The sequence below is a fragment of the Girardinichthys multiradiatus genome, chromosome 17, assembly GCF_021462225.1.
Source record: "Girardinichthys multiradiatus isolate DD_20200921_A chromosome 17, DD_fGirMul_XY1, whole genome shotgun sequence".
Lineage (NCBI taxonomy): Eukaryota > Metazoa > Chordata > Actinopteri > Cyprinodontiformes > Goodeidae > Girardinichthys > Girardinichthys multiradiatus.
Window position 1 is genome coordinate 2,532,532 of NC_061809.1, and position 54,800 is coordinate 2,587,331.

Below are 54,800 nucleotides of genomic sequence, written 5' to 3' on the forward strand. Positions count from 1 at the left end.
CACACCTAAACATTTATATTTATTAACTCTTTCAATTGTTACATTATTTACATTTACAGTATTTCCATTATACTGTTTCTTACTAATTCATGCATTTCCTGGGCAGTCATCTTCAAAAGCTTTTTTTATCCTCCCCTGAACACAAAACGTTTGTGTCATCTTGAAATAAAAAAAATTCACACATGATTTATATACAGAATAAATCATTTAGGACCTAGCAGTGACCCCTGAAGGACCTCACAAGAAATATCCAAAGAATGTGATTGACAGTCACCCATTTGCATGTTCCGCAGCCTGTTTTTTAATAATGTTTTTTAAAGCTCTCTATTTAAAACAGATTGGTGGCAGAAATATCATACGCTAACATATGAATGCATCTGTATGCGTTCCTTATTAAAATAGTTCAGCATGTGTTCTTATCAAAACCCATATTCTCACTATTTACAAACAGATACATCATTCATGTGTATATGCATTTTTTAATACTTGACTTTAAGGTTAAATTAAGTTTAACAGAACTAAATTTTATTTATTATTTCTTTATATTTAGGTTTATTTGCCAAATACTATTCATACATTAGTCCTAAAGCAGAAAAAAAATTAAAGGTCAGTTTCTGTTTAATAAAACCAACTGTTGTTTGTAAAAATGAAGAAAATAATTTTGAAAATCAGATCAAATACTATTTATTGTCTATAAAAGAATTGACAAACACTTTGGATCCCTACTAATAGATAAAATAAAAAAATATTTCAGTGTGGGAGGGTAAAGGTTCATGTTTGGAAAGATGCAAGCTCTTAAAGCGACGTTTCCTTTGAGTCCCTGGGTGGCCTAAAGGTCAGGATCTCTGTGAAAGTATGACCTGTTTATACAGAAAGAAAAAGAGGCTTGTTAGTATGAGTTTGTTAACCTCTGCTATACAAACAGGTAACGTAACATTGAAAGAATTCATTTATTTGTTCTTTTGGACACGGGGCAGTTACAGGGGTTGGACAATGAAACTGAAACACCTGGTTTTAGACCACAATAATTTATTAGTATGGTGTAGGGCCTCCTTTTGCGGCCAATACAGCGTCAATTCGTCTTGGGAATGACATATACAAGTCCTGCACAGTGGTCAGAGGGATTTTAAGCCATTCTTCTTGCAGGATAGTGGCCAGGTCACTACATGATACTGGTGGAGGAAAACGTTTCCTGACTCGCTCCTCCAAAACACCCCAAAGTGGCTCAATAATATTTAGATCTGGTGACTGTGCAGGCCATGGGAGATGTTCAACTTCACTTTCATGTTCATCAAACCAATCTTTCACCAGTCTTGCTGTGTGTATTGGTGCATTGTCATCCTGATACACAGCACCGCCTTCAGGATACAATGTTTGAACCATTGGATGCACATGGTCCTCAAGAATGGTTCGGTAGTCCTTGGCAGTGAAGCACCCATCTAGCACAAGTATTGGGCCAAGGGAATGCCATGATATGGCAGCCCAAACCATCACTGATCCACCCCCATGCTTCACTCTGGGCATGCAACAGTCTGGGTGGTACGCTTCTTTGGGGCTTATCCACACCGTAACTCTCCTGGATGTGGGGAAAACAGTAAAGATGGACTCATCAGAGAACAATACATGCTTCACATTGTCCACAGCCCAAGATTTGCGCTTCTTGCACCATTGAAACCAACGTTTGGCATTGGCATGAGTGACCAAAGGTTTGGCTATAGCAGCCCGGCCGTGTATATTGACCCTGTGGAGCTCCCGACGGACAGTTCTGGTGGAAACAGGAGAGTTGAGGTGCACATTTAGTTCTGCCGTGATTTGGGCCACCGTGGTTTTATGTTTTTTGGATACAGTCCGGGTTAGCACCTGAACATCCCTTTCAGACAGCTTCCTCTTGCGCCCACAGTTAATCCTGTTGGATGGGGTTCGTTCTTCTTGGTGGTATGCTGACATTACCCTGGATACCGGGGCTCTTGATACATCACAAAGACTTGCTGTCTTGGTCACAGATGCGCCAGCAAGACGTGCACCAACAATTTGTCCTCTTTTGAACTCTGGTATGTCACCCATAATGTTGTTTGCATTTCAATATTTTGAGCAAAACTGTGCTCTTACCCTGCTAATTGAACCTTCACACTCTGCTCTTACTGGTGCAATGTGCAATCAATGAAGACTGGCTACCAGGCTGGTCCAATTTAGCCATGAAACCTCCCACACTAAAATGACAGGTGTTTCAGTTTCATTGTCCAACCCCTGTAAATGAGCAATGTTGGGACAAATCACAACAGTTTAAACTGAAGGATGCTGGTTCATTACATCTAAGTTACTACAGCAAGCAAAATGTATGGAATGGAGTGTCCTCTCTCACGTTTCCACTGTTCCAGCGGCAGGTCTGTGTTGTCTATTGTCTGATCGTATGGCAGCGCCTCAGTCTCCTCCTCCACATCTCTGAACTCGCTGAAGAACGGGAGCTCAAGGGCCTCTGACGCGCTTGCCCTGCTCTCAGGATCGAGAAGGAGCATCTTTTCCAGGATGCACAGCGCTGCGATGCACAGAGATGTGTGAAAGTCAGCAAAACAAAGGCTTCAGCAATGGAGCTACAGAAAGTGTTCATGTACCATGTGAGCTGGCTTTGGAGAAAATGAGCTGCAAATCTTTCTTTGGCACTTTTGGTAAACTTCTGATGTAGTTTCTGGCCTGTTGAAGGAGACAGAAAAAATTTGTGTGATTGAGACTTTAATACCCCCCCTAGTCTGATACTCCTAAATGAATTCTTGTTCGACCGGCAAGTAAAACGTGTGTACACACGTGTGTAATTAATCTCAGTATAAATAACGCTCTTCTGTTTAATCAATCATTTGACACAACTCCAACCCACGACACGATGGTCTACCTAAACTGACAAGACAGCAGCACAGAGGTCCACGGTAACTTTGGAAGAGGTTCCCTGCTCTGGTGGGAAAATCAGTTGACAGGAAAATGATCAGTTGTGTACTCCACATATCTGCTGTTTTCAGAAGACTGGCAAGAACAAAACAATTGTTGGAAGTAAGCCATTTTAAGTTCTGATTGTACTCAGGACTTCTAAGGGCGACCCTAGTTTATTTCCCTCCTTGTAGAGCCTAGCTTAACCGCAGATTGTTAGACGGGGAGATGGGATGCAGATAGTCTGGGCTGGGCAACACTCCCTGTTCAACGTTTGCTCACAGGTTTGCTTTCCTGCTCCCTCTCAGCTTCACATGAAGCACCGACAGAAGCAGACAAGTGCTTCTCGGTTTTAAAATAAAATAGTCCATCTCGTGGTCTCATTGTCAGTATTAAGGAAAATTATAAAACAATTTTTTTTTCTCTGTGCAGCCCAATACTCCATGACCCACGGCCTTGTGGGCGGGAACATATAACATGGAGAAGAAGGTGCTCTGCTCAGAAGAGATCAAAATGAAACATTTTGGCCTGCATGCCAAATGTTGTAAGAAGAAAATGTAACACTGCACATACCCCAAGGCACACTATCCCCACAATGAAACATGGTGGTGCCAGCATCATGCTGTGGGGCTGCTTCTCTTCAGCAGGAACAGGGAAACTGGTTAGAGTTGATGGGAGGATGGAGGGAAATAAATACAGGGGCAATCCTGGATGAAAACATGCCAGAGGCTGCAAAAGACTTGAAACTTGAGGTTCACGTTGTAACATAATAAAAGAGCTCCGAATAGTTTTGCAAGCGTCTGTATACTTAATTTTTTTTTTTCCAGTTTAATTGAACTGTTGTGATCTGAATCTAAACAAACAAAGCGACTGCTCAAACTTTAGACCTGAACGTGTATCACAGCAGACAGGTCTGAATGAGGCCAAGTTACAACTTACATCTTGACTCTGTAGCTTCAGAACAAAGTCAGGAGTCGGAGTTCCTGTAATCTTCATGATTTCTCTTAGCTGGTCCAGGTCTGATAGAGAAAATGGTTAAGAATCGATGCTTGCTTCAGTTTTTATCATGATTCATATTTGAGCATTCTATTAGGTAACCAGCAACAGAGGGGTCAATTAAAAGAAGCTGTACCATAATGAACTATTGCAGAACCTCCCTGCAGTCAGGACCTCTCAACCAACACAAGATAACGGTCACATTATGAGAACTGTTTTTAGACAGAATTTAGACAGGATTTATTAATATTTCCGCTCATGATACGGTCCTTTAATTGCTTCTCAAACTGATCAGATCATCAGAATAGGTTCAAAAGAGAAGGGCAGTTGAAGCACAAATCTGGGAAAAATACAGAAAGATTTCTGCTGCTTAAAATAGTCCCAAATGAGGTCAGTGGCCTCCATCAGTCATAAATGGAAGAAGCTTGGAACCGCCAGGTCTCTGTCTAGAGCTGGCTGGCTGTCTAAACTGAGCAATCGGGGGAGAAGGGCCTTAGTCAGGGAGGTGATCAAGAACCCCATGGTCACTCTGTCAGAGCTCCAGCATTCTTCAGTGGAGAGAGAAGGCCCTTCAGGAAGGACAACCTTCTCTGCAGCAATCCACCAATCATGCATGTATGATAAAGTGTCCAGATAAAAGCCACATGGCAGCCCATATGGAGTTTGCCAAGAGGCACCTGAAGGACTCAGACCATGAGAAACAAACATTTCTAGTCTGATGAGACAAAGATTAAACTCTTTATTGTGAATGCAAGGTGGAGGAAACAAGACACCGCTCATCACCAAGCCAGTACCTTCCCTACAGTCAAGCATGGTGGTGGCAGCATCATGCTATGGGGATGTTTTTCAGAAGGAGGACCTGGTAGACTAATCAGGATAGAAGGAAAGATGAATACAGAAATGTACAGAGACATCCTGGATCAAAACTTGCTCCAGAGCGGGTCATTTTTCAGCAGGACAATGACCCGAAGCACACGGCTGAGATCTCAAAGGAGTGGCTTCAGAACCACTATGTGAATATCCTGGAGAGGCCAAGCCAGAATCCAGACTTGAATCCAATTGAACATCTCAAGAAAGATCTGAAAGTGGTTGTTCACAGATGTCTCCCTTTAAACCTAATGGAGCTTGAGATGTACTGCAAAGAAAGATGAATGAAACTGCCTAAAGATATATGTACAGCCTGAGGCTGTAATTGCTGCTAAAGGTGGGTCAACAAAGTATGAAGCAAAGGTTGTGAATACTTAGGTAAATGTGATTTCTTAGTTTTTTGTTTTTAATAAATTTGCAACACTCAAAAAACTTTTTCACATTGTCATAATGGTGTATTGTGTGTACCATTTTGAGAAAAGAGATTAAGTTGATACCATTTGGAATAAGGCTGTAACATAACTAAATGTGAAAAAACTGCAGCTCTGTAAATACCTTTCGGATGCATTGTAAGTGGATAATAACCATCACTGTCAAAAGAGACAATTGTTCAGTTTGTCGTTGTTTCCTCATCCAAGTGTCTGTGTTATTTTGTGAAATTAAGTGTGCTGTGGCTGCCGAATGTATCAATCAGTCTGATCCAATAAGACTTGTAACACAGATGTAGTTTGGCTCAAAAAACTATAGCAAACATAAAAAGGGTCTCTTGTGAAGGTGTAGATGTTAAAAAGATGCTTCAGATTTTTGAGTTGAGGTTTTTTGAAGTATGCGGAGGTAGACAGATGGCACATCACCAAGTGAACTTAAATGAATTCTCAGACTGGCAGAAAGCTAACAGGTATCACATAGTGGATTTTAGCCATTCACCACAACCCAAACTGAAAATGGTAATATCCGACCTGTGTTAACAGATCTTAACAATTTATGCTTTCACTCAGATGGTTTTCTCTGCCAAACAATTACTGTTGTATGATGTGAAATCACATTAGTTGAGCGTGTATCAGTCTGCAAGATTTTGGACTTGTTTTTGAACGTGACGAGTCTATGTTAGACTGTGTTAAATCAGAGCCAAAATGATTGCACTGAATTTGATAATGACACTTTTATCATCATCACAAACTTATCCAGGGAGTTTTGCGGATTCTGTAAAAACAAAACTTTACTTTTGTAAAACAGAAGACATTTTCAAATACAGGATCAAAATGGCATCAGGTGAAATCAAGCAACTGGGCAGCAGACGGCCAAGGATACGGTCGTTTCCTTTGAACAGAGGTTTTCCCAGCAACATCTCTGCCATGATGCAACCTGCTGACCAAATATCCACTGCAATGCAAAGCAAAAGCATTGCTTTTTGTCACACTGTGTTGTAAAATAGCTCTCAGATTAAATTATCAATCCATCTGATTTATTTATTTTTTACCAGTTTGCGTGTAATGCATCCAGTTGAGGATGACCTCCGGTGCCCGATACCAGCGCGTCACAACATAACCAGTCATCTCTGTGTCAGTCTGTCGAGCCAAGCCAAAGTCAAGAATCTAAAGCAGAATAAAAGGTAGGTACAGTATTATTATATTATGTTTTTTATAAATATGAGAATAAATCAAGACAATTTTGCTTTATTTAAAGCTGAATTACCTTTAGCTCACAATCAGGGTTTATGGCTAAATTTCCAGGTTTGAGGTCCTGTTGGATAAAAGATATTACATGTTATAAATTTTTTACATAGATCTAAAGATCAATATGTTTAATGTATTTGCACATTTATTTGTACTGCTTAAATGTTAAAAATAAAGAAGATAGATAGAGAGAGAGAGAGAGAGAGAGAGATAGATAGATAGATAGATAGATAGATAGATAGATAGATAGATAGATAGATAGATAGATAGATAGATAGATAGATAGATAGATAGATAGACAGACAGACAGACAGACAGACAGACAGACAGACAGACAGACAGACAGACAGACAGACAGACAGACAGACAGATAGTAAAAGTTCACGCACCCTGTGGATGATCCCTGCTGAGTGGATATACTGTGGGGAAGCAGGATACAGGAAAAACATAAGCTCTGCTCAAAGAAACCTTTCTCTTTTTTCCCTTAGAAAACAACAAAGAATGTTTGGAGAAATTCCCCTTTGTCTCCTTTACCTTAAGGCCTCTCAGCATCTGATAAACAAGAAACTGAATGCGATCCCCCGACAACCTCTCCATTTTCATTAGCTTTCCCAGGTCTGTGCCCATGAATGGCATCACTAGGTAACTGCGAATGTAAGGACAGCAGTATTACGATTATGACATGTAGAAAAAAAACGTCTAAAAGGAGTGAATAGAAAAAAGCTGAGGAACATACAAGTCTCGAAGTCGATCCAAAGAGATCTCAGCTGTGAAAACATCCAACAGGCCAATCACCTGTTGAAGGCAAAAAAAGGAGCAAAGTGATCTAAAATTTACTATGCTTCGCTGTAGAATATTAGATGCTAGAGGGCCACCACATTATACTGTACTGTACTGTACTGTACTATACTATACTATACTGTACTATACTATACTATACTGTACGAGGATATAATGAAATAGAATGTATAGGCAATGCTTTTCTTTACTAATTTATTTGTCAACCATGCTTTAATATATTTTACAGAACTTAGTTACACACTATACAGTCTTAAACTATACCAACCTACACTGTGCTATACTATTGCTATGCTATACTTGAGCTATGTAATTACACTACATCAGATCTTTATGTACTTTACTGCACTGTACTGTACTAACTAAGCTATGCTATACAATATTGTACTAAGCTATACTCAGCTACAATATACAATGAGATACTAAGCCTTATACTTTACTGTACGGTAGTGTGCTATGCTATACTACACTATACTATACAATACAATGCTATGTTATTCTACACTGTACTATGCTAAACTCGTACTCATACTCGTCGTCTTCCGCTTAGGTAGCAGAATTAGTAGAGTTGCCCAGACCTCCCACTCTCCAGATACCTCTATCAGCTCCTCCAGGGGGAGACATAGTCCCCCCAGCGTGTCCTGGGCCGTTCCCTGGACTCCCAGTGGGTCGTACCTGGAACTAATCCTGGGGGAAGTGTCCATGAGGCATCCAATACAGATGCCAGAGACACCTCAACTGACTACTCTAGATGTGGAGGAGCAGTGGCTCTATGCCGAGCTCCTTCCAGATGGCTTAGCTCCTCACCCTAACCTGACCCAAAGTTCATGCCCATAGGTGAGGGTAGGACCGACCGGTAAACAGAGAGCCTTGCTTTTCAGGTCGTCTCTCTCTTCACCACAATAGACCGGCACAGCGTCCTCATTGGGGCAGCACCGATCCGTCTGCCGATCTCCTTATTCATTCTCCCCTCACTCATGAACAAGACCCAGAGATACTTGAACTCCTCCACGTAAGGCAGGCGCTCCTCTGCAACCCCAAGAGGGCAAGCCACCCTTTTCCAGTCGAGAACCATGGCCTCGGACTTTGAGGAGCAGATCCTCATACCAGCTGCTTCACACTCGGCTGCGAACTGCTGTAGGTCTTGGTTAGAGGGGGCCAGCAGGACCACGTCATCTGGAAAAAGAAGAAACAAAATCCACTGGTCCCCAAACCAGACCCCCTCCGGCACCTAGAAATCCTCTCCATGAAAGTTATGGAGTTAGGAGTTCAACATGCACGGGGAGCAATGCAGACCAAAGTCCTGCTCTGCTTGTACAGAGACCAGATGGCCCCTAATAAACCACCCCCTACTCCGTACTCCTGGAGCACCCCCCACAGGTCACCACGAGGGACACAGTAGAATGCCTTCTCCAGGACCACAAAAAACATGTGGACCAGTTGGGCAAACTCCCATGAACCCTTGAGCATCCTGTAGAGGGTGAGCTGGTCCAGTGCTCAATGGCTGGGACGAAAACCACACTTCTTCTAAATCTGAGGTTCGAAAATCAGCCGGACTATCCTTTCCAATATCCTGGCATAGGCCTTACAATGGAGGCTGAGTGTGATCCCCCAGTAGTTGGAACACTTCACCCCGGTCTGCCAGTCCAGAGGCACTGTCCACGTAATGTTGAAGTTGTGTATCAGCCACGACAGCCCCACAACACCCAGAGACTTGAGGTACTCAGGGCAGATCTCATCTACCTCTGAAGCCTTGCCACCGTAGAGCTTTTTGACCACATTGGTCACTTCAGCCTGGGTGATGAACAAGTTCATTTCTGAGTCCCCCATTCTCTGCTTCCATCAGAGAAGGCATGGCAGCAGGATTGAGGAGATCCTCGAAGTACTCCTTCCAATGCACGATAATGTACCCAGTCAAGGTCAGCAGCACTGCTTCCCTCTCCTGAGTCGCCAGAAGGTTTGCCAGAATCGCTTCGAGGCCAACCGGTAGTCCTTCTCCGTGGCCTCACCAAACTCCTCCTAGGCCCTGAGTTTTTGGCTCTGCCACAGTCCGTGCTGTGGCACGCATCACGGTACCCATCAGCCGCCTCAGGAGTACCACAAGCAAAACATAGCAAACAGGACTCTTTATTCAGGTTGACGGCATCCCTTACTGCTGGTGTCCGCCATTGGGTTCAGGGGTTGCCGCCACGATGGGCACTGCAGACCTCATGACCACAGCTACAGGCAGCAGCATTGACAATGGATGTGGAGAACATACTCCATTCTGACTAGGTGTCTCCAACCTCCCCTGGAATCTGGTCAAAGCTCTTCTGGAGGTGGGAGTTGAGTACATCCCTGGCTGAGGGCTCTGCTAGACGATCCCAGTAGACCCTCACTATGCACTTGGGCCAGCCAAGTCTGTCTGGCTTCCTCCTCTTCCAGCGTATCCAACTCACCACCAGGTGGTGATTGGTGGACAAGACATGTGGCCGAAGGTTCAAAGACACGACTACAAAGTTGTTGGCGGGACGGGGGGTGTCTGTGTGTGTGTGTGTGGGGGGGGGGGCTAACGTTGTACACTGTACTATAATATACTATCCTATATCAAGCTGTGTTATACTGTGCTATACTATAGCTACTATACAATACTATACAAATATCTTTATTTCTGAACAACGAATTATAAATTGTAGATGATTACACATACATTTTCATGCTTCATGTGTTTGAGGAGTCGTAGCTCCCTGTAGGCCCTTTTGGCAAAAAGTTTGGACTGGAAGGGCCGGTGTAGCTTTTTGATGGCCACCTGTGTCCCTGTGCGGCGGTCCCAAGCTGAACTAAAAAAAAAGTATACAAATAGAACATGAATTACTGCTATAAAAAATTGTTGTAATTTTCAATGAACAGGCAGTTGAAACAAAGTCCACTAAAACCTTTACAAATATATTTCACAAACCCCTGAAACTGAAAGTCCCATTGTTTTACGGTGGGCAAAAAAGGCCGCTTTTTTGATCTATGACAAAGTAGAGGAGCATTCATTGCACTTATCTTAGATTTCTCGTGCACAATGAGGGTGGAAGGGGGCTCTTTGTTGACCCTCATCCACTCACACAATGCAAAGGGGCCCTGCAGAGCCAGTTGTGGCCAGAAACTGACCGCTGCAGCTTGACTTGGATATAACAATAAATCTGAATATCAGTGCAAAAGAATCAGGATAACAGCTACAAAAATAGAATAAACTAAAATACAAACGTATTTCTTTTACAGTATACAGGTTTGGATAAAATACAACAATGAATTTAGTATTGCTAAATAGTGCCAAGACTTCCTTTTTTTGCCAAGATTTTCTTTCACCTTTTTTCTTTGACTTTTTTGATGTATTATTGATTAAAAAATATATAAAACATTTGTGACAATAAGCAACATATCCCAAAGTATTATCTTTAATCACTAATTCTGGAACTGTGTCCTATCTAAACTCACCACACGGTCCCGTAGGCTCCAGTTCCGACCTGCTTTAAGTCCCGGTACCTCTCCGGCACCTCCCACACGGTTCTGTTTACCTCCTGCCGGTAGAACCCCGTCCTGGACCGCGCAGCTATAGCCATACCCTACCGACAAAGGCTCAAAGTGAGGATGTGGTTCCGATCCCAGAATCACATGAGAAAAAATATAGGTTTGTACCGTGGAAACTGAGAAGCACAGTCCGATGTAAGCGAGGTTGGTGCTACACAAAATTCCTCCAGATGGACCAGCTGACTTCTTGTGTGTGTACACCCCCGCCCCCCTGAGCAGATAAACCCCCACCAAGACAACTCCTTCACAATGTTTGCTTGGCTCCTGGTTTCCCTGGGCAGTCTATGGGTGTGTCCACAATGTGTCTACATGGTGGGGGAGAAAGCCGCAAAACATCTGCCCATCTGAGGACAAACAAAACCCCGTGGTTCAGTAACATCCTTCAGAGATCACAGTCTCTGCCAACTGATAATAATGTTGACTGATATGTTTTTAATTGTTAGATACGTCCAGGGAAATCTCATTTCTTGTTTGGAAGTGGTCCATTTATTTATTTTGTTGTTGTCTGAGCCTTCTTCAGTGAAGTCCTCATCTAAGTACTTTGGCGTTACCTGCAACATGTTTTTCACTTAAATGAAACTGATTCTTGTGACTAATTTTATTCAGAGTATCAGGATGTGCATACACAGCTAAAGTAGGAACATATGAAACAAAATCTGACATGTCAGCCTAATAGCATGTTGCTCCTGGTGAGGCAAGGTAGTGTAAGTGAAGGTCAGTCTTTAGTTGTAGCGTGATACATTACATGTACTTCTAGCTTTCAAGCAAATCTACATGTATAGAGTTTAACTATTTTTCCTATTAACAGACAAATGTGATAAAAAAACAACTGATAAAATGGTAATATTCTATATTGCAATGCTTAGGCATAACATTATGATCATATGGGAACCCTAACTTGCAAACAGGTGCCATGATGAAGAAGCAGTACGTGTTATTTACTTCACCTGTCAGTGGTCATACTTTTATAAATGATCTGACTATACTATACTATACTTTATTATACTATATACAATGTTATGCTGTGCTAAACAATATTTTAGCCTATACTACCAGTATAGTAGTACTATACTATACTATAGTATGCTTTAGTACAGTATACTATGCTAGGCTATGCTATACACCATGATATAGTAAGCTATGCTACACAAGTCATTATGCTATGCTGTACTAAGCAATAATGTACATTCATTTTCTGTAATATTTTCTATGTTATAAAATTAAGGCAACTACTAAGTTTTAAACAAATCCTTTATAGCTTGCACTATATTTATATCTGATGCTGTCTTTACGCGCCTTGCTTTATTATAATACACTCTTTATTTTGCATAAATGGAGGATATTCCTCTACTATCGTTGTTTAACCCTTCACAAACATGGGGCAAACAAAAGTTGGTAAATCTAAAGTTTCTATTAAATGGTTTAGTGTAGTTTTTGATATAAGACAGGATTCCGTTGGCAAAAGTATTCCTGAATATTTGCCTCAGCTGCAGTTAATGATTTCAATCAACAAAAAAAAAGGATCTATGCGATTTTAAACTTTGATAGAGGTCAAGCTTCATTCCGTAGGATTTTGATGACTTAACTATGAACTAACAAAATTATTTTCTATTTCCACCCTTGATGAACCAGAATAATTGTCTCCTTATCACAATTATTATAAGGTAGAATCAAAGGTTCCCTGCTTTAGCACACTTTCCTGGAACTTTGTCTTAACCAACAAGAAATCGAAATCTGGACATTTAGGAGGATATTTTTTTAATAATGCAGCCAGAATACATAAAAATGACTGACTAAATATTTGATGCAGAAAACATTAGGAAAACAAAAATCGTATTTATTGTGTTTAAGTCCAAACTTCCATAAATACCTGTTAAGAAAATTAACTGTATCATTTACAATCAATGAGCTGATATTCATTTCAATGATCTGAAACTCATACAACTGAATCACATGCCAACATGTATTCAAAAGTCACAACTAACTTAACAAACACATGTAGAGTATAAACTACATATACATTCAGTATGTAGCTGTTATTCAAGTCCACCACAAATACAACATAACATAAGCACATGATGTTTAAACATTCAGACTTTTAATATACTGAGACCATTTCACTTTACTAGGACAGTAGATTCAATATTTTGCATTCAGAGTTAATGGACAATTTGCTAAAAATGCTACATTTGGCAAAAAAAACAAACAAAACAAAACAAGGAGAGAACTTGTAAACATATAAACCTAGGTTTTCTGTGGTACTAAGTTAGCAATGCGTAAAGAATTACACTGGTTGCATTAAATTTGAAAAGGACAGTTTTATTTTGTGTGTTTAAATCACCACAAATTCAGTGATATATTACAAAATTGAACCTAGATTCCAGAAATGTATATCTAAAACTGCAGTGCTTCTAGTTATATTACAACCGATTTAAACCGAACAAGCTAACAAAGCTAGATTTATGTCAACATGTCATTTAAGCCAATTAATTACCAAATGTTAGTTAAACCTGATGTAAATTAAAGAATTCAATTAACTTTTTACATCCCAAAATAACATATCCATGTTATATTTTCAGAAACTTTGTGAATGCATTGAGAATTTGCCTATATTTCATCTAAGATTGACAAATGTTAATAGATCTGTTCTAGGCATGGGCCAGTTATTGGTGTCAAGACACAAGTTTTACAAAGTACTGTTTCAAAACTCCTAAAACTTTCTTCCATACTGTTTTTTATGGTTTGAAGTTCTTTTTAGTGACACCTCAGAGATAGTGTCGGTCCAGGTGTATGGTTTCGTCCAGGTGTATGGAGTGTGCCAATAGTGTACTGTAGTGCTGGCCCACGCACACAGATTGGTCAGCTGGCTGAAATAAGCGTAATATACTCTTTTCTAGCTCAAAAGAAAAACAGATTTGGGCAGTTTGGAAATACTTCTGCTTGTGCAAAACATGGACATGGATGGTGCTGTGAAAACTAAAGATGCACCGACCATCACTCTTTTTAACGTAACACTGTTTTAAACAACTGTTAGCAAGTTACAAGCAGCTGAGTGGAGGCTGGCTAACCTAAGAGATAGCACAATTAATTACCCAGCTAAGATCAGCTATATAAATGTGTGTTACTCTGTAAAGGGTACATTGACAAAAACTACTACTACCTTTAGCAGGTATTTATTAAAAATTTTAAGAAAGTCTGTTTATAAAAATCACAATAATGAATACATTTTATAGCTAACATTATTACAACTGTATGTCATATTATTTTGTCTGTAGTATTTAGAGAGCAGTTAGATAGCTGATATGTAGCAACTACATCCTGTTATGTTACTAAATATCACTGTTTATGTTTATATTTATAATTTTAAATAGTGTGACACTGGTTGTTTTAATCCAGATTATCATGAAGAACTATAAAAACCTCTACCTGGCCCATGCCTAACACTCTTGAGGGACCCTTAAAAATTGTAATTTTCCACCTCTTTCATAAACCTCAAGTACTGCTGTGTAACCATCTGTTTGTTACAACAAATGGTTAGAACAAAACTCTAGTGTGCAGCAAGAGAAGAAGGAGATTATGTAATAATCTGCACAGGTACTGAGTACATACATACATTTCAGTCTAGGGGTTGCATCACATGATGTTGGGTAAAAATGTTGCACTAGGCTAGGATCAAATAAAGAAACTCAGCTAAAGAAAAATGTAATACACTGACCCTGGTGTCAGTAAAAATTCATACCCTCTTTTAATAGCCAATATTAGGAAAGAATAGGACAGACCTGGGAAACACAAGCAGAGGTTTATGACCCTGTTTATGACCCTGCCAAGAACAGCCGGTGTTGTTTGGATTGACTTCCAAATTATATGAGAGTGTTAAGCTTTATTGGACAGATACCGTCTGAGATTTGATACTAATCGTCCACAGAATTTATATATTAATTAATATTAATCATTACAAACTCACATAAGGATGGAGCCTAAAGGAGAGTAGTCAAAGCTAGCAGTTAATCAACAATCAGCCATCAGCAGAATGTGTATATGTGAAGCAAGGTTACACTGTAAACACAGACCTGAAGGATCATCACTCTCTTCCAGCTTTGGCATACATTTATAACCTTGCTAATAACAGCACAGTTGGTGTTTACCTTTAAGTAGGCAGGAGAGAAGGAAAAGTAGTTTGTGTGCTGTTTGTCCACAGATTGTTTGGTGGACAGAACAAGTTGAAAATTGATCTACTTCTGCAATTGTGCAATATAGACAGTGAGAGATTATAATACAGTACCAGTTATGAGACATGACTGTAAAATGGTGATAAATCATGCTTTATTGTTATGCAGGTCGCCTTTAACCATCCCAGGTCCCTTGACATTTTTTGCACTTTTTGAATTTTATTTTGGAAAATCTGTGGCTGTGTTGCTGCAAACTGGGTAATATTTGACCACGTTGTGTGTTTTTGGGGGAATTTTAAATCTTTATAATTAATTTTTTCATTAAAGTCTTTAAAATACTTTTTAAACTAAATATAGAAATCTGTGTCCCATTCAAATCTCTTTTTTGAAATGTTAACAGGCATTTAAGGGGTTACAATTTCAGACCATCCATGACTATGCAAGGTGAGAACTGAGGTTAATAATAGCATTAATGAAAATGATTTGTTGATATACAGTATAAACCTTCTCTGTCAATCTTTAAAGAACATTTTTTGCCCAAGGGATACAGGTGAAGCACAAAATGAAGGGACCCTGTGGGGTTAAACATATATATTCCATTAATGAAAGCACTAGGTTCATAGAACTGATGGGTGATATGTCCCTGACATTGCTTTGGAAATCCTAGTGTGCGTATGTTTTCCTTTTTCTTTACCATTTTCTTTGCCTGTAAACACAGATCAGCCACTGGAAGCTCCTCCCCCAAAATAATCCATTTAAAATTGAACAGTTCCTCATTGAACCAACTGCGACTGGAAATGTAACAAGAAGCAACTCTCTGCTCTGGAAATGTCCTTTTAATCTGATCCCAAGCATACTCCCTGTAATTGGAATGTTTGAGTCTCATCCCGTGGAGGCTGCCATGACCTGCCACTCCGATTGACTCATATACACGATCAAACACAATTAATTTCCTTTTGCCTGCCATAGTCTGTTTCACATCCAATAAGTGTGGGGTTCTTCTCCTGGTGGGGGATGAAGCAGAGAGGGGCTTACTGCTCCACCTGAAGGCTATCTGTCTTGCTGCTGGATACTTTAAAGCTGTTCACCTCCTCGAAAACCAACTCTACAGATAAACATGAGTAGTAGGGAAAGAGAGACCTTGTTAGGAAATAATAATGAGGAAGATTTTAGTTACACACAGTGCCACAGGCCTTCACAAAGAGTGAATGTCTTACATAACTTTCAATGTATTTCAGTGGGACTTTAGTGTGATAGACAAACACAAAGTAGTTCTTAATTTGTGAACTGGGAAGAAAAGGTTGCACGGCTTTCAAATCTTACAAACAGAAATATGAAAAGTGTCACATCTATTTGGATTGAGCCTCTATGTGTAAATACTTTGTAGGGCTTCCCTTTGCAATTACAGCTGCAAGTCTTAGGGTAGGTCTCAACCAGCATAGCACATCTAGAGACTCAAACCATTGCCCATTCTCCCCAGTTTCAGGTCATTTGCAGCCTCTAACAGGATGTCTTCCAGGACTCTCCTGTATTTATAAATGTTTTCATCAAATCTGACACATTTCCATGTCTCTGCTGAAGAGAAGCTTCTCCACCAAATGATGCTGCAGCTACCATCTTTAATGGTGATGGTGGTGTGTCCAGGGAGGTTATGCAGTGTTTGTCATGTTTTGTGGTTGAGGGGCAGGTGTGGGAGTGCTGGATGAACATGAAAATATATTGAATGATGATAAGGAAACTAACAAGGAAACAGGACAAGGAAAATGGCAGAGTCATTGAAAGACCAACAGGACAGATAGGCACGGAAACAGTGAGAGTATTGGGGGATCCAGCAAAGGACAAGGTGAGTAAAAGAGCTTATATACTGTGGGAGGTATGGGGAAGGATGCAGGTGTGAGGGAGCTGAGGGGGATAAAGGTAATGAACACAGGAGCTAAACAGAGAACACAAGAACAAGAACACAAGAATGAAATATGAATCTAATAAACAAAACAATGAACTGAAATGGCAACAACTAGAGAACATAACAAACAAGGAAATGATAAAAAAAAGAAACCTGACAGAAACCCAAAATCTCAAAGACCTAAGGATCACAGTATTACCTTCCCACCACACACGTTTAGCATGTAGGCTAAAAAGTAAAATTTTGGTGTCATCTGACCACAGCACTTCCTGCCACATGTTTGCTGTGTCCCCTACATGGCTTGTGGCAAACTGCAAATGAGACCTGTGTATCTCTGCAGCTCCTCCAAAAAATCCCATGAGCCTCCTGTGTGACATAGATTTTGTCATCCATACCTTCCCAGTAGAGTCTTCTCAGACTCAAACACATCCAGTCCAGATTATTTCGTAACTGCACTGACTGTGCACAGTGACAGCAACAACAAAAATTTTATTCAAATGGTGTTGCCAAACGTACAGCAGACCCAGGTCTAACCACAAGTAGAAGAAAAATAACAAAAATGCTTGTTTTTAAGAAATATAGAGAGCAGAGATATTTTCCATATTATGATCATTTATGTGTCAGGGACAAAAAGGATAAAAAACTGTGTTAATAATCTGGTGAGAAATTGCTTTTCATTTCTTATATCTTTCTTTTCCACTGATAAGACACTCCTTTATCGTCCCCTAAGAAGCTGTACTGAAAATTGTATATCTGTGATTGGGACGGTGTGGTTTACCCGTGCTTACACTATTTATAGTTTGAAAAGAGGTGTGTGTTTGTCCACAAGGTCCAGGCTGGATCCACAAAGGTGTGTCAAGGTTTTAATGTCCAGCCTGTCAGTTTAGGTGGATAGCCAAATCTTGGTAGGTTTGTTGTTGTGCCATACTGTTTCCATTATGAGAACATTGTTTTATAACCTAACCCTTCTTTAAACGTCTCCACAACTTTCTCCAAGAGCTGCCTGCTGTGTTCCTTGGTCTTTATGATGGTGTTTGTTTGTTAATGTTCTCTAACAAACTACCAAGGCCTTCTGAGAACAGCTAGATAGTGACATTGGATTGTTTTTAGGGGTGTCCGAGTAAAGGGGTCTAAATACAAATGCACACCACACAGAATTGTGTGTATGCGTAAAAAATATTTAGAAATTGTGAACCATTTTATCTTCACAGCTATGTGCTACTTTGTGTTGCTCACACAAAATTCCCATAAAATACATTGAAGTTTGTGGTTGTAATGTGACAAAATGTGAAAAATTCAAGGGGCGTGAATACATTTGCAAAGCAATGTTAAGCTTGGGACTGATTTTGTAAAGACCACACAGTTTTCACCTTTCCACTCCTCTAGAGTTCGGTCCTTGCTCTCAAGTGTTTGGTCATAAGGCGGAGCCTCTGGCTCGTCATCTGGATCGTGGTACTGTGAGAAGTAAGGGTGGGACAGAGCCTCGCTGGCTGAGATCCTCTCATCACAGTCCAGAACCAGCATGCGCTTCAGCAGGTCAATGGCTGACAGAGCGAAAGAAACAGAAAGATAAGTGGAGGAGGGTTTGAACATGGCACGTTAACTCTCATTTCTCATCCACAGTATGGACATAGCAGCGTGTGTCAGGGAAATCGGATCAGGCACTCAAAGATTTTCAAATAAGTTGAAAGTGTTTTATAATTTGATTTGTGGTGCATCACCAAGAGGGTTTGCTCCTCTGAAGATCTTTTCCATATCTTGTTGGGGCATGAAAGGAAGAGACTGGATGTACTTCTGGGCCTGCAAATAGAGACCAGCATTCAGCTCACAACATGCACCAGCATAGATCACATGGCGTTAGACAGCTAGTGATCAATCACTACCCCCCGCTCCCACATAGACTTTCAATCAACAACCCTGTGAACGGAATGACCAATCAGATTAGGCTGTTTTGTCAATGAAAATAACACTACAGAGTTTGCATTGCGAATTTATCTTTCCCTTCCTGGTCCCTTCTGTTACGCACATGCTCCGAGCAGATCTTTTTCAGCAGGTCTGGTGTCGGGGTCCCAACCACCTCCATGATTCTTTTCAGCTGGTCAATATCTAACAGCATGATGAGTTAAAGTCCATCCAGTTGAAAGTTTTTTGCTTGCATGAAACAGTGCAGATACGGATTTCATCCGTTTCAGCTTTTAGTTAGTCAGATTTACAAGTTTCAGATCACCAAACTGATTTTGTTAACGGAGAAAGATAACCGAGTAAATGCAAAAAAATAAGTTTACAAATTATGATTTTATATATCAAGGTAAAAAAGCTGTTTAAACCAATGTGGTTGTATGTGAAAAAATAGACTCCCTAAACCTAATAACTGCTTGTGCCACCCTTAGTGGCAACAAATGGTGTCAAATGTTTGCAATAGCTGGTAATGAGTCTTTTACAGCACATGCTTTTACAAAGCATCTCAATTGGATTAAGGTTCTGACTTTGACTAGACCACTACAAAACCTTTGTTAAATTGACTTTTTTTTTAGCTATTCAGAGGTGGCTAGCTGGTTTGCTTTTAATCATTGTACAGCTGGATTACCCAAGTCTGCTTGAGCCACCATCCTGTTTGACTGTCAGTATGATGTTCTTTTGTTGAAATACTGTTTTGGTTTTAAAGCCAATATCATGGGATGCACAACTTTCAGGAACTTTCAGTTTTGTCTCGTCAAAGAGAAGATTTTCATCAGGAGGGTTTTTGTTCTCTTTTGTCAGCACTTTTAACCTTGGAACTATCCCATTGGGTGCCAACCTTGCCATGTCTCTTGTTATTGAATCATAAACACTGACCTTAATTGAGGCAAGTGAGGCCTCTAGTGCTTTAGATGTTGTTCTGGGTTCTTTAGTGACCCTGTGTTTTTGAATTTCATTAGATCAGGCCATGATGTGTTGCTTTTTGAGATCTTTTAGTCTATTTCCTGTTGTCAAACAGATTTGTTAAGGCAATGTCTTGATGCTTTGACTTTTTCCACATAGGGCCAGGCTGGCTTGATTAGCTATATTTGTATGACGATCTGAAACATTTAAGTGAGATAAAAAATAAAAAATAAAAAACAGAAACAGGGGCACATGGCACAGCATTAGTCTTTGTAGCATCATAACACATACTCAAACTACTGCAGCTTATTTAGGCATCAAAAGTTTCCCAACACTCAAAGATCAGACGATTTAATCAAAATTAGCTCAGTTCTTAGACTCTGAACAGGAATTTCTAGATAATTCAGCCTTTTGTCATTGCTTCTATTCATTCCAAGTAGTTGCAGAGCTCCGTGTCTGAAAGATCTAGGATTGTAATGCAAATCCAAGACAGATCTATGCGCCAGAGAGGTGATGGGAGATTCCTGCGAAGTAGAAAAAGAATTCATGCCAGGAGGGTAAAGGATACAGTCTGTACCAGGGAACAAGACTTTTCCTTTCAGCAGCTCTCCCATAATACAACCCACAGACCAAATATCAACTGGAACAGAAACAAAAGAGGTTTAATCAAGCAGTCTTTGATTAGAATAGTGGTTAAATTTCCATTGTTTCATAGCATCTCACCATTCTGGTTGTAGTGCATCCAGTTTAGCATGATCTCGGGTGCTCGATACCAACGAGTTGCCACGTATCCTGTCATTTCATCATCTGTCTGTCTGGCCAATCCAAAGTCAAGGATCTTATGGGAATGTAAAAAGATTTTCTTTAAGGGTCACGAAGGCTCCAGTAGTGTTGTAGCATTAAAGTAAATGTTGATCTTACCCTTAGCTCACAGTCTTCATTCACTGCCACATTACTTGGCTTAAGGTCCTTAAAGGAAAATTAAAACACATGAAGTAAGCAACATTATGACAAAGAGAGAGGACCAGTAAACACTAGCAAATCCTTGTATTATTATTGATAGATATAATATTGTTATCCCGGGCTGCAATTGCTGGTTTAGATTAAATATGAGTCACAAAATCTGTACCTAACTTTGCAAATTTACAGAACAAACAATCTAAAATCTTCATTAGTTTAAACTGCTCAGGGTCAATTTGCCCTTTTGTACCGTCATTTTGCATCCACATGTCACCAATTTGTCCCTTCCTACTTTTATTAGATAACATTGGGTATCATTCTATTTTAGTTGGTGATTACATATTTCGAATGATTTATGTAGACTAGAAATCATCAACAGTTCATACATTTAATTTATTTGTTTATTATTTTTTTAAGATTTTAGATTTCACCTTCTTTCCATTGACTGGGGTTCTGACTTTCATTGGACTAATTGACTCTTGTGAAACTTGATAGATAGTAGATAGTATTAAATGGAAATATAGAACCACATTTCTTACAGTAAACTATGAGCAGAACATAATCACCTACCACTTTCCTAAGTGCACCACTTCAATTTCTCGTTAACATGAAAAGCAAACCAACCAATCACATTGCAGCAACTCAAAGCCTTCATCCATCTAGATGTTGTAAAGGGAGCTTGCTGAAGTTGACACTAAGCATCAAAATAGGGAAGAGAGAGGATTTAAATGACTTTGAATGGTTGTTGGTAGCAAATGGGCTATTCTGAGTATTTCTGCTTTAAAATTAGGAATTCTCATTTCAAGCACTGATCCATAGCAAACCATGTTGACATGGTAACTTTCTTACAGATCTTAAAATCAGATTTTATTAATTGTAGTCTTAAATGTTTAAACATTTAAGACCACATGTTTAACATTTAAAGAATGACCACCTTTAAGCTTTGCTAAGGAAGATGTGTTAAAATACAACAATTTAAAGATCTTTTGCTTTATATGTAAGACCTTGATCATTCTCATTACTGAAACAGAATTTTGCGTAATTTCTTTCAGCTCTTTAAAGCAGTACATATGTACAATCCAATTATTCTAACAGCTTAAATATATTTAGAAGTTGCATTTCTATGCCCACCTTAAACCACCAATAGGACTAAATATAGATTTAATCTATTACATGCATGGCCCTATAAAAAGGATAGTTTGCACAACAATTAAACAGATGCAACAATAATAGCAACAGGTAATTCTATTTCATGGGTTAATTTCTTGTGTCATAAACAGAGCAAATGCTGCTAATTAGAAAAAAGGATATCATAATTTCAGCACACACAACCTAAACCAGTTATATGTTGCCAGGTTATCACAACAAAGTAAATATTTTCCCTTTTTTAAATCTAATTAGACAGTTGTTCCTGCAATGCCAGAACATATTTGCCTTTGCACAACCAGGAGCCATAGATGGAGTTATTTATGGTTTCTTGCTAAAGCACTTATACCCCTTAAATAAATTTCATGGGATTGACCAACATAAAGTATCGTGCAATTGTGAATTTTATTTTTGCAAATATGAATCGAAGTAGAATCAGCCCCCTTTCCTCTGATACCCCCAAATAATATTAAAAGAATAAGAGTCATGTGCAAACTATGTGTAATTTAATGTAATAACAAAGCGATAGGTGAAAGAAAACTAGAAGAAGTCCTATTTGAAGTTTGCCATAAGCCACATATGGTTCTGCGGGAGGCTTCTTCCAGTTAAAAGGGAGTTGTTCCTCTCCACTGTCGCTACATGCATGCTCAGTATGAGGGATTGCTGCAAAGTCAACACCAGTGACTGTCCACTGTCTCTACATGCTCATCCAGGAGGAGTGAATGCTGCAAGTCACTGACTGGATGCAATCTGCTGGGTTTCCTTAGATAGAAAAACTTTTAACCAATTTGAATAAATAACTAACTCCGACTGCACTGTTCAATGGTTAGGATTAATTGGAATGTATGAACCTGAATTGAATTCTGTATGATTTGGTTGAATTGACTTTGTAAAGTGCCTGGAGACGACATACATGATGTTGTGAATTGGCACTATTTAAATAAAACTGAACTGAATTGAACATATGGAACCTCACAAACATAGACGGTTCTCTTTACGTTTTGGCCTACACCTAAAATGTCACAATGTGAAACATCATGGTGATAGCATCATGCTGTGGTGATGCTTTGTGTCCACAGGGACACCAAAGCTGAACAGAGCTTAGGTGAGAACAGATGGCTCTAAATAGAGGGGAATCCTGTATTTATTATGAGGGGCATGCCTGCCGGTTATATAGTGCGTAGGTCAAACATACGAAATATCCCACATAGTGTAATGGAATATGTAGTGAGTATTTGCAGCTCAAGACACGGGCAGCTTGTGGTATGGTCGGATGCTGCAAGGAAACCTGCTACACTTCCAGTGTTGCCAAAAAACTGACAAAGCAAAGTTACTGTGTTCCCAAATGCACATTTTACTGATAAACTGTACATGCAGCATTCAAAGGATGCTTTCCTGCTTTTGAGTTGCAAAAAAAAGAATGAAAAAAAATGCTCTGCAACGCATGCATTTTTGAAATGGAGAGCAACTACATACAGCCTGATGGAGCTTACAGTGCTACCGTGTAACAGCGCACTCAAGGCGAAGTATTACTCCATGGGTCCTGCCCTGTTTTTCCCTTTATCCCTGAGATTGCCCTAATTCTGCCTCCAAGCAGCTAGATTATTCTGCATGTTTGGTAGCTGTGCACAGGATAAAGATAAGCAAGACAATGCACGTAAGACAACTTACTGATCCGCATCTTCAAAGCATTTGCAAGAACTTAAACAGTGCCGATGGCAGCAACATGCCGTGCGGATGCTTTTCCTCCACTGGGGGAAAGAATTGACGTTATAAAAAATGGAGGTAACTACAGGGAAATCCTGAAAGAAAACCTGTTAGAGGCTCCGAAGGACTTGTGACTGGGGCAGGGATTCACCTTCCTGCAGGAGAACGACCCTCAACAAACAGCCAGAGCGACAATGGAATGTTTTAGATCAAAGCATATTCATCTCTTCGAACAGCCCAGTCAAAGCAAAGATCTAAATACAATTTCAAATCAGTTTTCACATTTTCATTTGTTAAAAAGATTTTGAAAACCCCACAGATTTTTCTTGACTTCACACTTCACTGTTAAAATACACTGGAGCTTGTGGTTGATAGAATAGAGTAGGAAACTGTTTGGTTTTACATTTAGACATCTATCTTTTGTGCTTCCCACCAAACAAGGGCAAGAATTTGTCTTAGAAGTCGATACTCACTCTGTGGATCAATCCTGCTGAATGGATGTACTGTTCAGTCGGTGATGGGGTTGGGCAGGAGGACAAGGGGGAGCAGAGGGAGGAAGAGAGGACATAAAGGAGACAGAGGTCAGAGAGCAGTTCAGCACATTAGTTTCTCCTTATAGGGAGACTGCTTTTGTCTTCTCCATGGTAACTGAGCAGGCCAGATAGACGCCTCCCTACAGCTGTCTGTCTGAGCAGCTGGGCTGATTCAGTTACCTAAATACCATGCTAACTTTTAACAGAAATATAAATGAAACTCTTCTTTCAACACAGACGTCTAAGAGAGTACTTTACTGCTCATTGGATAACCAGTTAGGATTATGATGATGTAAAGAGACGATCGTTTTTTTTTCGATGCAGATATTTACCTTAAGGCCACGTAGCAACTGGTAAATTAAGAACTGCACATGCTCATCGGACAACCTCTGAAACTTGACGATGTTATTGAGGTCTGCACCCATCAAATTGGTCACCAGATAACTGAAAAAGCAAAAATGAATAGGGGAGTTTAGGAGCATTTGCAACGCCTCCATAGTAACAATCAGAGATCTCTGCAAGCCTTTAATCCCCCTTGGGTCAATCCTACAGCCATCCCCATGAGGACAGAATTATCCATTTCTGGCTAAAAGGTGTTACACCTGTACAGCTTGTAATAAATACCAAGTGGAAAGAGATTTACAGTTCGTTGAAGTCTTCTAATCTCCCCGCAGGCGTGAAGACGTCCAGCAGCCCTATTACCTGCAGAGACACAGTCAGACACAAGCAGAGCTGATCAATAACCGAGTTGAAACCTGCATCTGTCTATTTGGGGCAGGGTATTTTAATCATTTATTCACTAACATTCTCGTGTTTCATGTGCTTGAGAAGCCGGAGTTCGCGGTATGAACGGCGACTGTGGATCAGTGACTGAAAGGGCCTGGACAGCTTCTTCACCGCAACCTTTTGCCTCGAGACCACATCATAAGCCGAGCTGGGAGGGAAGACAGATACAAAAAGCAGTTTTGAAATCATGATTTCATTTAGTGAGGTAAAAAGCTATCCAAACCAAGCTGCTCTTGTGTGAAAATGTAATGATACCCTAAACCTAATAACTGCCATCACGCACCAGTTTTAACATCGCTGTGGAGGATTTGTGGCCCAGTCTTCATTGCAAATTTGTTTTATTTCTGAAATTGGAGGGTTTGCAAGCATTAACAGTCTGTTTATGGTCATGCCACAGCATCTGATTAGGTCCAGACATTGACTAGGTCACTCCCAAACCTGGACTTGCTCACAAATGATGTAGAGAAAATCTCGCTCAAGATTTTCTGGTGGAGAGCACATGGCTGCATTAATTATGGTAAGTTATCCAGGGCATGAAGTAGCAAAGCAACCCCAGACCAGGACATTACCACCACCATGTTTGACTGTCTGTATGATTTTCTCTAAAATGCTGTTAGCTTTGTGGCAGATGTCACAGCAATCATAAAACCAAAGCCTTAGAATGAGCTTTTTAACAATGTTAAGAGTGATAAATGTCAGTGACCTTTTCTTTGTATCTCTTTGTAAATTTATTTTCATCAGTTCATGATAGCTCTTTAAGCTCTTGATGTTGTTAGACAGGCTCTATTTATGTGATTTCTGGGACTGGGTTTGGCTGTTGAAGTTGAACTCAGATTTCTTAAAATGAGGTTAATTACAGCTAACAAGTGGCGTATTTATTGTTTCACATAGGGCCAGGTTGGTTTGGATAGTTTATTCTCCCTAAAAATGGGGTCATCACCAAAAAAATATTTTTTTGGATTTTAAATTGTAAATTTTAAATGTAAATTTTGTTTTATCTTTGAAATAAAAAAAATATTTGATGATGTTCTGAAACATGCAAGTGTGTCAAAAAGCAAAAACAGAACAAATCTGTAAGGGAATAAATACTTTTCACAGCATTGTACTTGCTTCCATACAGACAATAAGAAGTTCCTGATCAGCAAACCTAATCTCTGTTAAAACTGTAATCAGGTGGTGCTGAGTGTCTCTGTGTTTGATCGAGTGGATAACAGGAGACAAGCTGATGGAGGTAGAAGGAGAGAGTGAAAGAGGATGCAGTGGAACAGAGGAAACAAGGATGTCACATATTATTAAAGTGCCGGCGCTCTATTATTTCATCTGTCTCTTTTGAAATGTGTGTCATTCCACATACTAAATGCTAAGCCCTGCTGCAGCCGCCATTGTGTTGCCGATGTCTTTTCAAGCCTTCCAGCTTTGCATAAACTCACAATGCAAGAACACTAATACAGCCATCAGAGAGTAGATTGGACAGACAGGAAGGAAGCATGGGTGAGAATTGAGAAATGCTGGCAAGCACAACAGAAACTGAGTGAGAAGAAGTGAAACTTGTATACAGCAGTTTTTAAACAAAACTAAACAGAGACCACAGGAGAGACTTCTACTTCATTTCCCTTAAAAATCCAAACCAAAAACAGCTCAAAACAATTTTCTAAAGTATAACCTCCCCAAAAAGTATTAAATTTTTCCTGATGGTCTGTAATGTCTACATGCTTGAACAAACTGTGTTCCCCAGATGGGTGCATCCATGAGGCTCTTAGTCCTAAAATCACCCGCTGCCATGCCTGATGTCCACACCAGACTCCGGCCAAAACAGCGATCCAGCCTCTTCCATCTGACACAAAGCAGACCTTACAGCCTCACACATACCTTCTTCCTCTGCCAGCTTCCATACACGGGTCTGACCACTCCGCCGTCAGCACACACACACACACAGTGCTCAGAGTAGCCATTGATTTCTGTTCTCCTCTTTTGTTTCAGCTTAATTTCAATATCCAGGCTTGCAATGCACCTCAGATTTCAAAATGGAGTAATGCAGGAGGAGCAACTAATATAATAAAACTCTTTTAAACTAGGCCTCCTCATCTGTGAATGTGACTGATTCAAATCTTTTAAGAAGAAATTCAGGTTAATGTTTATTCATTCTGTAAAAGAGGTGAGTCAATTTTTTTAGAAGACTGCCTGCCCCGGTTTATGATGCCTGACTCATCACCAAATGTTCTACATTTAGAGGTTAGAGGTTACTTCTATTGTCGGTGATTAGTGACTACAAAAGACCCTCCCTTTAAGAACTAGAAGTAGAGCAAAAAACGAACATTGTAAACAATGTTAGAAATTTATTTAATTGCAATTTTGTTGCTGAAAATTCTGTTGATGACGTCCAGGTTTTCCTTTCTTTAGTATCATGAAACATGTCCATCACTCTAAATGGACTTTAGCATCTCAAGCCACTCACAATTTACACCAGGTGTGGATATTAAGGGCAGTTAGAGTTATTTGTCAATTTAGAATAGAAAAACAGAACCAAGAAATGTTTCCGGATTAATGAAGTGCTTGATAAAATTGATCAATTATCCCCCCAAGCTAAATGTTATATAAATGACAAAAAAGAAGATACTGTCTTCCATTTAAACGACATTGAACCCAGCTGAAGTTAAAAAGATGTCTACCTAAAAATGTGGATGAAAGGCTATTAGGCCTTAATGTATAGATTATACAAGCTTGGCCTCAAACAAGTATAGTGAGGCTAAACTTGGGTAGGAAGTATGGATAAAAAAGTTAATTTTTCAAGTTCTTGTCTGCTTAATTAAGACAACATCTGGCTGACCAGGATTAGCTTTAAAAAGGATATCCATAGATGCTTCGCCTTCAAAACTGCAACTGTTATGACTTCTTTATATTCCATGTCCGCCTGTCTTTTTAATATTAGTGCAGTTACGTCATTATAACTCCAAACAGGTTCAGGGAAAAACCAAAACTCATTTTTCAAGCCAGTTTAGCACATGTCCAATCAACAATCCCAACTGGCATAGACATAATAAAAACAAAGCTATAATGTTTATTTCATGGCTACCAAAATGAGAAGCTATGACTTGAGAAGACAGCCGCCTGTGTTAGCTTGGTGCATACTCTCACTTTGTCACTATTGTCCAAACCCAGTCCATCTTTCTCTCTTAATGTCTTATGAGGAAAAGTAAATATTCAGTGATTAGAGATTAATGACAGAAAGCTAAAATGGCAAGAAGGCTGAATTAGAATCAAAACATGACAGCATGCAATGCTTTAAAGTCTGTGTCTCATATCATTATCAGAATTCAGTGTTTTGTATCCATGACTGTACTTAGTTTGGTGCTCTGCCTAAATTATCGCCAAAGCCAATTCTCTATTTCATCCTTTTATTCATCTGACCTCACAGAGAACAGGGAAAATATCATTCGGGTTTCTTTTTGGTGAGTTTTATGAAATAAGCACATCCTTGACCTAAGGTCAGCAGTTTCAAGAGGGTTTTGAGAACTACTTGCTCTTTGTGATAAGTAACAAGAGCTTTTACTGTGCCTTTTTAGAAGTATTATTTATGTTTAACCCCCATCACTCATGCACATTTCGCACCCCTGACTCCAACCCCCTTCTTTTGTTGGTCAGACCCTACCATGAGAAAATTGGTGACAAAGGCTAAAGATCAAAATTAGTAATGCAGAGAAGCTAGGGTAGACTGCTGCTATAGCCCTGTCACAACAGTGTTTCTCCCTTGCATTTCACTGGCATAGGGCGCTACGCTGCCTTAGGTAAACTATGCTCTAAAAATGCTTACTACCCATTTAACACTATATCATAAAGAATTTGAGCCAGGCTGCCACAGACCTTTTGGACAAGTTGAAACATTTCGCAGCAGGAGCTCCACAGCTCCCACACACTATGGAAACTGCACACGTGTGCCACTGCAAAAACATTTGGACATTCTCCCTGGATGCTATATATTTCAAAATCAAGAAGTCAAACTGACACCATGGCCAATTTTCTAATTTATTGGGCTAATATGTATCTGCTCACTTGGGGTCATGTGCTAGAGCTTTGAAATTGCTTACCCGTAAGGTCAGTTGATCCTTCAAAATGGAAAAAAATATTATGTCACAGCTAAAGCAAGTTACCCCATCCTGAAAGGGCTGAACACTGGGTATTCAATACCCTTGATTCAAATACATACATGTAGTATTTTCCTATCATTACAGGGACCTTGCATTGACTGCCAGTTATTTCTATAGCCTGACCCTGACCCTTACCCTAAACCTAGCCCTTACCAGTATATACCACTCTAAATCTAACCTAAACTCAATTCATACCTTACTCCTAAACCTAACCATTAACCCACATAACCATTTTCTCCTAATGTGGACGGGCAAAATGTTCACACAATGTCGATGTTCCATCAGGGATTGATCAAAACAAAGGCCTAAAGCAGTATAAAAACTGTCCTTAGGAAACTGAAATGCTAATTGTAGTTTAAACATATGTAGATGGTTTAAAGAGTTGGATAAAATTGGATAAAAACAGTAAACACTACCAGGTAAAAATGGATGGCTAAAAGATTTGATAAACTGTTGCAATACAATGACAAAATTCCAAAAGATATAATTTGCAATAATTCACTAAATCATTGGTTAAAAAGGTAACTAAAAGTAATAGATTATCTGAAACAATGTAGTTTGAGGTTTTTAAAAATACTGACATAGCTAACTAGTAAATGCTACAAATAGCTAATATAAACCAACAAGACTGCAAACGTTTTGGATAAAGCTATACTAAATCACCAAAATATAGTAGTACATGAAATAAAATTCAACTATAACAACACTTACATTAAAAAAAGAAATATTATAATGTATAAAAATAAGCTGTTAGAGATAGTATATCTAAATGTAGAAAACAGCAAAGAGAAAACGTTTTAAACAAAGAACTATTTGGTTCAACAAGTATCTACTAGTGAAAAAAAAACTAATACCAAATAATTACCAACAACTATGGTTACTGCTAAATTACATATGATAAGGAAAATACCACATTAATCCACAAATTTATGATACTGAATCTGAGAATAGCCAGACTTGTTTTTATAATTTGTTTTTATAAGGTTTCTCAAGATCAGAATATAATTATTACTAACTATCATGCCAGCTATTTATTAAGTTATGGCATGATTGTCCTGATGTCCGATAAAGACTGGAGCGTTTTTTGTTATTGTGTTTTTGGAATATTTTATAGTCACTGTGTTAAAACAAATAGGTAGAAATAACTCAACTTAACTTAGTATCTCTAGGAACAAGGGATGTTAATGACATAAGCGTTGTTAATTAAAATCCTTTAACCTTTTGCCACAACAAAACTAGTTTTGTTATCAAGTGGTAAATACAGAAATAGCTCATAGTCTTAATATAAAGTCATAAAAGCACATTACTAATGATGTATTTCCTCAGCTTCTCTACATGTATAATTCAAGTGTGTAAATAAAGCTGATTACATCCTATTCTAAATATAATTATGCAAATACAGGGGTTGGACAATGAAACTGAAACACCTGTCATTTTAGTGTGGGAGGTTTCATGGCTAAATTGGACCAGCCTGGTAGCCAGTCTTCATTGATTCCACATTGCACCAGTAAGAGCAGAGTGTGAAGGTTCAATTAGCAGGGTAAGAGCACAGTTTTGCCCAAAATATTGAAATGCACACAACATTATGGGTGACATACCAGAGTTCAAAAGAGGACAAATTGTTGGTGCACGTCTTGCTGGCGCATCTGTGACCAAGACAGCAAGTCTTTGTGATGTATCAAGAGCCACGGTATCCAGGGTAATGTCAGCATACCACCAAGAAGGACGAACCACATCCAACAGGATTAACTGTGGACGCAAGAGGAAGCTGTCTGAAAGGGATGTTCGGGTGCTAACCCGGATTGTATCCAAAAAACATAAAACCACGGCTGCCCAAATCACGGCAGAATTAAATGTGCACCTCAACTCTCCTGTTTCCACCAGAACTGTCCGTCGGGAGCTCCACAGGGTCAATATACACGGCCTGGCTGCTATAGCCAAACCTTTGGTCACTCATGCCAATGCCAAACGTTGGTTTCAATGGTGCAAGGAGCGCAAATCTTGGGCTGTGGACAATATGAAACATGTATTGTTCTCTGATGAGTCCACCTTTACTGTTTTAACCACATCCGGGAGAGTTACGGTGTGGAGAATCCCCAAAGAAGCGTACCACCCAGACTGTTGCATGCCCAGAGTGAAGCATGGGGGTGGATCAGTGATGGTTTGGGCCGCCATATCATGTCATTCCCTTGGCCCAATACTTGTGCTAGATGGGCGCATCACTGCCAAGGACTACCGAACCATTCTTGAGGACCATGTGCATCCAATGGTTCAAACATTGTATCCTGAAGGTGGTGCCGTGTATCAGGATGACAATGCACCAATACACACAGCAAGACTGGTGAAAGATTGGTTTGATGAACATGAAAGTGAAGTTGAACATCTCCCATGGCCTGCACAGTCACCAGATCTAAATATTATTGAGCCACTTTGGGGTGTTTTGGAGGAGCGAGTCAGGAAACGTTTTCCTCCACCAGTATCACGTAGTGACCTGACCACTATCCTGCAAGAAGAATGGCTTAAAATCCCTCTGACCACTGTGCAGGACTTGTATATGTCATTCCCAAGACGAATTGACGCTGTATTGGCCGCAAAAGGAGGCCCTACACCATACTAATAAATTATTGTTGTCTAAAACCAGGTGTGTCCGTTTCATTGTCCAACCCCTGTATATCTAGAGTATGGTTTGCAGTAAAGAGGTTCTGGGAGTCTGTAGTGGCCCAGAGAAACAAAAATGGTTGAAGAATGCTGTCCAGACCAATTAACTGTGTTGTTTCCAGTTTGAATCTGGGTACCTCTTATATTTACTGTTGCTGCTAAAGAAAACAGTCTTTGAGGCTATACTCATCCTATTATGTTACTGAAGAAGCAGAAGTTTCTATCCGTTGCAATAGAGAGCTGTAGAGGTCACATAGAGGTTTCCATTTTTATTCAGCCTGAATTCATTTTTCTCAATGTTAAACAACATTTGGCAACATTTCTTTCAGTCCACAAAGTTCAGATCCACATTGATCCACATTCTTTCTGCAACTTTGAGGATAAAAAAGTTATGCTTGACAAATTTGTGCTGTGAAAGTAACATTTTCAGAGACGGAGAGACTGCAGCAGAAGTTATGATCCAGCCATACATTTTTAATCTGCTGCTGTTCAAAGCACAACTCTAAAGCCGAAAGATGCAAAATACTCGAGCAAAAGCCTATATTACGAAGCAAACAGAAAAGCTTATCAATAATCAGATGTTAATAGACAGCATTTTCACAAACGTCATGCCAGGAGGAAGTCAGCTGTTAGCTGTTAAATCTGCTTTCCGAGCATGCGGTGAAAGGCAACTTTAGGTGTAGCCAAACAGCTTGGGTTTGTCTGTAATCTGACCGATTCCATCCTCCCACACTGCAGAATCAGAGGTCCTATTACACAAATAAGACTACTTTAGTACACATCTTTGACAAAAAGACCTCTTAAATTGGGACTAACAAAGTGAACTAAGAATAGAATCACTTCTTAGAATGACGAGAGAAGAACCAAAAGCTACACTGTCTTGCAAAAACATTTATATGCCTTGAACGTGTAACGTGTCTCATTACAACCACACACTTCAATGTATATTAATAAGATTTTATGTGATGTGGAAGTAGAATGTTACATGTTTTTTTCTTAAAAAGAAATCCTGAAAAGTGTGTCATGCATTTATAATCAGCCCCCAAGACTGAATATTATGTAGAACCACCTGCAGTCACAGCTGCAAGTCTTTTGGAGTACGTCTTGACATTTTTGACTATTATTCTTTGCTTAATGGCTCAAGTTCAGTCAGAATGGATGTAGACCATCACTGGGAAGCAGTCTGCAAGTGCTACCACAGACCTGAATTGGATTTTGGCATGGACTTTGAAAGGGTCATTCTCACTCATTAATATGTTTTGATCTAAAACATCTAGCTTTGGTTGTATGTCTATATTGTCCTGTTGGAAATTGAACCTTCACCTCAGTCTCAAGTCTTTTTCAGCTTTCGTCTCCCTGCTGAGGAAAAGCACCCCTGCAAAATGATGCTGCCACCACTGTTTCTTGGTGATGATAACATCATGGGGTTTTAGTGAGCAAATCTTTTTGCATGTAGGCAAAAAGATTCTTCCATTAAAGGCCATACTTGTAGAGATCATAATGTTTAGCTATTCCACAATCATATTCTTCAGAATTACCGCTACCAGAGTTGAGGTGGTGCCATACTGTTTCCATTTTCTGCTGATTGATAGAACGGAGATCTGTGAGGTGTTCAGAGTTTGACACATTATTTTATAACCTAACCCTACATTAAAGTTCTCCACATCTTTCTCCCTGACCTGTCTTGGTCTGACCTCTCTTGGTCTTCATAATGATGTTTTCTCACTAATGTTCTCCTACAAACTTCTAAGGCCTCACAGAACCGCTGCATTCTACCAAGATCCAGTCACAGAGAACGGGATAATGTTTGCTAATTAGGTCACTTCTGAATTTTAATTGGTTGCATTATTTTTTAGGGATATCAGAGTACATGGGGCTGAATACAAATGTACTCCACACTTTTTTTTTTGTATATAATAATATAAGAAATTGTTAATAATTGCTTCCACCTTCACAATCATGCATACATTCTGATTGGTCTATCACATTAAATCTCAGTAAATCACATGAAGTTTGTGGCTGTAACATAACAAATTTGATAAAGTTTGAAGGGTACTGGCTAATACCCAACTGCTTCTTGTTTCCTTTCACTGGCAAACAATCAAAATCTGCCAAAGTCTTACAGCTTTTGCACCACCAGAAAAAGTGAACTTACATCCTCAGCTTCTCAGATGGTCAAGAATCAGCTACTAAAGATTTTTACAACTAATTACTGCAGTGAAAATATTTTCTAATGACTACAATATTGTTTACAAGCTTCTCATGTCATCTACAATCACTTATATTAAAGTACTGTAGAGGATTTTAAGACCACTTGCGCTTTAACAGATCTTAAGAGTCCTATAATTTTCAGGGTATTCTGTAAGTGTTTTTTTTTCCAGAACAAGGATGTAAAAATCCCCTTCCACCATTTAGGCAACCTGCTGGTGTAGCTTAATGGATATTGACTGTCAGAGGAGGTTATCACTGTGACACATTGCCATGGCAACGAAATACCGCTAGCTGAAGAATTTACCAAAATAAGAAGCAGCTGCATGGCTTTGCAGGGTAGAAAGCAAAGAGTGTGTGCAGGTGGCAAGGTAAAGAAGATGCTGAATGATGACGACGATGATGATGATGCAAGCAGCTTGATTTCTGGGTATCAGTCTGGCAGTGATGCTCGAGGGGGGGTGGGTGCAGGATGCCGCTGAAAATAAGAGGCTCTGTCAGGGCATGTATGTGGTGAGGGGGACGGGGAGCTGTTCGGGAAATTCCGGTACTGATTGCTTTCCTTACATGCAATAAAAGCCATGGGATGAAAACAGACCTACTGGATCTTTCTTTGTGAGCAATAATAGTTTCCTCTTTTATACACTGGTGCTGGCTGTGATTAGGGCAATAAAACCACAAAGTATGGATGAACGCGCTTTATATGCATGACTTTCAGTAAACACAGCGGCTGCAAAGCCTCGCCCCACCAACCGCACCGCACTGCACACTCACCACACCGTGCCATAGGCTCCGGAGCCCACCGGCGTCAGGTTCTGGTACCGCTCCGGAACCTCCCATACAGTCTTGTTCAACTCCTGCCGGTAGAATCCCGGTCTGGCTGACATTATTATTTCTCAACAGAGAAGAAAGAAAAGAGAAGAGAAGAGAAAAAAAAGAGCAAGGCCGGAAATCGGTAGATATGGACCGCCGTCTGCTGCCTGAGCCGAGCCTAACTGCTGCTGCTGCACGAACCGAGAGCACCGGCCAGTCAGTCAGCTCCTCTCTGTGTCCCCTCCCTGACATCCTCACTCCTCTAGATACCGCCCCCAATCCCACACCCTTCCCTCCACATGACAAGTTTATTACATAACAGACAATCAATAAACACACAAATCTTAATGTTTATATGATATTATATTATATGATATTATATTATGGTGCTGCTGCAAAGCATCGCCAGTTACTCCTCTACAGTTCTCGTCTATAATTCAACTTTAGGCTCATCTGTCTAAACAAAATGATTCCAGAAGTTCTGGTCTTTGGCTACATTCTCTCTGGCAAACTTCAGTCTGACCTTCATGTTTTTCTTAGAAAGAACACCCCCTTGTACACCTTCAGTAAAAGTTAAAGTTGTGCAGTCTCTTTCTGATTGTATAGGCATGTACTTTTACATCAATAGCTATAGTACTGTGCAAAAGTTTTAGGCAGGTGTGAAAAAATGCCATAAACAAAGAATGCTTTTTGAAAAACATTTGCTAATTGTTTATTTTGATCAATTTACAAAATGCTGTGAACAAAGAATGCTTTCAGAAATATAAATGGTGATAGTTTGTTGTCATCAATTTACAAAATGCTAAGTGAGCTACCCCAAACATACAGCCAAAGTCATTAAGAACTTTCTTCAGTATAAAGAAGAACAAGACTTACTGGAGGTGATGGTATGGTCCCACAGAGCCCTGATCTCAACATCATCAGTGTGTCTGGGATTACATGAAGAGACAGAAGGATGTGAGAAAGCCTCCATCCACAGAAGATCTGTGGTTAGTTCTTCAAGATGTCTGGAACAACTTACCAGCCGAGTTCCTTCAAAAACTGTACAAGTGTACCTAGAAGAATTGATGCTGTTTTGAAGGCAAAGGGTGGTCACACAAAATATTGATTTGATTTAGATTTCTCTTTTGTTCATTCACTGTATTTTGTTGATGTCAGGTCACGGAGCTGAGTGCAGGTTTGTTGTATGGTGTGGTGCGATGTTTCATTCTCTCCACTAGGAGGCGACAGGCAGATGTACAGGGGTTGGACAATGAAACTAAAACACCTGGTTTTAGACAACAATAATTTATTAGTATGGTGTAGGGCCTCCTTTTGCGGCCAATACAGCGTCAATTCGTTTTGGGAATGACATCTACAAGTCCTGCACAGTGGTCAGAGGGATTTTAAGCCATTCTTCTTGCAGGATAGTGGCCAGATCACTACGTGATACTGGTGGAGGAAAACGTTTCCTGACTCGCTCCTCCAAAACACCCCAAAGTGGCTCAATAATATTTAGATCTGGTGACTGTGCAGGCCATGGGATATGTTCAAATTCACTTTCATGTTCACCAAACCAATATTTCACCAGTCTTGCTGTGTGTATTGGTGCATTGTCATCCTGATACACGGCACCGCCTTCAGGATACAATGTTTGAACCATTGGATGCACATGGTCCTCAAGAATGGTTCGGTAGTCCTTGGCAGTGACGCGCCCATCTAGCACAAGTATTGGGCCAAGGGAATGCCATGATATGGCAGCCCAAACCATCACTGATACATCCCCATGCCTCACTGTGGGCATGCAACAGTCTGGGTGGTATGCTTCTTTGGGGCATCTCCACACCGTAACTCTCCCGGATGTGGGGAAAACAGTAAAGGTGGACTCATCAGAGAACAATACATGTTTCACATTGTCCAAGATTTGCACTCCTTGAACCATTGAAACCAACGTTTGGCATTGGCATGAGTGACCAAAGGTTTGGCTATAGCAGCCCGGCCGTGTATATTGACCCTGTGGAGCTCTCGACAAACAGTTCTGGTGGAAACAGGAGAGTTGAGGTGCACATTTAATTCTGCTGTGATTTGGGCAGCCTTGGTTTTATGCTTTTTAGATACAATCCGAGTTAGCACACAGCTTCCTCTTGCGTCCACAGTTAATCCTGTTGGATGTGGTTCATCCTTCTTGGTGGTATGCTGACATTACCCTGGATACCGTGGCGCTTGATACATCACAAAGACTTGCTGTCTTGGTCACAGATGCGCCAGCAAGACGTGCACCAACAATTTGTCCTCTCTTGAACTCTGGTATGTCACCCATAATGTTGTGTCCATTTCAATATTTTGGGCAAAACTGTGCTCTTACCCTGCTAATTGAACCTTCACACTCTGCTCTTACTGGTGAAATGTGGAATCAATGAAGACTGGCTATCAGGCTGGTCCAATTTAGACATGAAACCTCCCACACTAAAATGACAGGTGTTTCAGTTTCATTTTCCAACCCCTGTAGCTGCACAGTTGTTTCCCATCAGAACAATCACCTGAGGAGCTTTAAAAGCTGGTGAGACCTTGGAGGAGGCATCGGATTGTTTACTCTGCCGAGTGGTAATCAGGCCAACAAACCCTGCTCAATTCTTGCCTTTGTCCTGACCTATTGGTTTCTTAACACTAGCTCTGTTTTCCTTCCAAGGTTGCTGCCAGCTGAACCCTGTCCTGGATTTGCCTTCGAGGTTCTGCTTCGTTCTCTGTTAGCTGCCAGCAAATCTTTGTCCTGGATAATCCACTGTGGTTTAGTCTCCTACCAAACCGGTAAATACTTCAATGAATTTACCACATCCCAAGGACCTCCATGGATCCATCGGATCAGACTGCAGAATTCCTCGCTCTGCCTGTCCACCCTCCAACGTCACTCACCAACTGGGGGAGCCTGCTCACACCGCCTACCAATCTGCCAACCTCAGTTTCCGTGGTTTGCTCACTTCTCCCAGCCTCAACAGATTCATCAAAAGTAAACCCTGCTTCTTCCTCTTCATCATTCAAACCATCTTGTGGAAGAAGGTGCTTTGTTCAGACGAGATCAAAATTGAACTTTTTGGCCAAAATGCAAAACATTGTGTGGCAGAGAACTAACACGGCACATTACTCTGAACACACCATCCCCAAATATGGTGGTGGCAGCAGCATCATGCTCTGGGGATGCTTCTCTTCAGCAGGGAAAGGGAAGGTGGTCAGAGATGATGGGAAGATGGATGGAGCCAAATACAGGATAATGTTGGAAGAATACCTGTAGGAGTCTGCAAAAGACTTAAGACTGGGGCGGAGGTTCACCTCCCAGCAGGACAACGACCCTAAGCCAGACTACATTGGAATGGTTTAAAACAAAACATATTAATGTGTTAGAATGGCCCAGTGAAAGTACAGACCTAAACCCAATTAAGAATCTGTGGCAAGATTTGAAACCTGTTGTTCACAAACGCTCTCCATCTAATCTGACTGAGCTTGAGATGTTTGTAAAGAAGAATGTGCATAAATTTCAGTCACTAGACATGAAAAGCTGGTAGAGACACACCCTAAAAGATTTGCAGCTGTAATTGCAGCAAAAGGTGGTTCCACAAAGTATTGACTCAGGGGGACTGAATACTTTTGCACATTGCCATTTTCAGTTGTTTATTTGTAAAAAAGAAAAAGAAATCATGTATAAACTTCATTTCACTTCACAATTGTATACCACTGTTTGACTTTCACATAAAATTCCAAGGTATTGGTAGAATGCCTTTTTTGAAAGCCATCATCTTGAAAAGCACAATTCAGTTGGTCTTGTGATGTAAATTGCATAATTCACACTCTTGATGTATTAAACCATTACACAACATTGGAAGAATTGCTCAATCTGTTTAGGTTAGAATATTGCCAATTCTAATTTAGACCAAAAAAAAACAACTGATAAATAAATCAGTTAATCAAAGAATGACAAAGACCTTTTGAAAGAATATTCTATTCTATTCTACTCTTTACTAATAATTTTTCTTTGAAATTTAGTGTTGAATGAAGTTTCGTTTCTGGCCAGTAGGGGGCACAAGTAATCAGAACAAGTTAAATGTGCTTTAAAAGTAAGTTTCTGAGCTTACACATTTACAAAACCTTAAATGTGTTTATTTCTCTAAACCAAAAAAGCACAAAACAAATATTACTAAAATCAAACTAACACAAATGTGTCTCCTTTGGCAGTGTGGCAATTTGTTTTGTTTTGTTGCTGATATTTCACCAGATGTCTTAAATGAATGTAAACCTAGATTTGCTGACTTAAGTTAGACCTGACCAAAAAAGTGGTCTGAAGGTCCAGATTGCTGTAGCACCTTAAAGAAGGTGACATGGGCACGTAAGTACAGGTCCGTCTCAAAATATTAGCATATTGTGATAAAGTTAATTATTTTCCATAATGTCATGATGAAAATTTAACATTCATATATTTTAGATTCATTGCACACTAACTGAAATATTTCAGGTCTTTTATTGTCTTAATACAGATGATTTTGGCATACAGCTCATGAAAACCCAAAATTCCTATCTCACAAAATTAGCATATTTCATCCGACCAATAAAAGAAAAGTGTTTTTAATACAAAAAACGTCAACCTTCAAATAATCATATACAGTTATGCACTCAATACTTGGTCGGGAATCCTTTTGCGTAAATGACTGCTTCAATGCGGCGTGGCATGGAGGCAATCAGCCTGTGGCACTGCTGAGGTCTTATGGAGGCCCAGGATGCTTCGATAGCGGCCTTTAGCTCATCAAGAGTGTTGGGTCTTGAGTCTCTCAACGTTCTCTTCACAATATCCCACAGATTCTCTATGGGGTTCAGGTCAGGAGAGTTGGCAGGCCAATTGAGCACAGTGATACCATGGTCAGTAAACCATTTACCAGTGGTTTTGGCACTGTGAGCAGGTGCCAGGTCGTGCTGAAAAATGAAATCTTCATCTCCATAAAGCTTTTCAGCAGATGGAAGCATGAAGTGCTCCAAAATCTCCTGATAGCTAGCTGCATTGACCCTGCCCTTGATAAAACACAATGGACCAACACCAGCAGCTGACACGGCACCCCAGACCATCACTGACTGTGGGTACTTGACACTGGACTTCTGGCATTTTGGCATTTCCTTCTCCCCAGTCTTCCTCCAGACTCTGGCACCTTGATTTCCGAATGACATGCAGAATTTGCTTTCATCCGAATAAAGTACTTTGGACCACTGAGCAACAGTCCAGTGCTGCTTCTCTGTAGCCCAGGTCTGGGGAATGCGGCACCTGTAGCCCATTTCCTGCACACGCCTGTGCACGGTGGCTCTGGATGTTTCTACTCCAGACTCAGTCCACTGCTTCCGCAGGTCCCCCAAGGTCTGGAATCGGCCCTTCTCCACAATCTTCCTCAGGGTCCGGTCACCTCTTCTCGTTGTGCAGCGTTTTCTGCCACACTTTTTCCTTCCCACAGACTTCCCACTGAGGTGCCTTGATACAGCACTCTGGGAACAGCCTATTCGTTCAGAAATTTCTTTCTGTGTCTTACCCTCTTGCTTGAGGGTGTCAATAGTGGCCTTCTGGACAGCAGTCAGGTCGGCAGTCTTACCCATGATTGAGGTTTTGAGTGATGAACCAGGCTGGGAGTTTTAAAGGCCTCAGGAATCTTTTGCAGGTGTTTAGAGTTAACTCGTTGATTCAGATGATTAGGTTCATAACTCGTTTAGAGACCCTTTTAATGATATGCTAATTTTGTGAGATAGGAATTTTGGGTTTTCATGAGCTGTATGTCAAAATCATCCGTATTAAGACAATAAAAGACCTGAAATATTTCAGTTAGTGTGCGATGAATCTAAAATATATGAATGTAAAATTTTCATCATGACATTATGGAAAATAATTAACTTTATCACAATATGCTAATATTTTGAGAAGGACCTGTATACTTCTGACTTAGGACAAGAGTTTCTGTCCAAGTCTTCCAATGAAATCTATCAGAAAAATGTCAGATATCTCATCACAATGACTATTTTATCTGGGGTTAAGTTTTATGTGCTTAAATAAGATGCGAATCAGTGCAATATTAGTTATGAAGAATAATATTCTCTCAGAGTTTTATCCTTATTTTTAGAAGATGTGTGCTGCTTTGCCATGTGGAATACAGAGCATGCATCGCTGTCCTTTGTCTCTAGTAGTCATAATTATGCACAAAATACTCACTGGTGGAAGAAAACACAAATCAGCATATGAACTAAAACCTAGTGTGGTAGACATTGCTAGCTGTGACAAGCCGAAGCCTTGCTAAGTCTCACTCTTACAGGTGCTTGCCAACAATTGTATTGCAGATACAGATACAATGTTGCAATGACTTGTGGTAAGGAATGTTAACAAAATGAATCATAATGTGGTTTCCACTGCTCTCAATCAACCATTCATATATTCTTCACCAAATACTGTAGAGTGGTGCACAGTAGTGCAGCCAGAATGACTTCTCCTTTCATAGTTAAGAAGACTCGTGGTTTGAGACTTTGCACTCAGGTCGCAGTCTAACATGGAGACCATTTCTGACAGGTTCCCTTTCATTGTGCAGTCTGTTAAAGTAAATATCTTTAAATAATCCAGTCTGTACAAACTGTACAATCAGAATCCATGCTTTACCATGTTCCTGTAGCCCTGGAATAAGTAATTAAGGAAAGTGAGGAGGAGGACGATCGTTTGACAGCAGACTGCTGTGATTCTGGTGTTTCACAGCTAAAATATATCCCTGGGGTTGATTGTAAACTAATCGGGGAAAATGACAAAATATTATAGATTGTTAAATATTATTGTTCATCTGATCCTTTGCAGAACTCTTAATCAAACTTGCTGGTGTTCTTAATCAGTTAGGACAGACTGTGTGCAAAGGCACCTTGACCGGCCGCCTGTCCAAAGAACACCTTCTCAGTCAGGTTGCCTAAGTGGTCTAAGGTGTTGCATTGAGATCTTCACTGGAGAAATGGGTTCCAATCACCCCTTTAATGTCTTTGTTTGCATTTAATTAGAAGAGGAACATTGTAATACAGGGCTGCATGGTGGTGGAGTTGGTAGCACTGTTGCCTTGCAGCAAGAAGGTCCTGGGTTCAATTCCCAGCTGGGGGTCTTTCTGCATGGAGTTTGCAGGTTCTCACTGGGTACTCTGGCTTCCTCCCACAGTCCAAAGACATGCCTGTTATATTAATTGATTAATCTAAATTGCCCTTAGGTGAATGAGTGTGTGTATGGTTGTTTGTGTGTTGCCCTGTGATGGCCTGGCAACCTGTACAGGGTGTACCCTGCCTCTCACCCATAGACTGCTGGAGATAGGCACCAGCTCCCCTGTGACCCACTATGGAATAAGTGGTAGAAAATGACTGACTGACATTGTAATACACAACTGTGCTTTAAGAGGTCTTGTTACAAACTTGAGTCAAGTCTTCCAATGAAATTAACCACAAAAAGTATGAAGACCTTGGTACTAGTGACAGTCACATAGACTTCAGTATTTTCTTCAACACGGACACCAGTGTTTGATAAACACACTCTGATAGGGACAGCTTTGGTGAAGAACTGCAGTCTCTATCCTCCTGTTTTAACTCTGGAAATATTGGCCATTCAACTTCATGTGCCATATGGCTTGTATCACTAGTCTAGGGAAGCAGGACACATAAGGATGCTGATAACTTTCTGGGTCACTGATACAGCTGGATGTCGACATCCAGGTTAATATTAATGGAGCAGTGGGTGGAGAGATAAGGTGACCAGCTGAGTCTTATCCATCATCATAAAATGTTAAAGATCTCACTACATCAGAAAACATGGTAGAGACCTCAATATGATCTCAGTGGACTCACCCTCAAACTCATCAGATTTTTTAAGTATCTTTTGATTCAATTTCAGCATTCAGTCTTCTTCGGAAGGACACTATTAGTGACCCACATCTTAAGTGGTGACTGTGGCTCAGTAGGAAGGCTAGTCGTCTTGCAATCAGAAGGTTGTGGGTTCAATTCCAGCTTCCTCCTGCCATAGGTTGATGTGCCCCTAGGCAAGGCACTTAACCTCAAGTTGCCTACTGATCTGTGTATCTGTGTATGAATGTGTGAGTGTTAGTGAGTGTGATTGGGTGAATGTGGCTCTAGTGTAAAGTGCTTTGAGTGGTCTGTATGACTGGAAAAGCACTATATAAATTCAGTCCATTTAGGTTGGGAATATTTGCCCACTCTGCCTTTTAAATGTTTTCCAAATCTCCCGGATGTGGGCACTACAGCAATCTTCAGATGAGCCCACAGATTTTCTGTTTAATCTAGTTCTTCAATATGGCCAGGCTTTTCCAAAATGTTCATTTTCCCTAATGAAGTCTCTCTGTTGATTTGGATGTACTTGGACTGAAAAATAAAATTCCTTTTCATCTTCAGCTTTCTAGCAGACACCTGAAGATTTGACTGACATTTTGAACTGACCATTACTTCTTCAACCTTAACAAAATCTCAAGTCCATCTGAAAAAAGTAACAGTAGAGAATGATACTGCCACCTCCATGTTTGACTGTGGATGTGGTGTTCTTTTGCTATGTGTCCCAAAAGGCCTTAGAATACTATGGCCCAAAGGTTTGAGTTTTTAGAAATATCATCCCACAAGAAGATAGTAGTGAGGTGTGGATATTTTCTTTAGAAGAAAATAATTCTGTTTCACAAACCCGCTACTTCGTCCAGAAATATGCAGAATACAGTGTTAGTGTCATATGTAGAACAGAACAAGTGCTTTTTGGAAATTCCTGCTGCCATTCAGGGAGCTGCTGTCAGCTCCCTGGCATCCTCCTGACCAGTTTCTGCGATGAGGACACTTTATTTCTGGTTTATCAGATTCATTATAACAGATGGCAGGTGAAAACTCAAGAATTCTAAACTTGAATCAAAAGGGCCTTCTACAACAAATATTTGTTTAAGGATTTGCACACTTAGCAACCAGGTTATTGAAGTGTTTTTATACTGTTGAATGTTTTTTTCTTTTTTTTTTTTTTTTTTTGCTTAAATCTGTTATATTAAAGTTAGAAAAAAGTGTTTTATTAGGGTCTCATTCTTTCCATCAGAAAAACCTGGCTTTTTAACCTGTGCATATAGACTTTTTTTGGCTTTTGAGGCTTCTATAGGCCTGGATGTTTAACAGTAGGGGGCGTGCTGTTCCCATGTTTACGATCTGACTCTGATCTACCTTTGGAAATACAGGTCCTTCTCAAAATATTAGCATATTGTGATAAAGTTAATTATTTTCTATAATGTAATGATGAAAATTTAACATTCATATATTTTAGATTCATTGCACACTAACTGAAATATTTCAGGTCTTTTATTGTCTTAATACGGATGATTTTGGCATACAGCTCATGAAAACCCCAAATTCCTATCTCACAAAATTAGCATATTTCATCCGACCAATAAAAGAAAAGTGTTTTTAATACAAAAAACGTCAACCTTCAAATAATCATGTACAGTTATGCACTCAATACTTGGTTGGGAATCCTTTTGCAGAAATGACTGCTTCAATGCGGCGTGGCATGGAGGCAATCAGCCTGTGGCACTGCTGAGGTCTTATGGAGGCTCAGGATGCTTCGATAGCAGCCTTTAGCTCATCCAGAGTGTTGGGTCTTGAGTCTCTCAACGTTCTCTTCACAATATCCCACAGATTCTCTATGGGGTTCAGGTCAGGAGAGTTGGCAGGCCAATTGAGCACAGTGATACCATGGTCAGTAAACCATTTACCAGTGGTTTTGGCACTGTGAGCAGGTGCCAGGTCGTGCTGAAAAATGAAATCTTCATCTCCATAAAGCTTTTCAGCAGATGGAAGCATGAAGTGCTCCAAAATCTCCTGATAGCTAGCTGCATTGACCCTGCCCTTGATAAAACACAGTGGACCAACACCAGCAGCTGACACGGCACCCCAGACCATCACTGACTGTGGGTACTTGACACTGGACGTCTGGCATTTTGGCATTTCCTTCTCCCCAGTCTTCCTCCAGACTCTGGCACCTTGATTTCCGAATGACATGCAGAATTTGCTTTCATCCGAAAAAAGTACTTTGGACCACTGAGCAACAGTCCAGTGCTGCTTCTCTGTAGCCCAGGTCAGGCGCTTCTGCCGCTTTTTCTTGTTCAAAAGTGGCTTGACCTGGGGAATGCGGCACCTGTAGCCCATTTCCTGCACACACCTGTGCACGGTGGCTCTGGATGTTTCTACTCCAGACTCAGTCCACTGCTTCCGCAGGTCCCCCAAGGTCTGGAATCGGCCCTTCTCCACTATCTTCCTCAGGGTCTGGTCACCTCTTCTCGTTGTGCAGTGTTTTCTGCCACACTTTTTCCTTCCCACAGACTTCCCACTGAGGTGCCTTGATACAGCACTCTGGAAACAGCCTATTCGTTCAGAAATTTCTTTCTGTGTCTTACCCTCTTGCTTGAGGGTGTCAATAGTGGCCTTCTGGACAGCAGTCAGGTCGGCAGTCTTACCCATGATTGGGGTTTTGAGTGATGAACCAGGCTGGGAGTTTTAAAGGCCTCAGGAATCTTTTGCAGGTGTTTAGAGTTAACTCGTTGATTCAGATGATTAGGTTCATAGCTCGTTTAGAGACCCTTTTAATGATATGCTAATTTTGTGAGATAGGAATTTTGGGTTTTCATGAGCTGTATGCCAAAATCATCCGTATTAAGACAATAAAAGACCTGAAATATTTCAGTTAGTGTGCAATGAATCTAAAATATATGAATATTAAATTTTCATCATTACATTATGGAAAATAATGAACTTTATCACAATATGCTAATATTTTGAGAAGGCCCTGTATTAGGGTAAGTGCCAAGCATCAAAGGAAAATACAGTCCACATTAGAGCCAGGAGTGAGGTTTTCTCAGCAGAACATTGGGTGGTAATGGAGTTTAAACGAAAATTCAACATGGAAGACTCACCACCCCCGCCGCGTCCAATCACTCCTCACTGGCTGCTCCAATCAACGGGAGGTCCGCACTTCTCCTTGGCCAATCATCTCCCAGGGCATCACTTTTAAAGACCTTCTGCATGGACGATACCACTCTTCTGCTCAGCTTCGACCCTCCTCCATCCCTTCTCCACCATAGGCTCCCAACTCCTTTCAAAAATACCAAGACCTATGCTACCACCAGGATTAGATCCCAGGGGGAAGACGTACCTAATCATAATCCTAAGATGTTTATTCAAACCCACTTCATCCTCAGCGTTTACGTCTTCCTTCGGAATCTGAGCGCCAAAGAAATAATTAATAATCATTAATAAACTCTCTAACCGTCATCTCATTGTTTCTCCGTTATGTGAGTCTTTCCAGGTTGAAATACTTTAAACTGTGGCACTTATTTCAAAACTCCATGGTCATAATGTTATGTTTATGGAGTGTTTTCTTTCCTTCAGTGAGTCAGATTCAAGATAAAATTATACGCAGTGTCCAAGGACAATGTGTACAGCAGATGAAGGTACAGCATGACATCACATTCGACACCGCTGTAGGAAAGGCATGTTTAATATTCACCACAGAAAGAATTTATTCACTGATACCATTTCCATCCACCTTGGATCTTAGTCATGTTTCAACAGTCCAATAAACACAGCTTTTATTGTTTTATTACATGGGGTAATGTGATAATTATGATTCATCATCATTGAAAAAATGAAATGACATATCTTGGTTTCATTGTAAAAATGAATGTAAGACAACAACTAATAGTAGAAGCATGTTGATGTGGATCTAAAGAATAATTCTATGAAGTGCAACATTTAAAAAACAAAATCCTTCCATTAAAATATTTTTATGTATCCTTTTTATTTAACTGGAATCACAAGTTTAGCATTTACATACAGAGAAGTTTAAAATCATATCCTCAATATTGCATTTTACTGATGTAAAACTGATGACTCCTCATATCTTGAGCAATTAGTATTTATCCCCTTTTCCACATTTTGTCTCGTTACAACTACAACTAGTATTTTATGAGGATTTTAAGTGACTAACACAAAGTCATGCATAACTGTGAAACAGAAGGAAAACAATGCAGTTTTTTTAACTAAATTCTTTACTTAATTTTACTGGAAGTCTTTAAATGTGTTTCAGACTTAGAATTAGAATCAACTTTGCCAGGTTTGTGCACACAACAAAGAATTTGGATTCTGTTCCACTTGCTCTCAGTAAGGTCTCCCCCTGAGGTATAAAAGGGAAATACAACATTTTTTAAAATATGTATATATACAGTATTTTTACAAAAAAAAAAAAAGACATGGTTCAATTGTGCAAATATTCATACCCTTAAATGTAAATTTGTTTTAGTACACATCCTTTTGTGTGTGAAATACTGGTGCTATACAAATAAATGGCCTGAGGTAATATTAAGACATCATTTGTTTTGATAGTGTGTTACGATAATGTTGGAAGATTTGTACATGAATTATCATTACTTGTTTAAAAAGATTCTTTATCTTTATGATTTACCATTAAAAGACATTTTCATTTATTTAGTTTGGTGAAGTGACCCGCTTCACAAAAGCTGACTTTTGTGAAGTGCCTTGAGACGTGTTGTGAATTGGCGCTATATAAATAAACTGAATTGAACTGAATTTAATTGATCTTTGATAGAAGTGGTTTGAATACTTTTTACATTTATCTTTGAAGTACTTTTTATGAACTATTAACCGAATTGTCATCTTGCATTTGGATGGTTGCTATGGAGGTTGAGCAGGAACTTGTGTGCATGCGGAGGAGTTCTGGGAAGCAGTCTGTTCGCACCCCAGCCAATCTACGTGTCCTTGAATGCCAGATGTGGACGTGTGTGCTGTATCAGTATCTGTCCAGAACCAGTTTTATTCAGTAGGACTTGCATTTGTGAAACTGTGTGTGGCCGCACCCACGATGCTGTAACATGAGTGTTTTTCCTTTCTTTAATAAAAGGCTGTGACACAGGGCAGCTCCTCTGAGAGAATGGACTGTCTCAAGCTACAGTAAGAGCTTCACCTCCATGTGCTACATCGAGCTGCCCGTGAAGGCTAAAGTCAACGGCACAGGCAGCAAACTGTAGCAACTATGGCTGAAGGCTAACATGCAAAGGCTAACGGCGCCGTGAGTTATAAAAAACACGAGAAATGGACAGCATTGAAGAACAGACAAGTAAGCTACAAACGGAAATCAAGGAAACAAGAGTTTTATTACACCTAAGTAATACAGAGAGTGTGTCAAGGCAGGAATTAAAGAACAATGTTGAATGCAAAGAGAGACAATTAGCTGATCTACACAAAATGGATTCTATGTCTGAGTCTTCGTTACCAAGGCGCTCAGAGCGAGCGAGCGAGTGTGCTAACAGAGAAAATCCTAGCTTACCAGAAAGAAGAACTGATTAAAAGGGAGAAAAAACTGCTAAGTTGTTATGAACAATGGAAAGGGCTAATCAGAACATCTAGAGAGGGTCTAAAGACTGACTTATCAGAGCAAAAGTTATGTGCAATGACAGATAATATCGAAAAGGGATTAGAAGACATGATGAAAGTGTACGGTGAAATAAGGGAGCGTATTATACCATCGTCTGACATAAGACGCAAAATGGACTCCTGCGAAGCTGTAACAAAGGACATTATGAAAATATTGAATGAACGTATAACAGCATTAGAAGAATTTGATTCAGAGAAAGAAAGGCAGCGTCTTCATCAGCTATCAGTTTGCCCGCTCCATCTATGGTACTGCTTCTCTCTCAAGCGTTAGTAAACAGTCTGACACTTCAAGCATTGCTATTAAAAGGATTGATGCAGCAGCAGAATTAGCAGCAAAGGAAGTTGAATTCAAAATTGTGCAGGAAGAAATTAAACGAAAAGAAAGAATAAGAGACATGGAGGAGCAACACAAAAGGGAGTTAGATATACAAAAATCAGAACTTGAGCGTTTAAAGGCAGAAAAGGAAATATTAGCTGCTCATGCAAAACTTGAGATATATGACAGAGAAATAAACAAGGATATGGATAATCAGCAACTCCAAGAGTGTAATATGCCCTTCTCTGTTGACCACCACTGTGCAAAACAACAAGGTAAGGACAGATAGCACGACATTAAAGATACCTTGCATGTTTTGCAAAGATGAGAAACACCAGCTATCAAAGTGCTCAGACTTTTCAGCTAAGCCCTTAGAAGAAAAGCGCACATATGTTAAGGATAATAAACTGTGTTTTTGTCAGACAGCCACTTTCAGGTGGCTAGTCTTACTTTGCGCCTCGGTACAAACACCGAATACACAAACAGCAGAACGTACTTTTGTATCCAAGGTTGATGCAGTCTGGCCAAGTAAAAGATGCAGTCTTTTACTAGGCCAGCGAGATCAAGATGTTCACGTTCAAATAGTGCTTTGTAGTGCCAACCTGAAGTTGAAAGCTTAAACAGTAATGTCCAGTATGTGAGTTGATAGTGGTTTTCTGAGTAACTGAATAGCAAATTTTGGCCATGTCTTTCTTACAAATCTGCTTCAGTACATTGAATTTGGCACTTCTTCAAAGGGACATATCATGTTTTTAAATAATTTCCTTTTCACCCTTAAATCATTCATTTGTGGTCTATATAAAGTGGAACTGCAATGCTTTGGTCTGAATTCCTTGTTATTGTAGCTCCACAGGCTCCTTTTTTTTACCTATTCTGAGGTGTGTCTGAGAGTGACTCCTTTTGGTACGGTTTTTTTAAATGCAATTGAGGCACTTCACACCCCACCTCCCTTTAGGTCAAGGAACACTGTACTCTAACCCGTTCGGCCATTTTTGTAGATTGATAACAATTATCTACTGCTGCAGAAACAAGACAAAAACAGCAAAAACAATGCAAAACTGTTTATGTATTAATACTATTCAAAAACACGCGGTACAGTTCTGTCCTGAAGGAACTAAAAGCAGCACACAGCACTAACATAATCAGAAGGCACGATGCTGCTATCAGAACAATGGCCAGGATGTCATATCAACACACAATAAATTCATATCTAAAATAAAGTTTGTTGTCATTTCAGCATTATTTGCAGCTGAACGCTTTGCTGTGTCCGTCGTTTCTGTAGACAGAAGGAACTGACCGCTTAATCAGAGGAAGTCTTTCAACAAATCCTTCTTGATACTGTCGGAGGTTGCTGAAAGCACTTGTCCTTTAAGTGGGGAAATAGCAATTTCCCCACTGATGTTGGTAAATTTCCATAAAAAAATCAAATTTAACCAGGCACTTGGATGAGGTTCAGATGCAGGGAGATGGTGTAATTGTGTGGGATAATACATGCAATAGCTGAACCGAACTTATCCTCATTCAGCATAGGCATACTTGAGCTTGGACTACAAAATCACAGCGAGAAATAAAAATGGCAGATACGTAAAATTGATCAGCCAGAAGTCCATGTCCTTGTTTAGCTGTTCCACAGCAAATACTGTGCCGTAGCAGATAATTGAGAAAACTGAACCGACTGAAAAATATGACCCAAACAGAATATAAAGATATCAACACAACACCTGGAGAGACTAAATTAAACTTTTCTAAGTTTAATAAGTATACAACAAAATATATTTTAAGGCTTAAAAAAGTGGATTTTGTATGTGTCCACTTTAATAGTTAGTCATAGCCAAACCAATCTATTGTTGCACCACACTGAAGAGTGCTTTAATAGAATAGATAACTGGACTTCAACTGTGGGTAGTTTGCTTAGTGACAGGTACACTTCAAAAAATAACATGTAGAAAAGGCCACATCGTGGATCAGTGGTTCAGACACTGGAGTGGGCTTTGTATCATCAACATGTTTAAAGCTTTAGAACAGATCTCTAACCTGCATCCTTCTTTAAACTCAAAAAGACCAACTGGTCTTGCACCAATGTAAAGCTGCCATGTGAAAAAGACATTCGCAATTATATAAAGACCAACGTAGCTATGGCAGGCTTTGAATGAACATTACAGTTGTTGACACAACAGTTGAGTATCAGTCACTCATTGACAACACATACACAATTCATTAACCTGTGTAAACCTGTTTTTCACCAGTTCAGATTGTTCATGGCCATCCAAGCTGCATGACCTCAGCCCAATTTCAATTTCAGGACTTGCAAAACAGCCAGAGAGGGGAACACCACCAGTGGTCTTGACTGGACAACTTGAATTGATTTGTTGATCTGCACATAATTTGTCGTATGTGTCTTTAATCATTTTTGCAATCCTGTACAACAATTCAACAAGATTTTTTAATTCTGTTCATGCCACTATCTGCCTTGTGTATCAATGGTGTAGCCAATTGTGAACCCTCAAGAAAAGACGCTCCAGCATCCTTTTCCTAAACATTTTATACAGACACTCAGTCTGCACTGATAAAGATTTACAGTACCTCCAAATGCTGAACAATTGAACTGAAAGCAGGCTAAACTACTTTCTGAATAATTATCTGATCACCTGGGGCAACAGTAAAGCTTTAAGCTTTCATGTTTCCAAGAAAATATTAAACAGGACATTGTATACAGGACATTGTGTTTCTATTGATAAGACAAATGTGCGATATCATTTGTATGTTTCAGATCTACAGTATCTGACAGCTTTGTTAAAGTTACAGTATTGTCAATTTAGTTTGTTGTTGAGCAGGAAAAAAATCACAATAGAATCAATAATTTTTGCATTTTTTTCAGAAAAATTCATATTTATTTGGCCTGAAAGTACTTCCAAATTGACAATATGTGTCCATGTGGACACCATTGCTTTTTATACCTAGTGCTGAGAATCTCAGATGTGACCAATTAATCCACTGATGGCAGAATATGTGTTACCACTGCAATCAGTCATCTGTAAAACTAAAAATGGTTTACTTTAGTAAAGTAAACACCATATAATGATGAGTTGTATGTATACATATAGGTAAGAAAGTGAAAAACGTAATTGAGTTTAAACTATTTAATTCTGTCTTTTAAATACAGGTTCAATGGAATTCATACTACATTTTCAAAAAGAACAAATACCTTCTCTGAAACAGGAGGTGTTTTTTTTTTTAGGATGGGACAGGAATAACTTGACATTATGTTTTCAAACAACACCTACAGTTTGTATTTTGCTTTTATTATTGATTTTCCTCACCCCATGTGACTCTGTTAACGTTGCACCTTGGGTCATTAGCCCATCCTGTTTGGAGAATATCCAGGGGCCAGGCATCAACATTGTTCCACTAATGTGTTTAATCTGACTGCATACTTGATTTCTTCAAACACTGTACAGGGACACAATGTGGCTGGGGCCGTTAGACATAAAAGCTTCAATGCAAACTTACACACAGCTTCCCTTGCCACACACAAAGCAAACTCATTTTGGCAGGCCAGTAATTTTGGGAATGCTGGTTTTGTAGAAAGAGATGAACGATTTCTAGGATGTGGCGTGAACGTACTGGAGCAACAACAGCATCTTAAAGGACACAGACAGGGTGGCTTGCTGTTCTGTAATGTAAGGTAAGTTTATTTATATAGCGCTTTTCAGTAACGAGACACTCAAAGCCCTGTACATACAATTACAATACAATCACAAAGAAAATAAACTCAGATATGTCATGATGGGGTTTTGGGTCGGACCAAAGTGCAGACAAGAGCTTGGGAGGCGCATCTGAATTTATCCTTGTTTATTTAGAGGTTGCAAGGTGAGAGCAAAAACTTAGCAAAACACACTGCAGGTACAAAGCATAAGTACAGTCCAAATTTACATGAACTCTTCGGTTATTCAAGGCAAAAACGTAACAAAACGTAGCATGGTTTCCAAGCGAAGCAAAAACAAAGCATAGTCATGGTAGGGAACGGGGTAACGAACACAAGGAACCTGCGACGAACAAAGACACCAAACCAACTAATATACTGTGTGATAACAAAGGCAGGTAATCAAAGGAATGGGGAACAGGTGTGACAAGGAGGCAGGGAGGCAGAAGGAACAGGTGAAACAAATACAAAGGCTGAGGAAGAATAAAAAGACTATTAATAAACAGAAAACACAGACTAAGCAAGATAATTAATCAGAGGAGGAATGAGAAAACTAGAATGACTAAGAACTAAAGTAAACAGAGAAACTAGAGGGAAACATAGGAACACCAACAACAACAACCTAAGAACAAACAAATAGCCCATAAGGAGAACCTGATTTACAAAGTAAACAAACCAAACGCAAACAATAACTAAAGCTGGAATGAGAACAATTACCTAACCATAAATAAACACAGAGATACTAAATGAGAATCCAAGGACGAATAATAATAATAATAATACCACACAAAGTAATAAGAAAGCAACCACAAAAGGAACTAAGAGCGAGAGGAAGAAAACACACACTAGGAGGTGGTAGAGGGAGGAAAAGAACTAACATGATGCCAAACCCAAAATGGAAACAACTAAACAAAAGTTAACACAAAGCCACAAACTAAGTCCAAAAATGTCATATTCTGACAAGATACAGACATAGAAAAACAAATCAAAAGACGCAAGAATCCTTCTGAGAAATCTAAAAATCTCTGGTCAACATTACAATGATACAGATAAGATTAATAATCCTTTGGGTTTTACTGGTAGGAGCTGGTTCTAAACCAATCTTTCTAAAGAGGTAATTATATCATTAAGTCCTCTATGTAGGGGAAAGCATCTTGTGCTAAGCTTTTACTGGTACTGAATTTGAACTAAATAATAACAGTCCATTGTAGTCTAATTAAGAAAGCTGGGTCATTGGTGTAAGAGCAGCTAAAGTCCAAATTACTAATAATATTTGGTTTTCGCTGGTAATCCTTATGATAAAACTAAAAGTCAGTGAAAAAGTAATGAAATACTAATAATAATTGGCTTTTGCTGGTAATCCTTCAGAGAAATCTGAAAATCTATGAAAAGTAATTAAATCACACATTTAGGTAAAGTAAGATAGGAGGTAAAAAAATCACATTTCGGACAATTCTGAGCAGAATAGAGTCTGAAGTAGTACAAAATACCTCAGCAGGGGTAAGCAACACACATATAAGTAAAGATTCAGCAAGGGTACGGTGGAATCTTTAGGGTGCGAAGTCTGAGTGTGTTTGCAAGAATTAGACTGTCCTTGAGAAGAGAGGTGGAAGTTTTATCAATCGGCCAGATAGTCCGATTAGTACACAGCTGGCAGGGGAGTGATGGGGAAGAGCATCGTGTTTATATAACATCCATGAGATATTTTGTCGATAGCCAGTTAGCAGAAATTGCCAAGGCCACATTGGGGCGCCAGATTTAGAAAAACAATAAATGTTGTGGTTCAGGCAGTTGTGAATTTCCTAACTCCTTAGAGTTTTACTGGTATGTCTCAATTGCGAATCCAAATAGCCAAATCTCTGGTATTTTCCGCAGATCTCGAGCGTACAACTTCTCCAAGATTATATCCTTTAACCTCTGAGTCCAACCGCTGCCAGGCTGTGATTCTGTTCAAGAATGTCCAGCTTGTGATTCTGCTCTTTTAGTGAGAACTTGTCTCAAATGTGCATTTTATAAAAAATATTACAAAACTACATCAGCATTTTACAACTAAAAATGAATTTTATTCCTTATATTTATTTGCAGATTTTAGAATTTGGCTCTGATAGAGACATTATCTCAATCGAGGTTGTTGCTTTTTATTGCCTATAATGAGTTTACAGCCATGTAAGCAAAGAGATTTGCTTTAAGATGGGGCAGCATAGATTAGGTCTTCCAAAGCAGCTTGGAAGATTTGCTTTGACAAAAGGAGAAGATATGTTAGGTTTAGATAAATCGGTGTGAGATAAATCTGTATTTAAAATACATTAGGGAGAATTTGGGCAGAAAAAAAGAAAGTGTAAACATTAATCAATAGATTAAACCTATGCCAGTTGCCACAGACAAAATATAGTCCAAATTTGTGGTATGGTGCCCTTCCCTTTTGTGGAGCGAGTTTGCAGATTTTCTTATCTTGCTGTTGTTTTTGCTATTTACTGTTTTTTTTTTTTTTTTTCATATTTACAGCCTTATTCCCTTTGTATATTTTCTGTGACTGCATTTTTGGCTTTCTGTGTTTGTGTGTTTTAGAGTTTCCATTGT

General features: G+C 39.6%; 2 protein-coding genes across 3 annotated transcripts; both read right to left on the minus strand.

Annotated features, from left to right (window-relative positions):
• Positions 1-668: 668 nt before the first annotated feature.
• Positions 669-11,148, minus strand: LOC124882732 (mitogen-activated protein kinase 12-like). The gene is made up of 13 exons (XM_047389248.1): positions 10,923-11,148; positions 10,722-10,849; positions 9,946-10,075; positions 7,195-7,253; positions 6,993-7,104; positions 6,848-6,877; positions 6,478-6,525; positions 6,263-6,377; positions 6,094-6,165; positions 3,859-3,938; positions 2,613-2,691; positions 2,363-2,536; positions 669-860 (listed from the first exon to the last, which is right to left on the minus strand). Exons 2-13 carry the CDS (start codon positions 10,844-10,846, stop codon positions 796-798), a joined length of 1,089 nt encoding a protein of 362 aa, XP_047245204.1. The 5' UTR covers positions 10,847-10,849; positions 10,923-11,148; the 3' UTR covers positions 669-795.
• Positions 11,149-12,555: 1,407 nt separating this feature from the next.
• On the minus strand, positions 12,556-34,939 carry mapk11 (mitogen-activated protein kinase 11). Of its 2 annotated transcripts, none has more exons than XM_047389658.1 (12): positions 34,666-34,939; positions 24,899-25,028; positions 24,738-24,796; positions 24,427-24,538; positions 24,035-24,064; positions 20,670-20,717; positions 20,472-20,586; positions 20,317-20,388; positions 18,913-18,992; positions 18,608-18,686; positions 18,257-18,430; positions 12,556-16,088 (listed from the first exon to the last, which is right to left on the minus strand). In XM_047389658.1, the coding sequence occupies exons 1-12, from the start codon at positions 34,776-34,778 to the stop codon at positions 16,015-16,017; spliced, it is 1,086 nt and encodes a 361-aa protein (XP_047245614.1). In that variant the 5' UTR covers positions 34,779-34,939; the 3' UTR covers positions 12,556-16,014. The 2 variants fall into 2 exon arrangements, with proteins under 2 accessions (XP_047245614.1, XP_047245615.1); XM_047389659.1 differs by lacking the exon at positions 34,666-34,939 and adding an exon at positions 26,750-26,882.
• Positions 34,940-54,800: the final 19,861 nt, after the last annotated feature.

Excerpts from the sequence above, each read along its gene's own strand:
- LOC124882732 (XM_047389248.1), bottom strand. The coding sequence starts at position 10,846 with ATGGCTATAGCTGCGCGGTCCAGGACGGGGTTCTACCGGCAGGAGGTA. Across the intron at positions 6,878-6,992 it reads AGATGCTGAGAGGCCTTAAG|TATATCCACTCAGCAGGGAT; the intron begins GTAAAGGAGACA and ends GCTTCCCCACAG. Across the intron at positions 861-2,362 it reads GCCGCTGGAACAGTGGAAAC|GTCATACTTTCACAGAGATC; the intron begins GTGAGAGAGGAC and ends CTGTATAAACAG.
- mapk11 (XM_047389658.1), bottom strand. The coding sequence starts at position 34,778 with ATGTCAGCCAGACCGGGATTCTACCGGCAGGAGTTGAACAAGACTGTA. Across the intron at positions 24,797-24,898 it reads AGCACATGAAACACGAGAAT|GTAATAGGGCTGCTGGACGT; the intron begins GTTAGTGAATAA and ends GTGTCTCTGCAG. Across the intron at positions 18,431-18,607 it reads CAGAGGAGCAAACCCTCTTG|CCATTGACCTGCTGAAGCGC; the intron begins GTGATGCACCAC and ends TCGCTCTGTCAG.